The sequence below is a fragment of the Pinus tabuliformis genome, chromosome 7 (assembly GCF_031772625.1).
Source record: "Pinus tabuliformis cultivar Carrire ecotype Pingquan chromosome 7, CPIR1, whole genome shotgun sequence".
In the NCBI taxonomy this organism is placed as follows: Eukaryota; Viridiplantae; Streptophyta; class Pinopsida; order Pinales; family Pinaceae; genus Pinus; species Pinus tabuliformis.
Genome location: NC_142293.1, coordinates 409,405,269 through 409,477,357, shown reverse-complemented (window position 1 = coordinate 409,477,357; position 72,089 = coordinate 409,405,269).

The following is a 72,089-nucleotide window of genomic DNA, read 5'->3' as shown; positions in this document are numbered from 1 at the left end:
AAAAATCTAAGAAGAGTTGCACAAGTAGTAATCAAGTAAAGAGAATTAAATTAAATGTTTCCCTACCCTAATTCTCAACAATCTCCTCTCCAAATTGCTTTACTAATGCAGCATAATTAACCACTATTTTCTTTTCTCCAGTAGATTTGATCTCTCGTACAATTATAGGTGATTCAGATCCAACATCAGCATTTTATATTGGCCCTAAGGATGAAGACTTTGTTGCAATTTGTGCAACAACCTCTGCTTCAAAGTCTTGGCTTTTATTTTCCAAACCTTCCCCAAGATTATACTGAACAAATCTTCTAATCTGAATGTTATCCCCCAAAGTCGTTATGCTTTTCTTAACCCAATATTTCACAATAAGCTTACCATTTTTAATATAAGGTTATTTTAGAAGGGCCAAGGTCCCCAAGTATCTTTCCAATGAAACCATTAGCAATCTTCACACTAATATTTTTTGGCATATTTAGCAGATCCTGCTTTCACAGTTCTGTTAGGTTCCTATACCAATAGGTTTCATTTTTCATGATTGAGAGTGGAAGTGCCAAATATGTTCATCTTTTCATACTACAAAGGTTCCATATTTTGTAAAAGGATTAGAGAGGATTAAAAAATGTAAAGAGGGTATGCCCTAAAAGAACAATCAAAGGGAAAAAAGAGTGAATTGGTCAAGAAAAAGTAATAAAAATGAACCCCAAAGAAAGACCAGGAAAGTGGCCAGCCAAAATGCCACTGCTAGCTGATTTGCAAGTTCACAATGTGCAAAGTCTTGTTGTTTATCACACTTGATGGGTGGCCCAACAGTTCAATCTGGACCAGTCCAAGTTTAAATTGCTTGTTGTAGAATAGAGAAAAAATATCTGTCCAAACAGTTTAAGCTTGGCAGATCACTAGCTAGGTAGAGAAATTAAGGAGCCCAACTGCTTAATCTAGGCCCTTGGAAGAAATAAGGGTAGATTTAGCTAGGAGGGCAGATAAAAGAAAAGAGAACAATCAGGGTTTGCAAGTCTAAGTGCACCCATTCAAAAGGAAGAAAAAATGCTAGGTGTATTAGGCTAGGTAGGTAGTTTGAGGTTGCAGAAGCAAGGTTTTGGTCACTTATGATACTATCAAGGAGAGCTCATCTCATCGATGACAGAAATGTCAAAGCAGTTGTTTGATGGCACAACTTTGGAAGCATGTCTAATTCCCATTCAATCCCCCTGAAAAGTATCTTACTAACATCCCCTTGAGGACCTTGAGATCTGCCCAACAAGTCCTGCTTTCAGTCCATTTTTGTAAAATATCAAGTCAAGTTTTGACTTTCTTCAATGAAAAGAAGCCACATTTCTTGTGTAAAATCACTCCTCCACATTCCATTCACTTCTTATGTCTAAGTTTCAGTTCATAGCTTAGCCTCTCCCCTACACTTTCATTTCACAAGGTCATATTAACTTCTAACTCTATTATATAGCTCCCTAGATCACTTCCTTACCCCTATTATACAAAAAATTATATAAAAGCCCCAAAATATTAAATATTCCCACCCCATGGCACTATAGCCATATAATTCAGTCTTGGGAAATAATAGTCCATTTGGGACTATTATGAACCCTTCCGCGTCCTAAATCCGGAATTAGTTTAACCTCTGGTTAAATTAACAACCATAATAACCCCTTCCTAAACCATAGTTCATTAACCCCTCTGCGCTCATATACATTTTCGGGTTTCTGTTTAAATGTTTAACTAAACACTAAACTCTACCCCCGGCGCATACCCATAAAACCCATATTACCCAAAGTCTAAACCCCCGCAGCATTATATAAAGATTTAAATACGTTAACATCCCGCCAGCTCGCAATTCCGTCCACCGTTGGATCGGGCCCTCCACATCCGACGGCTATCGTTGATATCGGAGCGCCCCCAACGTACAGGAGTTAGTGTCCGATAGCACGGCGGTTTTACTGTTGTACAAAAGACACGTGCCCTGTTTTTATTGCGTCGGGCCTCCTCTGACATTTACCACCCCCGTATAGAAGGCGGTTCGATAAAACCACTTACCGCCTTCTGTCTGGGCGCCACGTCCCCGTGATGTCACCTCCGCGTCAACCCGCCGCTACTTCGTGTCACCGCCGCCGCATCTGCCTGCGTCCCTACCCTGCCATCGTGTCCTATGCCATGTCGTCGCCCCAGTCAACTGCCACGTCACCTGGCCGTACTCGAGACCCGTCGATGACATCGTGCTGACGTCATTGCAAAAAAGCGCCAAAATGCCGAAAAAACCCAAAGTTGCGTTAAAACTCATGAAAGTGTTGTTTTTGTTTGTTTTTTATGCAACGAAACGGTGCAAGTTCTTGCATGCAACTTACGTCCAGTTCGCATTTGACATTCTCGTCAACCGCCCAGGCCTACTCAACCTGTAACTCGACCTCTTCAGCCTCCGCCTGCAACTCTTTGCCATAGCAATCTCTCGAAAGGACAGGTATTTACCCGAAAAAACACCCGTAACCCTGTTTTTCATAATTTCTCTGCAAAATTTGCCAATACACCTAAAAATTCACCTGGAAGACGTTGCCACCCATGAGCTTCTCCTCTCTACCCCACTGTATAACCTGATTTGCGACCAAAACCTGGCAACTCTATTATCCCCTGCAAAATTTCCATTAAACTCGAAATTCAGCTCCACTTCTCCCGCAAAACCACTGAAGACTGTCTGCAAAAGTCCTTTTATTTTTCTCCCTTTCAAGTGAACTTAGTGCAAAGCCCTATACAGTCTTCATTTCATTGAGTTTTCCTCATCAATAACATCTCTGCACAGAACTTAAAGCTGTGAGTTCCTTGCCTAGAAAACCATTATCAGAACTCTGTCCCTTGCTGAAATACAGGCCTAATCCAACTGTAATCACAATCAAAACATGGAGGCCCCAGTTGCCCTCAATATTGCACCACTAAATGCACCCCATAGACAGTTAGAATGGATTCCACTGGCAGATAGAGACTATCAAATTGCTGATATGGAAGGAGACAAGCCTCATCTTCAGGCTTTCTGTGAGATAAGGAATAAATTCAGAAACAAAACTGATCCATTGAGAATATGGGAGTCCAACATGCCCATGTACTACTTGCCCTCAGTAAATGTCTTTCCTGACCTCATCCATCAATGTTGTTCCAATTATGAGCCCTCTCAAAGGGCAGTGATGGGCCCTGCTGGTAAAGTCCTCTTCTACATTACTCCTCAGTCTATCAATGAGATGTTGCAATTCAAACCAACTCAGCCTTTGGTCCCCCTTTCCATGAAGAATCTGCTAGATCAAGCCTCAAAGTTTCCCTCTGCAGAGATTGACCGAATTGCTAAGTTGTTTATGCCACCAGACTGTTACTCCAGATTCAAAATCCCCTATCTCCATGTTGCGTTTACTGAGGAGGGAAAAATGCTTATAGATATGATCTCCTACATCCTAGGATTCAGAACAAGTGAAATTGTGGACAGCACTGTCTTTGCCTTGATGTCTATCTTCACTCCAGGACAGCCCCCTGCTGTCCAATATGATTATGCCACCTTCATAGCTGATAAGATTCATGAGAAATTCATGAACCTAGAAAGGGAAAGGGTATTCAAATACACCTCATATATCTATCATTTACTGTTATATTATCAGTCTGAAAGTTTCCAAGTCGTACTCAAAAAATTGGATGCTAGGGGGGAGAGGAGGTCAGTCATATTTTGGTCATCAGTATTCCATCATGTTAGTTACTCCCCATACACATATTGTGAGTTCATTGACCTTTTTGTCTATCCAGCTACCTACTTACTATCAACAGATCCTCCTCCCAGACTCACTGATGAGATGCAAAAGATTCTACAGCTTTCCAAAAGCTACAGCATTGGTGACTGGTATTTTTACCAAAACCACACAGTAATCAGGGTTTATGGCTATGAATTAGCCCCCTACCAACTGCCAAAATATGTCCCTATGAGACTCTTTGCCTTAGAATACTTTCGGCAAGTTGGTAATGCAAATATGATTCATTTCCATGGCAAAAGAAAAAAGGCACAGCTGAAAATTAGACATCAATTGGGCCCCTTTATTTTCAATAAGAGAGAAGAAGGATGGAAGGATGCTGATCAAATGATGGGAGAGAAACTTAAGCTCAAACTAAGTTTCATTTGGTCACCATATGATCCCAATCACTTTATAAGCCTTAGAAGAATCAAATATAGGCTTGCAGGATATGTACATTGCAATATCCCTCAAATTGAACAATATGCCAATCAATAAGAATGGATAGAAGGCACCCTGATGGAAGAGCTCACTGAAGAAGAAATAACAGAAAAAGCAATCAAGAATCTGGAAAAATTTGTTGACTTGGAATCTTTTGGACAGGTCCTTTTTACAGCTCCTCGGCACCTTGGAGAAGGCACCTCATCTGCCACGGCCCCCCAACAACCTGCCCAAGTAAGTGCCCCACCAGCAGCAACAGATAAAGGTAAAGAGGTACAACATTCAAAAGAGCAAGTGCACAATTTAGAGCAGCAAGAAACAATGGTAGACCGGCTGGTTTCTATAGATGAACAAAGTCAAGGGCAAGACCCTTTAACTCACGCAAAAGTGACTGAAATTCCTGTGTTGCAGACTCCTATCAATGAAGAGAGAGCAAAGAAGAGGGATAGACAGGAAGAAACACCTCCAGGGACATCCACAGAGCAGCACGGGGAGATGGACCAGATTGAATTGCACAAGCAGACCGGGGAGATGGTATATTCTACTTTAGAAGATAAAACATTGTTAGCCCATAGATTGCAAAACTCTCTGCACAATACTGCTGCCCAACTAGAATTGGAGAAAGCTTCATCACATGCCAAGGACAATAGAATCAAATCCTTGGAGGAGATCATTATAGAGCTGGGACACGATCCCACTGATCCCAAGGGTGTGCAAGCTTTGATAAAAAAGAAAGATGAAGACATAGCCACCCTTAGAAGACAAATCAAGCCGTCACCCACATTGCATCCTCAAACTACAAAGGTGGCACAACAAAAGGAAGAGCAGGATTTGGTAGCTTTGCTTACGGCCTTACATAAAAGGTTGGTAGAGACAGAGAGTGCCTTGGAGGCATCATTACAGGGAAGATAGGGAGAGTTGGTCTCTCAACCAATTCAAACAGCTCAGATTCTTACAGCTCCTCCTCCTACGACCACCACAACAGTCCCTCCCACTACTCCAGCATTAGAAGCAGGTACCTCAAGCTCAGCACCAGTTTCAGCAACTACTACAACACCTGCAGAGCAAGGCACCAGCTTGAGAATGGACAATATGATGAAAGAAATAGAAGCCCTGCAATTGCAAATGGCAGAATTGAAAGAAACCAAGGAAAAACCGGCTAGAATTGAGGAAAAATATGACAAGTCAAAGCAGGATGTAGCTGAGAAGACAAGGGAAGTGAAAGCCCTGGAAAAAAGAATAAAGGAGCTGGAGAAAGAGCTTACTTTTGATAAAACTCTAGCAGATATCAAGAAAATTTTGTGGGCCAAGATTGGCCAATCCATTACAGACCAATGGCAGTCCATTGAAACCATTCATGAGCAAATGGATTTGATAAGCTTGGCTCAGTTTGAAAACCAGAAGGCTAGAGCATCTTTAGGAAATATGCCCGAGCAAGCTAATAGAATGATCCAATTCCTGAATACTCGCACCAAAGGGCAGTTGGCAACAATAGGAATCAGGAACAGGACTGAAACTATCTTGCTAATAAAAAGGGTGTTAACCCTTAGGAATTTTGTGCAGACATTGGAAAGAAAATGCCAAGAGATGCAAGCAGAGGTGGATGAGTTCATAGCAAAGATCACAACATTACAGAGCAGAGGGCTACCTAGCCTAGTAACTAGTGCTGGAAGACTGTTGTCACATGAGCATTATGCCAACAGGGTGAAAAATTATGCTTCCAATCAAATCACAGCTTCCTCAAGCACATCAGAAGAAACAGGGCCTCCATCTGGACAGAGTGTCTTTGATAAACTAGAAAATCTATTCTACATTGCACACGAGATAAACCATCTCTTTGAAGACCAGCCAAACTTTTATAGATACACAGAAGCTGATGAAACGCTGATAAAGATACAAAGGCATCAGCTACCTACAGAAGATTGGTGGAGAGGAATGATGGAGACATTGCTCAGGTGATTTTGGTTATTAATTCTTTTTTGTAAACTATAGTTCAGCATATACAGATGGCATGGTCCACCTGTCAAAGGATTAAAGCAGCATAAAGAAAAATTGAAATGGTAACTACAGCTCATTAAATGTAAAGAAACCTAGCACCAAGGATGAAGACCAAGACAGCAACAGACAACGTACTAGCATCAGGACAGCACATGCAGAATGAATACGCATCAAGCAGCCGACTCACCTAGCCCAGAAAAGTTAAAATTTTATTACAAAATGGACAGCTATCAAGCCAATATTAACTGCAGTGTTTAATTCTTCATTTACTCCCTTGGAAGAGTTGGTGATGTAATCTATTGCATGAAGACTCATCATCTAGATATTTTGTATCTTATTTTTGTATATATACCTCCCCATAAAATGTATTTGGGGTTGGTTGGTGATTCTCTCTAAGAGCTACGCTGTAAATTTTCAGACTTTAAATACAAATTGTGGTGAAGTTCATGGTCTCTGCACTGTTTGGATGTGAAAGTAATGAACTGCGTTCTGCTACAGAATTCCTGTGTCGTTAATGGAACAATAAGTTATTCTAAACCATGTTTTGTCTTTCTGTGTTTGAAAAATTCACATATGTTTCATGATGTTAGTAACAGAGAAAACGAATAGTTCAGGACTTTTTTGAATGCACCCTTTGCTCAATCTCTGTTTCTAACTGTGTTTTCTTTAGAATTGGTCATAAATATGAATTCTTAATTGCTCATGTTTTCACTGATTCTCTCATTATGAATTCTGTTTAGGAATTCTTAATTGCTCCTAGATAATATTCTCACACTTTCCCTCTATCAGCATAGTGAAAGATCCTTGAATGCCTTTCATCCCCTGATTTCATGCCATCGATTCCAAGATTTGAAGAATTGTTCCATAGATGCCTGTCTGGCTCTGTAGCATTATATTTTCCCCAAGAAATATTCTCAGTAGTACACCATTATTGACTCCATTGCCCAATAGTCTAGATTGTTCTAAAACTGCATCCCAGTTCTGCCTCAAATCATCATCCAACCAAACATAAAACAAAACTCTGTACATCATAACTAGCCTAAAATTACACCAAAACAAAGTTAAATTATAAAGAGAGAGCCCTCTTTAGTTGCAGGTAGGCTAGAACCTGCAGCTAAAAGATTGGTTAGTGGTTACCTTGGCCGTATTCCCTTCAGGAGGCAGGGAACAACCTGAGTGCTAACATCATTGGCGACTCCACTGGGGACACTAAATGACTGTTTGCCACTGCTATCCATTTTCTAAAAATTTTAGGATTTAGACAGTTGTTACAAAGATTTGACCAGTTTCCCTAGTTTGAACATATTCAAAGAAAATCCAAAGCCTCCCTATCTCTAAGGAATTCTTGTAAAACATTGCCAAAAACTGTGATTATAAAACATTCCCAGAAAATACCAAAAATAGGTTTGGAAGCTGGCTCCAAAGAAGATAACTCATTATACCAGGTCAAACCCTGACCCAAATCCTCCAGCTGTTTTTGATAATCCCAATTTAATCCCTAATATCCTTAGGAAACAAGAGGAACAAGAAAATCTTGTTGATTCTAGCCCTGAAGCAGTTCAGCAAACTTATATTCCAACCCCTGCTAAACCTTCAGTCCGTCCTCACATTGCTCCTACTTCTCCTTCTTCTTCATCCACCTCTCAAAGCACTCTCCCTACCCCTCCATCCACTGCACATATTTCAACTCTATTTCCCGCGGTTCCAGCTGTCCCATGTCTTCCTGTTGTCCCATTGGTCCCTGTAAATATGGCAAATAGATATGCCCCTTTACAGTTACCTAGAAATCCTGGGGCTATGCTTCAGGATTATCAAAGTAAGATCACTTATTTTGATGGTACAGGTACATATACTGCTCTACAGCATACAAAGAAAATGCAAGACTACTTTGAGAATTATGAAATTGACGATGATGATGTAAGAATGAAAATTTTTGTCCAAAGTTTAACAGGTTAAGTAAGAACTTCGTTTAGAGCACTTGCTGCAAATTAAATAGCCAATCTGGATGCTCTTTACCAAACATTTCTCAACAGATGGGAAAAGAAAAAAGATCCACTGCATATTTTATCTGAGTATGACACCATAAAAAGATGCCCACAAGAAACTGTCCTGGATTATTGTGCAAGATTCAACAATGTTTACAATGCCATTCCTCAAAACCTTAGACCTGCACCTGACTTATCCTTAATCAAATTCCCTGATGGATTTGATTCTGACATGGCATATCAACTGAGGGAAAGAGCCCCCCCAACCTTAGCAGATGTGCATAATATAGTTATTAGTGTGGAGGCAAACCTAATTTATAAAATAAATGGGGCAAGAGCTGAAAGAAGAAATACTTTTAAAGAAGAACCTTCAGCATTTGAATAAAAATTAGATGCAATCATCAAAGGTATGGATAGACTAGGAGATAGGGTGGAAACCATCGAAAGAAAGTCATCATGGGAAGGTCAACCAAATAACACTCCAAGGAACCCAAACTTTAGAAAGAATCAAAATCCAAATGTTGGAAGGGCTGGTCCCGACCAAAACATCAGACTTCCTTTTCAAGAAAACTATGCCGAAGCTTCAACATCTAGTGAACCAACAGAGGACCCTCATATCAATTCGATGGTTTTGGATAGTGAACACCAAGTATTTCTAACACAAGAAGATAAAGAGGCCCATAATTTCAATCAATTTCAAACCAAATCAGGAGAGTCATTTGATTTTAGGGAAGGCTATGATGCAACAGTTTATGAGGTTCACAAACAGTACAAATTGAGGAGCAGAACCATAGATGTGCCTGAAACTATCAAACCAAAGGATGCTAAACAGCCAAAGAAAGTAAAAGATAAAGCTGCTCTCACAGAATTCTCTGATAAAACAGACCCAAACCCAAGAGAAGTCACTGTGGAAGACATATCAGATGTACAGCCCTCTAAAAATCAGCCATTCTCATCCGTCCCCTCAAAAGAAAATTCAAACAGTGTTCCTGAAAATATTTCTAAAAAAGAGGTACTTCAAAACAACAGTCAAAATGAAGAAAAGGTCGCTGAAAATTCAGCTGAAAAGGAAAAATTTGCTGCCTATAATACAAAGATTCAGATAGAAAAACCTTTTAACTTGGAAACAGAAATAGGTAAGCTGAAAATAGCTATTCCTCTTTCTGAATTGGCCAAACATGAAGTGTATAGACAGCAAATCAATAGGTCACTCCAAATACCAGACAATAGGGATGCTGTAAATGTTTTAGATGATCAACCTGAATTACTTTTTGGTCCTGAAGTTAATGGAAAGATAGCAAATGGAGGAGTTCCACCTTTTTATGTCAGTTTAAACATTCACGACAAATTGTTACACAATGCAATGTTTTATTCAGGAGCCTCCCATAACCTAATGCCTAAATCCGTAATGGAAAAACTATACCTAGACATCACAAGACCCTACAAAGATTTGTTCTCATTTGATTCCAGCCAGGTCAGGTGTCTAGGACTAATCAAAGACCTTTGTGTATCCTTAGTCCAATACCCAACCAAAACAATTCTGATGGATGTGGTGGTAGCTGATATTCCACCCAAGTATGGCATGCTTTTATCCAGATCTTGGGGTGCAAAACTCCAAGGATATTTGCAATTAGACATGTCCTATGCCACTATTTCAGTCTTTGGACAGCCAAAGAGATTGTACCGTGAAACACTAATGAAATATGTGGTGAGTAGTCAAGAAAAGCCCCAAAACTTCCCCATCTATTCAATACATTCCGACATGGATTCATTCATTTTATATAATGCTGACATGTGCCCCAAAACTGATGCCAAACTCCTGATAACAACACAACCAGAAAGCATGAATGAACAATCTGCTGATCCAGATCAAAAAATTGTCAATATGACTAATGCAATAAAGAAAAATGACACATCATATGATTCACAGGAACCCAATTTTCCCACTAAACAAATTTCCAAAACTCTCAATGCAAGTCATAACCAAGAAACCTTATGGTACTTAGAGTTTGATGGCTCAGTAAACAAATTAGGAGCAGGGGAAGGGGTCTGGATGCACAACATGCAAAATGACCATGCTGAAGGTCATGCATATAGATTAAAATTCAGATGCACAAACAATATGGCCGATTATGAAGCCCTTATGCTAGGACTCAAGCTCATCAAAGACCTGGGTATAACCAAAGTCTCAATTTTAGGGGATTCAGATTTAATTATACAACAGATGAAGGGAAGTTTTGTCACAAATGATCATAGGTTGAGGGCTTATAGAGGTGCAGCCATTGAAATACTTAACACTTTCTTAGAATTTCAGCTCACCAAAATCTCAAGAAAGCACAATTTACATGCACATAGCTTGGCAACCTTTGCCAGCACATGCAAGCTACCATTTGAACCCAACCACAATTTCACTGCTGAAATCAAACATAGGCCTGCAGTCCCAGATAATGTCAAAAATTGGCAAGTCTTTGAAAGTGACACACAAATAAATAACTTCCTGACTCTGAAGGAAGAATTCTCTAACATCAACATTGATACCAGCACTATGGATGACCAACAACAGATTGACAGAATTGAGCAGAATATATCAGCTGAAACAACAAGTCTGATTTTACAACCAACTACTTTTAATGACAAGAATGTACAACAGTTGAAGCAAACATATTTTGATGAAATAGCTGAGGCAGAAGCTGAAGTAATTGATCTAAAAGACAATTTTCTGCCCACAGGTTTAACCCCTTTGGAGGATTTATTCGATTCAAATGACATTTCAAGGAAGCCAAAAATACAACCACTGAATGCTGAAATTGAGGACTGTAACATTGGAACCACACAAAATCCCAAAATGGTAAAACTCTCCAAAGCCTTGCCTGCTGATCAGAAATTGAAATACATTGACTTGTTTAAGGAATTCCAAGATGTGTTTGCCTGGAGTTATGAAGACCTCAAATCTTATGATACCTCAGTCATCCAACATACTATACCCTTGAAAGAGAATCAAAAGCCTTTTAAACAGAAGCTTAGAAGAGTGAATCCTGTCCTTCTCCCTCTGATTGAAAAAGAAGTTAAACGAATGTATGAGGCTGGAATCATAGCTCCAATTAGGTTCTCAGAGTGGATTTCAAATCTAGTGCCTACTAGGAAGAAAACGGGAGAGATAAGACTGTGTGTGGACCTAAGAAACTTAAACAAAGTCTCTCTCAAAGACCATTACCCCTTACCAAAAATGGATCATATCCTACAAAGGGTAGTTGGAGCCTCTAGGATTTCATTGCTGGATGGATTCTCAGGATTCAATCAGATATTAGTACACCCGGATGATCAAGACAAAACTGCCTTTACAACGCCTTGGGGAACCTTCAAATATGTGAAAATGCCTTTTGGACTCAAAAATGCAGGGGCCACTTTTCAAAGAGCAATGGACATAGCCTTTGCCAAAGAAATCCATGATTTCCTAGTCATATACCTTGATGATCTTACTGCCTTTTCAAAATCAGACCAAGAACACTTAGAACATTTAAGACAAGTTTTCCTAATTTGTAGAAAATATGGCATATCATTGAATCCAAAGAAATCACTGTTTGGCCTAGAGGAAGGCAAGCTCCTAGGTCACATCATTTCAAAAGATGGCATTAGGATCGACCCGAACAGAATTCAAGCTATCCTTCAAGTGCCTCATCCAAGAAACATCAAAGAACTACAAGCTTTTCTAGGGAAGATTAACTTTTTGAGAAGATTCATTCCTAATTTGGTCGAGCTCATAAGACTGTTAAACAATATGCTGAAGAAAGATTCTAAAGTCAAGTGGACTATGGAAGCCAAACAAGCCTTTGAGGACATCAAAAGAGCTTTGAAAAATACACCAGTCCTCACAAGTCCCAGGTTTGATAGAGATTTCATCATTTTTTCCTTTGCCTCTGAGCATACAATTGCTGCTGTCCTATTGCAAAAAGATGACCAAGGGTGTGAGAAGCCCATTGCCTTTTTCAGCAAAGCTCTTAGAGATGCTCCCTTAAAATATCAGATCATGGAAAAGCAAGCATATGCCCTTGTAAAGGCCATCAAGGATTTCAGAATTTACATTTTATACTCACATGTGATTGCCTATGTTCCGAATGCTATGGTTAAGGACATTTTAACACAATAAAGAATTGAAGGTAAAAGGGGAAAATTGATAGCCAACATCTTAGAATATGACATTGAAATCAAGCCTACAAAACTGATAAAAGGACAAGGGCTAGCCAAACTGATGACTGAAACCAATTTCCAAGCCCTTGATATCAATGAATTGGACAACGAACAGGAGATGGCGACTCCACAGATCAAACAAGCCTTTTTACAATCCCCTTGGTATGCTGATATATGTTTTGTATTGCTAAACCTGCAAGCTCCTCCAGGGTTGTCCAGAACTAAGAAAAGATTCCTAAAAATGAAAGCATCAAAGTTTTGTATCATAGACAATGTTTTGTTTTGGAAAAATCATGAAGGAATTTTACTCAATTGCCTAACATTGGATGAAACTGACAATGTCCTCAAGGAATTTCATGCAGGTGACTGTGGAGGACACTTATACTGGAAATCAACAGCTGATAAGATATTAAGGGCTGGATTCTATTGGCCCTCCCTGTTTACTGATGTGAAAAAATTTGTAATGTGTTGCCATAAATGCCAGATCTTTGAAGGCAAGAGAAAGCTGTTACCCTTACCACTCAGACCTATTTCAACTGAAAGACCTTTTCAGCAATGGGGTTTAGACTTCATTGGTGAAATCCACCCTTCATCCTCTGGCCAACATAGGTGGATTTTGACTGCCACAGACTACTTTACCAAATGGATAGAAGCCATCCCTTGTAGGCAAGCCAATGACTCAATCATCATGCAATTTTTAGAAACCAACATCTTGTCAAGGTTTGGCTGTCCAGAAAAGATTATTACAGACAATGCTGCTGCTTTCAAATCCAAAAGAATGATCAAATTTTGCCACAAGTACCACATTACCTTAGGCCATTCCACAGCCTATTACCCTCAAGGAAATGGCCTAGCTGAGTCCTCCAACAAAAGCCTCATCAACATCATCAAAAAGGTCTTGGAGGAGAACAAAAAGAATTGGCACAAGAAACTTGTAAATGCACTTTGGGCAGACAGATTGACCACCAAAAGATCCATTGGCACAAGTCCATATGAACTAGTATATGGTCTAGAAGCTGTTTTCCCTTCATCTTTGGGAATCCCTGTGATCAAGTTGCTGCAAGAAATACAGGCAGAGCCTAATGATATTCAAAGAAGGATCAATCAAACTATCCACTTGCAGCAAACAAGAGAAGAAGTATATCAGAGAAGTCAGGCTTTACAAGAAAAGCTAAAAAAGATGTTTGACAAAAGAACAAAAGCTGAAGATTTCTTCATAGGAAACAAAGTGCTGAGATGGGATTCTAGGAGGGAAGATAAAGGGAAACATGGGAAATTTGATTTTCTGTGGAAAGGACCTTATGTCATACATGCTGTACAAGGTAACAATACCTATTTCTTGAGGAGTTTAGATGGCAAAAATACTGAGGAAGGCCCAATTAATGGGCGAATGCTCAAGCATTATTTTGATTCCATGTAATCAACATAACACCACTGTGTATTGTACATAAATATTTGTATTTCCAGCAGTTTTTTATTTTTACAACAATTAAATAAGGAACAACATGCAGCAGATTTTGAAGAAAAAGTCAAGGAGCTACACCATTTTGATGTATATTTTGAAATTAAAAAAACAGATCAAGAAGAAGACTTGGGAAGTATACAGATGATGATAAATACTCAGAGAAACCAGTAAAGGCAGAGCTGTAATTTTGCACAGATCAGCTCATAAGGACTACATACAGGATACAAAGGTTCAGATCATTGGTATTCAAGAGAAGGAAATTTCAGGCTACAACAATAATTGAAAAATAAGGCAATCTGACCTGTTGTTCTTGGCCTCTCACAAGGAAAGGCCATCCCCAAGTGGAGCCACTGTTAGGTTCCTATACCAATAGGTTTCATTTTTCATGATTGACAGTGGAAGTGCCAAATATGTTCATCTTTTCATACTGCAAAGGTTCCATATTTTGTAAAAGGATTAGAGAGGATTAAAAAATGTAAAGAGGGTATGCCCTAAAAGAACAATCAAAGGGCAAAAGAGTGAATTGGTCAAGAAAAAGTAATAAAAATGAACCCCGAAGAAAGACCAGGAAAGTGGCCAGCCAAAATGCCACTGCTAGCTGATTTGCAAGTTCACAATGTGCAAAGTCTTGTTGTTTATCACACTTGATGGGTGGCCCAACAGTTCAATCTGGACCAGTCCAAGTTTAAATTGCTTGTTGTAGAATAGAGAAGAAATATCTGTCCAAACAGTTTAAGCTTGGAAGATCACTAGCTAGCTAGAGAAATTAAGGAGCCCAACTGCTTAATCTGGGCCCTTGGAAAAAATAAGGGTAGATTCTGCTAGGAGGGTAGATAAAAGAAAAGAGAACAATTAGGGTTTGCAAGTCTAAGTGCATTCATTCAAAAGGAATAAAAAATGCTAGGTGTATTAGGCTGGGTAGGTAGTTTGAGGTTGTAGAAGCAAGGTTTTGGTCACTTATGATATTGTCAAGGAGAGCTCATCTCATCGATGACAGAAATGTCAAAGCAGTTGTTTGATGGCACAACTTTGGAAGCATGTCTAATTCCCCTTCAATCCCCCTGAAAAGTCTCTTACTAACATCCCCTTGAGGACCTCGGGATCTGCCCAACAAGTCCTGCTTTCAGTCCATTTTTGTAACATATCAAGTCAAGTTTTGACTTTCTTCAATGAAAAGAAGCCACATTTCTTGTGTAAAATCACTCCTCCACATTCCATTCACTTCTTATGTCTAAGTTTTAGTTCATAACTCAGCCTCTCCCCTACACTTTCATTTCACAAGGTCATATTAACTTCTAACTCTATTATCTAGCTCCCTAGATCACTTCCTTACCCCTATTATACAAAAAATTATATAAAAACCCAAAAATATTAAATATTCCCACCCCATGGCACTATAGCCATATAATTCAGTCTTGGGAAATAATAGTCCATTTGGGACTATTATGAACCCTTCCGCATCCTAAATCCGGAATTAGTTTAACCTCTGGTTAAATTAACAACCATAATAACCCCTTCCTAAACCATAGTTCATTAACCCCTCTGCGCTCATATACATTTCCGGGTTTCTGTTTAAATGTTTAACTAAACACTAAACTCTACCCCCGGCGCATACCCATAAAACCCATATTACCCAAAGTCTAAACCCCCGCAGCATTATATAAAGATTTAAATATTCGGGCGGGTCTAGTACGTTAACATCCCACCAGCTCGTAATTCCGTCCACCGTCGGATCAGACCCTCCACATCCGAGAGCTATCGTTGATATCGGAGTGCCCCCGATGTACGGGAGTTAGTGTCCGATAGCACGACGGTTTTACCGTCGTACAAAAGAAACGTGCCCTGTTTTTATTGCGTCGGGCCTCCTCTGACACTTACCGCCCCCGTACAGAAGGAGGTCTGATAAAACCACTTACTGCCTTCTGCCTGGGTACCACGTCCCCGTGACATCACCTCCTCATCAACCCGTCGTTGCTCCGTGTCACCGCCACTGCATCTGCCTGCATCCCTACCCTACCACCGTGTCCTGTGCCACGTCGTCGCCCCAGTCAATTGCCACATCACCTGGCCGTACCCGGGACTCGCCGATGATGTCATGCTGATGTCATCGCAATAAAGCACCAAAATGCCGGAAAAACCCAAAATAGCATTAAAACTCGCGAAAGTGTCATTTTTGTTTGTTTTTTATGCAACCAAATGGTGCAAGTTCTTGCATGCAACTTACGTCCAGTTCGCATTCGACATTACCATCAGCCACCCAGGCCTACTCGACCTGTAACCCAACCTCTTCGGCCTCCGCCTGCAACTCTTCACCACAGCAATCTCTCGAAAGAACAGGTATTTACCCGAAAAAACACCCGTAACCCTATTTTTCATAATTTCTCTGCAAAATTTGCCAATACACCTAAAAATTCACCTGGAAGACGTTGGCACCCACGAGCTTCTCCTCTCTGCCCCACTGTATAACCTGATTTGCGACCAAAACCCGGCAACTCTGTTATCCCCTGCAAAATTTCCATTAAACTCGAAATTCAGCTCCACTTCTCCCGCAAAACCACTGAAGACTGTCTGCAAAAGTCCTTTTATTTTTCTCCCTTTCAGGTGAACTTAGTGCAGAGCCCTGCACAGTCTTCATTTCATTGAGTTTTACTCATCAATAACATCTCTGCACAGAACTTAAAACTGTGAGTTCCTTGCCCAGAAAACCATTATCAGAACTCTGTTCCTTGCTGAAATACAGGCCTAATCCAACTGTAATCACAGTCAAAACATGGAGGCCCCAGTTGCCCTCAATATTGCACCACTAAATGCACCCCATAGACAGTTAGAATGGATTCCACTGGCAGATAGAGACTATCAAATTGCTGATATGGAAGGAGACAAGCCTCATCTTCAGGCTTTCTGTGAGATAAGGAATAAATTCAGAAACAAAACTGATCCATTGAGAATATGGGAGTCCAACACGCCCATGTTCTACTTGCCCTCAGTAAATGTCTTTCCTGACCTCATCCATTAGTGTTGTTCCAATTATGAGCCCTCTCAAATGGTAGTGATGGGCCCTGTTGGTAAATTCCTCTTCTACATTACTCCTCAGTCTATCAATGACATGTTGCAATTCAAACCAACTCAGCCTTTGGTCCCCCTTTCCATGAAGAATGTGCTAGATCAAGACTCAAAGTTTCCCTCTGTAGAGATTGACCGAATTGCTAAGTTGTTTATGCCACCAGACTGTTACTCCAGATTCACAATCCCCTATCTCCATGTTGCGTTTACTGAGGAGGGATAAATGCTTATAGATATGATCTCCCACATCCTGGGATTCAGAACAAGTGAAATTGTGGATAGCACTGTCTTTGCCTTGATGTCTATCTTCACTCCAGGACAGCCCCCTGCTGTCCAATATGATTATGCCACCTTCATAGCTGATAAGATTCATGAGCAATTCATGAACCTAGAAAGGGAAAGGGTATTCAAATACACCTCATATATCTATCATTTGCTGCTATATTATCAGTCTGAAAGTTTCCCAGTCGTCCTCAAAAAATTGGATGCTAGGGGGGAGAGGAGGTCAGTCATATTTTGGTCATCAGTATTCCATCATGTTAGTTACTCCCCATACACATATTGTGAGTTCATTGACCTTTTTGTCTATCCAGCTACCTGCTTATTATCAACAGATCCTCCTCCCAGACTCACTAATGAGATGCAAAAGATTCTACAGCTTTCCAAAAGCTATAGCATTGGTGACTGGTATTTTTACCAAAACCACACAGTAATCAGGGTTTATGGCTGTGAATTAGCCCCCTACCAACTACCAAAATATGTCCCTATGAGACTCTTTGCCTTAGAATACTTTCGGCAATTTGGTAATGCAGATATGATTCATTTCCATGGCAAAAGCAAAAAGGCACAGCTAAAAATCAGACATCAATTGGGCCCCTTTATTTTCAATAAGAGAGAAGAAGCATGGAAGGATGCTGACCAGATGCTGGGAGAGAAACTTAAGCTCAAACTAAGTTTCATTTGGTCACCATATGATCCCAATCACTTTATAAGCCTTAGAAGAATCAAATATAGGCTTGCAGGATATGTACATTGCAATATCCCTCAAATTGAACAATATGCCAATCAACAAGAATGGGTAGAAGGCACCCTAATGGAAGAGCTCACTGAAGAAGAAATAATAGAAAAAGCAATCAAGAATCTGGAAAAATCTGTTGACTTGGAATCTTTTGGACAGGTCTTTTTTACAGCTCCTCGGCACCTTGGAGAAGGCACCTCATCTGCCATGGCCCCCCAGCAACCTGCCCAAGTAAGTGCCCCACCAGCAGCAACAGATAAAGGTAAAGAGGTGCAGCATTCAGAAGAGCAAGTGCACAATTTAGAGTAGCAAGAAACAATGGCAGACCGGCCGGTTTCTACAGATGAATAGAGTCAAGGGCAAGACCCTTTAACTCAAGCAAAAGTGACTGAAATTCCTGTGTTGCAGACTCCTGCAAATGAAGAGAGAGCAAAAAAGAGGGATAGACAGGAAGAAACACCTCTAGGGACATCCACAGAGCAGCACGGAGAAAAACGACAGAGGCTAAATCCTTTTTTTGAAGAGGAAATGCCAGAGGGGCCCACTGAACAGCAAGTTCCCCCAAGCATGGAAACATCGGCTAGCTCCTTTCAGCAGGAGAAAGAGAGACAACAAGGGGTAGAGGTAACGTCCACCAGGCAATAGGGCCGACAGGGCTCTGACATTAAAAAAGCATTCGCTGATATCAAAGCTAGGAATGAGCCAGTGAGATTACAGTTGTACAACCAGTTAATAAGGATGGCTCCCACCAATCAGCAAAGGCTAATGGCAACCTATGACATCCAGGAAGGGAAAATGACCCTCGGTCATTTTAGACCTACAATTCAGCAACCACAATCAGCTGCCGACTACATCAGAACCAATCTGGAAGTTTTCGCCAAGGATATCCATCCGATGGACCAGATTGAATTGCACAAGCAGACCGAGGAGATGGTATATTCTACTTTAGCAGATAAAACATTGTTAGCCCATAGATTGCAAAACTATCTGCACAATACTGCTGCCCAACTAGAATTGGAGAAAGCTTCATCACAGGCCAAGGACAATAGAATCAAATCCTTGGAGGAGATCATTATAGAGTTGGGACATGATCCCACTGATCCCAAGGGTGTGCAAGCTTTGATAAAAAAGAAAGATGAAGACATAGCCGCCCTTAGAAGACAAATCAAGTTGTCACCCACATTGCATCCTCAAACTACAGAGGTGGCACAACAAAAGGAAGAGCAGGATGTGGTAGCTTTGCTTACGACCTTACATAAAAGGTTGGTAGAGACAGAGAGTGCCTTGGAGGCATCATTACAGGGAAGACAGGGAGAGTTGGCCTCTCAGCCAATTCAAACAGCTCAGATTCTTACAGCTCCTCCTCCTACGGCCACCACAACAGTCCATCCCACTACTCCAGCATCAGAAGTAGGTACCTCAAGCTCAGCACCAATTTCAGCAACTACTACAGCACCTGCAGAGCAAGGCACCAGCTTGAGAATGGACAATATGATGAAAGAAATAGAAGCCCTGGAATTGCAAATGGTGGAATTGAAAGAAACCAAGGAAAAGCTGGCTAGAATTGAGGAAAAATATGACAAGTCAAAGAAGGATGTAGCTGAGAAGACAAGGGAAGTGAAAGCCCTGGAAAAAAGAATAAAGGAGCTAGAGAAAGAGCTTACTTTTGATAAAACTCTAGCAGATATCAAGAAAATTTTGTGGGCCAAGATTGGCCAATCCATTACAGACCAATGGCAGTCCATTGAAACCATTCATGAGCAAATGGATTTGATAAGCTTGGCTCAGTTTGAAAACCAGAAGGCTAGAGCATCTTTAGGAAATATGCCCGAGCAAGCTAATAGAATGATCCAATTCCTGAATACTCACACCAAAGGGTAGTTGGCAGCAATAGGAATCAGGAACAGGACTGAAACTATCTTGCTAATAAAAAGGGTGTTAACCCTTAGGAATTTTGTGCAGACATTGGAAAGAAAATGCCAAGAGATGCAAGCAGAGGTGGATGAGTTCATAGCAAAGATCACAGCATTACAGAGCAGAGGGCTACCTAGCCTAGTAACCAGTGCTGGAAGACTGCTGTCACATGAGCATTATGCCAATAGGGTGAACAATTATGCTTCCAATCAAATCACAGCTTCCTCAAGCACATCAGAAGAAACAGGGCCTCCATCTGGACAAAGTGTCTTTGATAAACTAGAAAATCTATTCTATATTGCACATGAAATAAACCATCTTTTTGAAGACCAGCCAAACTTTTATAGATACACAGAAGCTGATGAAACACTGATAAAGATACAAAGGCATCAGCTACCTACAGAAGATTGGTGGAGAGGAATGATGGAGACATTGCTCAGGTGATTTTGGTTATTAATTCTTTTTTGTAAACTACAGTTCAGCATATACAGATGGCACGGTCCACCTGTCAAAGGATTAAAGCAGCATAAAGCAGAATTGGAATGGTAACTACAGCTCATTAAATGTAAAGAAACCTAGCACCAAGGATGAAGACCAAGACAGCAACAGACAGCGTACTAGCATCAGGACAGCACACGCAGAATGAATACGCATCAAGCAGCCGACTCACCCAGCCCAGAAAAGTCAAAATTTTCTGACAAAATGGACAGCTAGCAAGCCAATATTAACTGCAGTGTTTAATTCTTCATTTACTCCCTTGGAAGAGTTGGTGATGTAATTTATTGCATGAAGACTCATCATCTAGATATTTTGTATCTTATTTTTGTATATATACCTCCCCATAGAATGTATTTGGGGTTGGTTGGTGATTCTCTCTAAGAGCTACGCTGTAAACTTTCAGACTTTTAATACAAATTGCTGGTGAAGTTCATGGTCTCTGCACTGTCTGGATGTGAAAGTAATGAACTGCGTTCTGCTACAAAATTCCCGTGTCGTTTAATGGAACAATAAGTTATTCTAAACCGTGTTTTGTCTTTCTGTGTTTGCAAAATTCACATATGTTTCATGATCTTAGTAATAGAGAAAACGAATAGTTCATGACTTGTTTGAATGCACCCTTTGCTCAATCTCTGTTTCTAACTATGTTTTCTTCATAATTGGTCATAAATATGAATTCTTAATTGCTCATGTTTTCACTGATTCTCTCATTATGAATGCTGTTTAGGAATTCTTAATTGCTCCTAGATAATATTCTCACACTTTCCCTCTATCAGCATAGTGAAAGATCCTTGAATGCCTTTCATCCCCTGATTTCATGCCATCGATTCCAAGATTTGAAGAATTGTTCCATAGATGCCTGTCTGGCTCTGTAGCATTACCTTTTCCCCAAGAAATATTTTCAGCAGTACACCATTATTGACTCCATTGCCCAATAGTCTAGATTGTTCTGAAACTGCATCCCAGTTCTGCCTGAAATCATCATCCAACGAAACATAAAACAAAACTCTGTGCATCATAACTAGCCTAAAATTACACCAAAACAAAGTTAGATTATAAAGAGAGAGCCCTATTTGGTTGCAGGTAGGCTAGAACCTGCAACTAAAAGATTGTTTAGTGGTTACCTCAGTCGTATTCCCTTCAGGAGGAAGGGAACAACCTGAGTGCTAACAAGTTCAATATCTCTTTCCTTTCTCACAACACTCTAGAATATCCTCAATAGATAGGTATTGAACTAGTGGACTGAAATCAATTTGTATCGTCAGGTATTCAATTAGTTCCCTGAAAATATCACCTCTAGAAACAAAATCCATTTAACAATTTAATTCAATCAGTAAACCTATACGATTATCATGGATATAAGAGCCTATTCTCCCTTCAACTGCAAATCACCTAGCCTTCTTTTCTGCACTTGCTAATCCATTCTTCTTGAGGAATTCACATACTTTTTTCAAGTTCACACTTGACAGTGTGACTACCTTCCCTCTTGACAATGCAAAACAAAAATCTCAGTGTGACTACTTGCTAGCTTGATAATGCAAAACAAAAATCCTAGCGTGACTACCAGCCAACTTGATAACGAAAAAAATATCTTAATTTTTAAAAATTATTTGATGCAAAAAATATTCTATGACAATTGTAACCTACTTATAAATTATTTTGTGAAGACGAAAACTCTTAATTTTTATAAATTATTTGATGTAAACAATATCCTAAATTTTTGGTAGAGTATTCTAGCGGGCTTGAGATAACCATGTTGAAGGAACTCTTAAATATGACTCCATAAATTTCAAAGTGGGTAAGATGCAAATAAGATTAGAAAATGGGTGGGTTACCATATGAAAATATTAAATTCACACCCTAAACAAACAAAACATCATCCCCATAAACTAGATTATTACGAGTCATACTTGGCATTTAGGTATCCACTACAAAGGAAACATGTCTAAAATACCTAATAGTGGAAGAAGTGGAGATAATCATGAAATGATAGATGAGTAAGAATATGCTATGCATTAGAGTTCCATTTTCAATGATGTTTTACTTCTGCCATATCAATATTCACAATTTATGCCAACCATTTTCACTCACTAACAAATATCAATCCTTTTTTGGTAAAGAAGTATATTTACAAGCTAATTATTTATTTAATGTGATAGTAGAAGAATCAAACTTAATTTACTAAAAAATGTTAGTGAGTTTAACGGATAGATATTGGTTTCAAGTTGAACAAATAACAATAATAAAATGTATAGTAGTTTCAATTGCATGGAAGAATGAAACTTAGGTGTACCAAACAAAGTGAGTGAGCCTAATGGATATGTATTGGTTTCAAGATAAATAGACAGTAGTAGTAGAGAAACTAGTGCCTCCAATTGTGTAATAATGGTTGTTGATTTTTATTAGAAGTTCAATTGTATGATTTCATAAGGAGCAACAACATCATTGCCCCCTTCGACATTTTTATTGTTGGGGGCATGGGCTTTATATATTTTAAAAGTAACATTACGAGTTTAATTTCCACCATTACATGGAAGAAATCATGTAGCAAGGATTCTAAGATTTCTTATAGGATTTTTAAAATCTCAAGGGGAGAGGTTGAGGATGGGAGTCAATTGCGGAGGGAATAAATTGTGCCATGAGCCATAAAAAATTGATCGGCTCTTGCACATTCTTGGAAGTAAACATTCCTCTTTTGAGAATATCATCCTTCTATTCAACGTTGAAGTTTACCCCATCTTAGGTTCAACATAGCTTGGGGCAAAAAAATTCTAAAATTTCAATATATATAAATCTTGTATTATACCAAATTAAATCTATTTCAATACTTTTTTTTCTTTAATTTTAAATACAACTCAATTCATTTCATTATGATTATATTAATATTATATATTATTATATATAATATTATGAAAAATAATTAAATGAAATATAATATATATGATATTCATTTTTATATTATATGTTATGAATTCTTATGTTATAAGTAAAATCACTTCGAGCATACATAAATAATATATTACATTTATTATATTATATTATTTGATTTTTATATAGTATCTTAATTACATGCTATTATATAATTTAATTGTATAATTTAAATAATATAAATTTTAATTAATAATATATTATATAGTTAAGAATTTATGAATTTATATTTATAAATTACTTTAAGTTATTTAAGTACAAAGGACAAATGCATTTGTTCATTGATAATGACTTTTTCTTGAAAACCTCATTTTTATTTATAGTCACATCCATGCAATTTTTTTTATTTTTTTTGTTATAACTTTTCAATTGAATTTCACCATGGTTACATGGATTTTGGCTGAAAAAGTGAATTTCAAATTCATAAATATTATTTTATTAGTTTAGCTATTATTTTATTATTTCCTTAGGAGGCCCATTTTAGACCTCAAGAATCCCCTAATAATGAGATGCAAAAAACATAAACAATATTCGATGCAAACTTGTACACAAAAGAGGATGAAAAAATGGAAGCAAATGTGGGTTGCAATAGTAGGCACAAGATATGGCACAAATTGTGGTGCAACAAAAGTGGATGCAAAAGTGGAAGTGACGACAGACACAAAAAATATACAAACTTCGAGGCAAGACAAGATGCAATAAGGGGTCTAAAAATGGCTGCAAACAAGGGTGCAACAAGAGAAACAAAATTGGATGCAAAATATGGATGCAATGGAAGTATATGCGAAGAATATACAAAATGAGACACAAAACCAAATGCATAAACCAAACACAAAAGTGGATGCAAAAATAGATGCAATATTTGATGAAAATATTGGATGCAAAAGACGATCCGAACATGGATGCAGAATTGGAAGCAAACGTGGGTACAACAGTAAGTGAAAAACATGGAACAACAAAAGTGGATGTAATGATAGATCCAAAAAAAGAAGAAAATGAAGATGCAAAAAGGGATGCAAAAGTGGGCGTAAACATGGGTGCAACAATGGATGAAAAATAGGATGCAAAAGTTGACACAACAAAATTCGATGCAAAAGTAGATGCAAAATGAGACACAAAACCCGATGCAAACCCTGATGCAAAAGTGGATACAAAAATGGATGCAAAAATAGAACTAAAAGTTGATGAAAACCTAGATGTATATGAGGATGCAATCATGGAAAAATAGGTGCAAAGGGAGATGCCAAATTAGGTGAAAATTATGGAACAATAAAATTGGATGGAATAGTAAACACAATAATAGATTCAAAAGAGGATGTAAGTATGGATGCAAAACAAGATGAAAAGAAATATGCAACAAAATTAAATGCAAAAGTAGATGCAAAACTAGACACAAACCTCGACGCAAAACTTGGCACGAAGGGGATGCAAAAATGGATCCCAAAAATGATTTAAAAAAGGATGCAAAAAAGCATGCAAAATTTGATGCAAGTGTAGGCGCAAAAAGTGAAAGCAACAGATGATGCAAAAGTAGGTGAAACAAAATTAGGTGTCAAACTTGATGCAAAACATGGTGCAAAGGATGCCACAAAACTTGGCATGAAACTTGGTGTAAAACCTCGTGCAAAATCTAAGAAATATTTGATGCTAAACTTGGTGTAAGACTTGGTGCAAAATGCGGTGTAAATTTTGCATCAAGGTTTGCACCATACTTGATAAATGGACAGAAATAGCACAAAAAATGGGCTCCAGATGCAAAAAATGAAGCAAAAAGGGATGATAATCACAGGGTTTTGTTGTAGTGAGAAAAGGAGAAAAGAAAGAAAGTAAATAAAATAAGAAATCCTAAGGAGGAAAGAAGAAACGAGATGAAGAAGAAGAGAATTAGGTTGAAGAAGAAAATAAGAGATTACATGATGAATAAGAAGCCATGTCAAGGAAATAATCTTTCCAAGATCTACAAATAGGGCTAGGGGTAGAAGATCGACTAGACATAATCGCAATGGATATCGATCCAATTCCACCAAACAATCACAAAAATCATAAGAGGACACCTTCTAGTGACAGACATGAGAATCACATAAGAAAAGAGGAAGAAGGTGTTCAACCTAAATAATTTTAGGTTTTATCACATCTTAAATAGAATATTGGATCACATAAAGAAAACCTATTTGACACTGCACCTGTTGCCAATGCAGATCACCAATGAGAGACTTCTAATGGCATATATAAGGAAGGATCCTATCGCAATGTCATCAATAAGTACAACATTCTCTTATACCATTGAGAGGGATGTAAGAGATCTAATAGAATAGAAGAAAAGGAAAAGTACACAAACAACAAATTAGGAACAACCATTCTTGTTTTTCAAGGAGGAAACTAGGACAAAGTAGCAATAGAGCATCAAGGTAGAAGACTATAGAGCATATGCCTCAGAGGTGCATGAATCGTAAATTCCATAGTCTTATAGGTGTACCATTTCTTGTGGATTTTATAGAAGATATCAAATAAGATGCTACCCATGTGTGAGCTAACTAAACAAAGAGGTGTGACTAAACTACAAGGAGTACTAAACATTATCACTTAGCTAGAACAATCACTAAAAAATATCTTTAGGCCATAATTGATGTTCCCGCAATTGATGCATGGAATTTACTTTATGAATCCATCATAAACATCTCAACTATCAAGATTCAAGAAAAGATAGAAAATGAAATAGCTCAGTGAGTGGCCTAGAATGAACAACATTAATCCTTGGTAAAAAGTATCATCAAGATGAATAAGATGCCATCAATGGGGAATTAGGGACATTCAATAAAAATGAAGAAATATATATGGAACTAGATGAAATATTGAATGAGAAATATTATTCCTTTAGTTTGTGAACCATTGAACACACTAATGACAATCTCAAACAACACCGGGTATATTTCTCTGAGTAGCACACAATGTTGAATTCATTTATGATTTCATTAAAGAAATATGTCCCAATGATATCCTAGAACACAATAGAATTTGATGTCACTATGGAAAGCTTGATGTCTAATAGGATCTTAATGACCTCATCCAACTATCAAATATGGGTGGTATAACTTTAGGAAATCCTAAAGACCCTACTTGAAGACCCGGTTAAAATATAATATTAATGAGTGTCACGGTTGAAGTGTATTAAAATATTTATTTATTTGTAAATTATGAGAATATGAACAATTGTGATTTTGAGTATTTTTGATATACGTATAAGCCAAAGTTGGCAGGCTTGTATTTATGCATTCACTACTTTAGTATTATGAAGCCTTAAGAGGGCATTGTTCGAGTTGTATGATTGCATGCATCTTCTCCTTGTTCTTTGATTTTTCTTGAATAGTTCTTGTATGTGTGTAATTTATGGATATAGATTGCTAGATTATGGAATATTTTGGGGATTATATGGTTTCTCTCACATGATTACTTCAAGTTTGTACCTTTCATTCATGAACACTTATTATGTCAACATTGTAGTTATTCTAGAGTTTTTCTAGTAAGTTAAGCATTCACTATTGTCTTGAATCTCAACTAACTATTTTGTTGACTTGCAGCTATATGTTTTTTGGCTCATCACTTATTTCTTCCTCAATATCTTTCATTGTTGGCTATCTTACTCTTTTCATATTCTACTGAATTAGAGAGTTTTAGTTTAGAATTTCACACCATTGTTGTGATGATTACCAATATCTCACAACATTCTCAAGAAACTAAGAATGGTTACCTTTCCAAAATTCAGATGGCTATCTTATCCCAAACAATGTGAGTTCTAATTGGGACCTCATATTATAGAGAACCCCTTGACTCACTCCAACAAAATAGTCAATTTGAGCCAGATTTAGCATTAGATTTTAGTGCATTTTTTCTCAGTTGGGATGAGCAGCCTCGTGCTAAATCTGGCTCTATTGTACAATTTTTAAAGCGCCCTTTTTTGCACCAAATTTTGCATCCTTTTTACGCCAAATTTCCATCATTTTTTGCATCATATTTTGCAACAAGATTTTCATTTGGTTTTATAACAGGTTTTGCTTCTAGTTTTGTGCCATTTTTTGCATCTATTTTTGCATCATTTTTTTCTTCCTCTTTTGTGGCATTCTTTGCTTCTAGTTTTGTGTCATAATTTGCATCGATTTTTACACCATATTTGGCATCTGATTTAGTGCCTTTTTTAAATCCAATTTGTGCCAATTTTTGCATCTGGTCTTATGCCATTTTTTGCTTCTAATTTTGTACTTATTTTTACATCTATTTTTATGCTAGTTTTTCTCCCCTTTTTTACACGATTTTTTCCATCCAATTTTGCACCATATGTTGAATCTGATTTAATGTCAAATTTTACGTGCATTTTTCCACCATTTTTTGCATCCACTTTTGTGTTTTATTTATCTCCATTTTTTACGTCCTATTTTGCACCATATTTTTCATTTTATTTTGCATCATTTGTTTCATCCAATTTAGCATCATTTTTAACACCATTTCTTGCATCCAATTTTTCATCCTTTTGAGTATCTAAATTTACATCCTATGTTGAACCATATGTTGCATCCACCTTCGCATCCCATTTTGTGTCTATTGTTACGTTCAATTTTAAGCTATTTTTTTCGTCTACTTTTGCATTTGTTTTTGCACAAAGTTTTGAATGATTTGTTGCACCTCATTTTACATACAATGTTGCATCTCAATTTTCATGCAAATTTGAGCCATTGTTATGCCCATTTTTACACCATTTTTTCTTCTTTTGTGTCCAATTTTGCACCATTTTTTATGTCCAAATTTTCATCCTTTTTGGTATCTAATATTTCATCCTTTTTGGCTTCCAAATTTGCATCCTTTTTTCTGCCACATTTTGTGTCCACATTTGCATCTCATTTTGCACCTATATTTTAGTTTGAATTTTCATCTAGTTATGCATCATTTTTGACATCCTTGGTTTCGCCCTTTTTTGGTCCCATTTTGCATCTTGTTTTGTGTCTTTTCTTACATCCTTTTTTCATCCTAATTTTGCACCATTATTTGAATCCTCATTTTGGTGTCTATTTTTGCATCCTTGTTTGTGGCCAATTCAATATCCTTTCATATGTCCTATTTTGTTCCCTTCTTTGTGTCTAGTGTTGCACCATTTTTTTATTTTACTTTAAAACCGTTTTTGTGTCATTGTTTGCATCTTGTTTTGATGGCTAGTTTAACATCCAATTCTACTCCCAATTTTGCATCCATGGTTAAATCCACTTTTGGTTTATTATTTAGAGTTTTACTTTTATTTCCATTTATGACCCCCTCTATGGGTTCATTTTACTAATTTCATTTATATAGTGAAATATATTAAAGTTTCTAAATATCATTTTGCTGTAGGATTTAATGCACGGTTAGATGAAAATAAAACCCTCTCAGTTTATCTCGGAAACCTAGGACAAACCAATTAAGAGAAAGGTTGTTCTAAGGCTTAGGATTCTTAGTAGATCAAGATGTAGAGTATAGATTAAGAAAAAGAGAATGAATTCTTGTGAGTCCTCGCATGCAGGTCTTCTTGGAGTTTTTAGTATAGTTAGGAAGTGCTCCTAGCTAGCTCCAAAGCTTGGTCCTACACATAAGAGAGAGAATAAAGCAACCTTCATAGCATAATATCTTGATAATCGAAACTATCAGAAACATATAAATATTATTGAATAAATAAATACAAACCAAAATTCCATACATCCATTAGTTAAATAGAAGAAGTAAAGAATGAATAGAAACATATGGAAGGAAGAGCAACTGATCTATATGAATAAAAGAGTTGGAGGAAAGTTACAACAATCAGATATAGTTGCAACAGCAAATCCCCCAACTCATAGCTCCAAAACTCTCCCTCTCAAGATAGATCTTAGCAGCGTGACAATACAAGAATTCCCATTGTTTTTTCAATGGCCAAGCCTCCAATATATAGGAAAGTGAAGGCTATTAAGATTTCCCAAATTCCTCATTAGTTCAATTTGGGAAAAATATTTTGGGTGAATAATGTTTCCTCATATAAAAATGGCCTTTTCCACTTTTCAGATGCTTTTGTGCTTAGGAAAAAGCTTCCCGATGCTTTATGGCTCTTTCCTGCTTTTGTATGCTTTTATTTTTTAGGAAAAAGCTAAAAATGAGGATAAAGAGATCACATTCCACCATATGAGTTTCTGAAAGTGAACAAGAGTGTCAAATTCAAATTCTAGTTTGCTTATGTTTTAGTTTTTTTAATATATATTTAGTTTTAGTATTTTTTTATTTAAAAAAATATATATTTAGTTTTTGGTTTTTTTTCTATAAGAAAAATTATATTTTGTTTTTATAAAAATGGATTTTAAACATTCCATTCATGCTAAATTTGTGATTTTATGATAGGAGTTTAAATTATATATAAAAAAGTAACTCAATGCCATGTGTTGTGTCGTTGACATGGGTGTTATACATCTCTTCCTTGCTAAGTTATAGAATGTGCTTGGGTTTTCTTAATGTAATAAAACTAATTATGTTCTTCATGATATCTTGAAATGTTCATCTTGAACCAGGCTAATAAAACAATAAAGTTAAAATAGGTTTTCCTTTGTCCTTTGTAGATATTTGTCCCCATTAATCTTGATCTTAATAGATTAATTGTCTTATGGTGGCCTTGAGTGGTCACTTCCATTAGTTGCATGCTTTATAGTTTTCTGTTAGTGACATTTTTTAGGCTTGATAATATGTTATTTAATTTATCAAAATGTGTTATTGTCCATATTATTGTTAAATATGTTGGTTTTTGAGCATGCTTTAGCAAAACATTCCCAAAATGTTTATAGATTGTATTTTATAATGCAATGATTCATTGCTTGATGAAATTGTTTTGGATATTTTTTTTAATGATTCATTGATTGATGAAATTGTTATGGATATTTTTTTTAGTATATTAAATTGTATGTGATAAAGTCAAAACTCACCTCTTTTTTAGATTTTCATTGGTCAATTTCCCTTAAGGCCATAAAGTTCACCATTTGGTCCCAGGTTAAGGAAATATATGAGTCATGAAGTGGAATTGTCCAAGCACTTAAATCTTGAGACATGTTTTTTTTTAGTCACATTATACTTTCTTTCTATGTAAATTCTCTATGAAAATAGTCTCATGGAACATGAGGGGTCTCAATAGTAAAGGAAAACAAAGGCTTCTAAAAGAAAAATGGTATGCAAAGCACACATCAATAATGTTGATATAAGAAGCAAGAATATTAAGTGAGGTTCTACCTCATATAATTAGAAAATGGGGGAGGAATTTCCAAGTAGTAGTGATTGATGCTTAGAGATACTTGGGTGGAATGGTTATTATTTGAAATAATCAAGACATCAAGGTTACCAATATGTTACCTCTTTTCACATTATGACAATACAATTTTAGTTAATTGACATTAAGGACTACTACCATGTATCCAATGTCTATGACTCCAATATCGTAAATGGAAAACCTCTATTTCTCAATTCTATTTCTAGCACAAGTAATTTATACTCCCCATATCCATGGATTATTGGGAGTGACTTCAATATTATCAAGTGTCTCGAGGAAAAGAAAGGATGAATCGCAATGTTTAACAAGATATTTTGTAAGTTATACCATTAAAGCCATAAAGTAGTCTCCATTAAAGTTGTCAAGCAATGAGTCTCCAACCCACACAAGTGGATCAATGAGATGTAATACATGTGTGTGTGGTGACTAACTTAATACACCACTCTAATAACTCCACAAACTTATGTATTTCACTCTGTCACATAAATTGACAGTAGTGTGACATAAGTAAACCAAGAGTAGACATGAAAGCCTTAGGCAACAAACATTCCCTAGATCCTCAATTAGGTGCTTAAATGATGAAGTGAAAATGCAAGGAGAAAAGAGGAATTCATGATTTAAGCATCACAAACATGTGATCAAGTGTGAGTAGGAGTGTATATATTCATATATTTTCCAAAGAGGGAGTGAATACATGAGTTACCATTCATTGGCCCTTATTTTTCTTTCTTTTTCATTTTCTTAAATATAGGACTTAGGTAATAAGGTTTTCATAAGTTTGGCACAACTTGTAGATATAATATTTACATGAATTTGCACTTCAACCTTATAGTTTAGACTTAGATAAATCAATATAGTGTATCTTTAATGATTTTGGCTTTCACTTTTTGATTTTATTTCATCACAAATGACAAAAGGGGAAATATTTTGCCACAAATATATGAATGCTTAATCATAAAGGCATCATGTGATGAAAACAAATTAATGATGTTATTCTCTATGAAAATGATGGGTATTCTTGAGAAAATCTTATGCTTGTGGATGTCTCCTCTCTGGTTGAGAGGGAGTGAGGGTAGACACCATATTATCCATGTGTCATGTACTATGGCCAGGACTAACAATCGTAAGCCTAGTAAAGAAACTAGTAGCGAGAATGGTGGATTGGATAAACATTTGCGACCAATATTCTTTGAGAATTTGGACTTTGACTAGGACTAATCACCATAAGTCAAGTACATTAATCCAAGATAAGAATAGTCATGAGGGTTGACATTTCCTAGCGTCAAATATTATGATAGTGGATTAGGAAATGATCATCTGAGGACATACTTGGTGAGGATCATGGTGGGGTAAGTGCCTAGAGAGGCAATGGTGTCCAAATTTATGCATCCCAACATTGTGCTCTGATCTAATGGAGAGATAAACTTGTTAGTCAAGGCCTTACTAGTAGCGAGAATGGTGGATTGGATAAACATTTGCGACCAATATTCTTTGAGAATTTGGACTTTGACTAGGACTAATCGCCATAAGTCAAGTACATTAATCCAAGATAAGAATAGTCATGAGGGTTGACATTTCCTGGCGTCAAATATTATGATAGTGGATTAGGAAATGATCATCTGAGGACATACTTGGTCAGGATCATGGTGGGGTAAGTGCCTAGAGAGGCAATGGTGTCCAAATTTATGCATCCCAACATTGTGCTCTGATCTAATGGAGAGATAAACTTGTTAGTCAAGGCCTTACTATTTTGAATATGTTGGATATGATGATGTAAATCATCATTGATGCTTATCAATCCAGATCCCTTCTTATATGAATATTTCAACTTGAGAGTACTTTTTTGTCTCATTATGAGTACCCCCCTAGTTTAGAGGGAGGGTCATCATCTTCATTATTGCCATCATCACCACCATCAATGTCATCATTATTTTCATCATTTCATTATCGTCATAATCACCATTCATGTCTTCATCATCATCATGATTATGGATATTGTCATCAATTGTTCATAATTGTTGTAGGGAAAAGTATCCAATACGGAATGACCCTATCCCACTCTAAGGGTGATAGTACCTCAGCAACAACTGAAAGCAAAGCTATCTAAGATTTCTTCTTTATGAAAGTAAAAGGGGACAAAGGGATCCACCAACCGATGTCTTTCGCTTAGTGTTTGATCCAATCTTCTCTCCTTGCTGCTTGCTCCCAGCTCCTTGCTCTTTCACCGGCCCAGCTACACAAAGATCCTGCAAGAGAACAAGAGAGGGAAACTACAAGAAGCATACATTCATAACTGATTCAAGGATTAGAATAAATCAAATACACAAGTATAACAATACATCGTTGAGACACATGCATATAGAAGAACCTCAAATGCTTTATTAATGGAAGAAGTAAAGTTCTGAGAGTGTTACAACCGTAAGAGGCCCAATCCAGCAACACCTCCCAGCAGAAAGAAATCTCCTCTTCACCTCCTTCAAAGCAATCACCCAATAGTTCTAACTCCAAACCAACAGCACTTCCTTGCATTCACAAAATTCCAGCCTCCTTAGACCTCATGAGGGAGCTCTACATATAGGAGAAGTGGAGAAAGGATGAGTCAGCTTGAGGCTGGTGTGAAGCTGACTTGTGTCCTCTCCCACTTTAGTTAAACTTCAGTTCTTGAGTCCACTTGGAGATCCTTGCTTCGACTTGGAGTTTTAGACCCTCTTACTCATCACAAGGCGAATTCCTTGATCCAAGTGTCATTTTGGAAGCTTCCTGGGCATTGACACCTTGAGAAATGAATGTGCCATTTGTCCAATCTCGCTCAGCGCAGGTAGCCTTCATTGGAGTTGACATTCAGCGCAGGTACAGAGAGGAGCAGTTGACATTCAGCGCAGATGCTCAGTGTAGCAGTTGACATGATCCAGAAATTGCTTGTTTTTGAGTGTTTTCAGGTGGAGAACTGATTTGAAGTGCTGTGGTTTGCTGACCTTGTTCCTCTAGGGGTAGGAACATCAGGTTTAGGGACTTTGGATCCCTTAGATTATGGACATTTCATGCTTCATGCTGTAAGGCACAAAAATGTCTATAACAGATGCCCCCTAAAGTATGAGGTCGTTTATCGGGTGAAATGCTTTATCCAGAGGATCCGAAGTTCATTCAATCACTGAGAGGTGACCTGTAATAAGATATGGTACAATACATTATTTTTCATTCTGCTTTCATGATCTAGCTGAGCCGGGCATTCCCATGCTCAGCTTTATAAATTCATTTTGGTACATAGAACAGACGATCGTCTGATGGTAGACTGATAATTCTCTGCTGAAATTATCATCCTTTGAGTAGGATGATCATCTGCTGCAATGATGTACATGTCAAATGTTTTTATATTTCCTGAATATATATCGCAGCCCGGATGGATGAAACTAGATCCGGGGTCTTCAAACTCGTTCGATCTTCACTCTAAGTACAAGTCGATCCATGTGAGAATTGCGCTGAAGTCGAACATGGAAAGACATCGCTTGATTACCGGTCAATAATGTAAACCGTTAACAAGCGCGAGAGGAATCACCGATAATGATAATGACCCTCAAGGTACTGCAGTACAATTCACGTGGTGTGAATAAAGGACTTGGCGTCGAACACCACGCAAAATCTTTCGGTCGAAGGTCATTGATGTATACCTGTCGCCGGAAGTGAGAAACTTGCCATTGAGGCATGCAAGCTTCAAAGTACTGAGGGGGTTGTTCCTAGATCAACTTCTTGGATAATGAGCTGAAGTCGACAAGAAGCGATCCGTCAAAGGAGGGCCTTAATGAATCCCACATCATTGACACGGAACGGAGCTAATGATTTTAGTGAGGTGAAAACAATCTGTGAAATATGATTCAGGGTGGCGATCATGGGTGGATGAAGGATAATGTATGGCAGTGGATGGGACACGGTTGACTCTTGCTGAACGACATCTCTTGAACATATAACGACACTGATGTGATGGATTGGTAGCATTACCCCAAATGGATGGTGTGGCGAAGACCATGGTGATGAGACCGGTGAATGAAACAACCCAACCCGATGTGATACGGAGGACAAAGTGTCATGTTCAAGAGCGACTTGCTACCATTAAAGCTTTGAGGTTCTCCCAATTTTTCCCCAGTCATTTCTGACCAGTACCTCTTTATTTTTGTCAAGCTTGAGGAGGATAACATATGCTTGTTCTATAACCTGCCCTTCGGGCAAGCCCATCGCTATGTTTTAACGAGCCTAGCGATAGGGAAACTCGTTCTCGTCTAAAGACAAGTTTGTCGCTATTTAATCATTTTAACGAGTCTAACGACAAGGAAAACTCGGTCCTTTTCATTCTGAAAAGGTACAGAAAGTTAACTCCAAAATTCCTTTTTCGTCATCTAATCCCTTAAGTCTGAAAAAGTATAAAACAATACAGAAGGGATGAATTTTCGGTACTTTTAACGAGCCGAACAAAACAAGCGCTCGATCTTTTTGTGCAATAATCCCTCAGGTCCAAAAAGATTAAAATCTAGAGGAGGGATAGCTCTTCCGGTCGTTTAATGAGCTGGAAGGCCAAAACTCGGCAATCTTTTCATATTTTACGAGTTAGTTGAAAAGAGCTTAAAGAAGACTCGTCTTTTGAGGAATGAGTGATGAACAGGGATAGCAGCTGATTCCAGGTACAGGTTGGAATTTTCCAATCACGGCGGTGTCACAAGGATGGCTAGGTGAAATCACTCTTCGCAGCTATTCCTCAAAATGGGTAAACAATCATATGGAGGTGAACGATCGGCCAAATGAAAGTGGAGGTGGCAGGTGCAAAACACGACCAAGGTTTTTATCGTTGATCAGGTTACATACTTAATGGTTATTTACCGGGATGGGTTCATTTTTTAACGAGCTTGAATGCGCCAAAACACTACTCAATCTTATGTTTATTTTTTAACGAGCATGAACTATGTGCTAAAACTACTCGGAGATACGTTCGCATGCCCCCAGCATAATAACGCAAATCGAGGTGCATGCCCCCCAAGCTTCATTGCATTCAACTCGGTGGTTGGAATGAAGGTTTACCTTTGAGAAAGGGGATTTGTTTCATTTTTTAATGAGGTTGACACCAGATAAGAACCGTCCTCTGACTCCTTGTTTCATTTTTTAATGAGGTTGACATGAGATAAGAACCGTCCTCGGAGTCCAAATCCATCAGACATAGAAGGTTTCATATTCCACTGTGGCCACTTCCGCCAGATTACTTGGAGGCGGTAGGGCAAAAGTACCCATTAAGGCAGGGTCTTTTAGGAGACCTACTCCGATATTTTGGAGCGAATGATTCCTTCCATGGATCATTGGAATGCTTCCTGTAACTTGTGGACTGTTGGGGAGAAAAGTTTGTTGGTCGACGATTGTAATTCCTCCTTGGAAGGGAAATGCAATCTTCCTGAAGTAGGTCGACACAACTGCGGCCATGGCATAGATCCATGGTCTTCCGAGTAGGATGTTGTAATCGAGGTTTCCATCAATTACTTCAACATCAATTCCTAATGTTTTGCCCCCCAGTTCAACTTGCAAGTTACTTAAAATCCCGTATGGAGTGTATGATCGTCCATCAAATGCTTTTAACGTCGTTGACGATTTCGACAAGGGTGGTGAGCCTAAATCTTTCCAGCAACTCATCGACATAAGACATGTAGATGCCCCCTCATCAATAATTGTTTGATGAACAGTTTTGTTGAGGGCTTTCACTTGAATAAGGAAAGCTAGTTGAGCTGGTAACTGAGGGTCATATCCTTTATGATCAAAGGCGACAAGATTGGAATCCATTGGGTCAATTCCACCTATTGCTGATAATAAAGCTTGTTCTTGGGAGAAGCAATTTTGCGGTACCTCAAGTGTCGACATAACGGACGGCGATTGGGCCAGGTCCTCTATCTGTGCTATTTTCGCACAAGGATTAAATGTCGATTTGTGTACTGCTCCCTTTTGCGACTTTATTATTGGCTCAGGGACGATGGGTGGCACAACTTCGGTCAAAGTTGTTGTCGAACTACTAGGTTGTTCGTTAGCCTTGTTGTTCGACAGCTTTGGATTCCTGTAATCCTTATCCCTCGTCAAAGCATTATTTTGTTGCTTTGAGGTAGACAACATAAGCACTTGGGATCGGGAAGCATTTTGATTAGCAACCAGATTTTGACCTGGATTAGGAAACGGATCAGTCAATACTGCTGGGGTTTTTGAACTCTTAAAGAGTTTCTTAACTTCAGCTATATGTGGACAATCTTTCGTCCAATGATCCTCATCGCATATATGACACCCTGCTGGGGGTTTCCTTTTTCTCCCTTTCTTTTTCTTCTTGCCCCCTGGTTGCTTCAGTTGTTTGCCCTTGTCGGTCGACATGGCATTTACTTCCGAGGCAAGAAGTTCCTCATTTGCATTTTGACTAGAAATTTTGTGTTTTCCAAACACGCCATCGCCGGCGCGAGAGTCATTGTTTGATTTAGGAGGAGGAGGAATTGAGAATTCCGGTCTGGGGGCATCAGGTATTTTGTCGTAGAGCCTGCCGGACTGAGTATAGACCAAGTCCAGATATTGCGCACGAGCGATAACCTGCTCTTCCGTTACGACTCCCCCCTTTGCCACATCTTCCGTGATGGCAGGAAGTAATGACTTGATAAACCATTCAGCTAATAGCTGATCGGGAACGTACGTTTTTACCATCCTACGACGACGTCACCACTCATGTATATGATCAGATATGTGGGTGGCAGTCGTCTGTTTGAAGTTGGTAAGGAGTTCCGTTCCCATTTCATACCTTATTGGTAATTGAAAATGGGTTAAAAAGGTTGTGGCTAAGGCACTGAAGTTGTCGAACGAAGCTCTAGGCAATTCAATGTACCATTTTGCCGCTGGACCCGTTAACGTCCTCTGAAAGAGGCGAAGTCTTATCGAATCATCATTCAAGGTATTCGATGAACACCATAGATGGAATGTCATCACATGATTCGACAGATCTTCTCCCGGATTTCCATTAAATTTAGGAATATCTGACGGAAGTTTATGCGGAATCGCTGGCCACCAAGGGGCATAAGCAATTGGATCATTCGTCAACCGGTTTAGATCTGGTAATTCTAGAGTTGCTACAAAGGGCAACTGTTGGTTCAGGTTAGGCGAAGCATATCCAGGATAAGATGGTATCGCCTGAGAAATGGGTCTTTGCAGACCAGCATAATGCTGGCAACTTTGACAAGGTTGATGGGCATAACCATTATAGCATGGTTGCCCATTACTTACAAAGACTTGTTGCTCAGGTCCTTGATATGATTGCTGGAATGGCGGTTGTTGAGATTGAACCAGCTCTGGTTGTTGGACCATTTGCTGTTGACCAATACTGGATGATTGACCAAGATGAGGAGTCACAGTACTTGTTTGGGCCTGAGTCGCTCCAGATAAGGAGGCACTACCTTGAGATTGTGATTGAGTCGATGAGACAAGAGGCTGTTGTATTGCAACCTGAGAAATTTGGGGTTGACATACAACAGGTGGAGCTTGTACTTGCGACACATTCACTATAGCAGGTATGGTGGGAATATTCGACACAGGGTGTACTGGATGCATTGAATATACAACCCCTGGTTGTTGAGGCAGTATTGGTACCCAACCGCTGGATGTAATTCCAGTTTGACCTAAACTTTGTTGTAAACTCCCATACGGTTGTTCTCTGGGAGGGAACAATGAAAGAGCATACTGCCCTCCATATGGTGGAAATCCAGTACTTAAGGGGTAAATTGGCCTTTGAAGACACATTGGATCAATTTGTTGAGTTTCAACATAAGAAATACCAGATGATAATCCGGATGAAGAAATAGGAACTAACCATGTCGTCGTCCCTGATTGGACTCCAGCTTGTTGTTGACAATTTGCCGGGATAGATGGTATACCAGCGAACATCGTTGGAGTGGCAGCAGGAGGCTCTGCTGTTGATGTGTCGGACGACACAGTCCTAGATGTCGACGGTTGTTCAGACATATCTAGTCTATCCAAAATATTTCTTAGCGATTCTACAAGAAATTACGATGCCAAAAGACTAACTTCGAAGATCAACGAGGGAATGGTGATGATTATCCCGTTTAAAATAAATTGTTAACGACGCTTTAGACACAACTTGCTTTTTCAATTTTAAAGAGTTGAGAAAAAGCTAAAGATGACTCTAGTCTCCTTCAATGTTTTAACGAGCCCGAAGTGACAAATGCTTGGTTGGACCTTTTCAGTTATAGAGTTTGAAAAGGGCCAAAAGAAACTGCTCTGGAGTTCTAGGCAGAGGGTGTGCCAAACCTTTCGCGAAACCACAGAATACGTTTTACGGTACGGGTGGTCGATCTTCGTGAATGCTGTGTTCACTGCATCGCGATCAGTAGGGCGGCCGACACAGCTTCCTAAGGATAAAGGATAAATGCCTATAGGGGTCTCCCAATATATACGCGACGGTATGTGGGAGCACAAGTCCGTATTAGTGCTATCGTCCCTCAGGAGGAATCACCCACTTTCGTAGAGATCGACAGTCACTACGTTTAACGACGCTGGAACACGTCTCTACCTAGACCTCTACTGTGAGCGTTATGTTACAAAGCGTTGTTAGGTTCATTCAATATATTTTAAGTTGATCTTGTTTAGCAGTTTGTCTTTCAGGATCACCACGAGATGTATTGGTACAAATTCCTAAATGCAGTTTAAGATGACAAGCAAGCTCTATAATCTTTTAACTTTGAAAATCCTAACTATTGAGGGAAAAGAAAGACATAATCTTTTCACACAGATCACCAAGCACACACTAATGCACTTTCTCCTAGATCAATCATGCAAACTTATCAGAAATGCAAATGCAAAATGCAGGTATTTCTTTTCTCTTTCTTAATGTTGATGTAATACAGAAAGAAAGCTGTTGTATAATTTCGAATTCAATTTCAAGTGAAAGCAAACAAGCTTTTCAAAATCAAAAGACACCTTAAGATTTACTTGTTTCGACACTAGAAATATGTAAATTCAAACCATATGACGAAAGCAAAAGCTCAATCAATCAGCTATGAACAGTAGAAACTAACTCTTAAGATCAGAAAGACACCTATCACCGGTTTAGATCTAAGAGGTCACAGCAAGACTAGTTCACTTTTGTTATGGGAAACTGTAAATGATGTAAGAAATACACAAAGAACAAACACAGTTTCTTTATACAACCGAGGCGGAATAGTGGCAAGGAAGGTTGGTTTCAGATAGGTACATTGACTGGTAACAGGCAGCAAAAACACAGGTGAAAACAGGGCAAGAAACAGCAGGAAACCCCAGTAGCACAAGGCAAGATTGGTTCAGCGCAGGTGATACACTGTCAGTTTGAAATTCAGCGCAGGTAGCCCCTTCGGGAACTGCGCTGAAATGCAGACTGCCTTCACTGCACTTGCGCTGAAGAATGAAACTTTCGTTTCTCTTAGTTTCCGGGTCACAGATTGCTCAAAAATTCACAGTTTTTGGCCAAATCAGAAGCTATCAGTCAAGTACACACTAAGGGATGATAAGGAGGATGAAAAGCTATCACTAAGAGTTTACAAGAGTCCTTGTAGATCAGCTCTTCAAATCATAAACATGCCCAGAAACTGAGCTAGAGTAGCTGCCCTCTACTTTGCATTTGAAAGATCCAAATGCAGTTCGATTCGGTACTCCCTGTGTTTAGGAAATGAATAGCTAAAACACAAACAACCAACAAGATACGATCCCCAGCGGAGTCGCCAGTTTGTTGTAGGGAAAAGTATCCAATACGGAATGACCCTATCCCACTCTAAGGGTGATAGTACCTCAACAACAACTGAAAGCAAAGCTATCTAAGATTTCTTCTTTATGAAAGTAAAAGGGGAGAAAGGGATCCACCAACCGATGTCTTTCACTTATTGTTTGATCCAATCTTCTCTCCTTGCTGCTTGCTCCCAGCTCCTTGCTCTTTCACCGGCCCAGCTACACAAAGATCCTGCAAGATAACAAGAGAGGGAAACTACAAGAAGCATACATTCATAACTGATTCAAGGATTAGAATAAATCAAATACACAAGTATAACAATACATCATTGAGACACATGCATATAGAAGAACCTCAAATGCTTTATTAATGGAAGAAGTAAAGTTCTGAGAGTGTTACAACCGTAAGAGGCCCAATCCAGCAACACCTCCCAGCAGAAAGAAATCTCCTCTTCACCTCCTTCAAAGCAATCACCCAATAGTTCTAACTCCAAACCAATAGCACTTCCTTGCATTCACAAAATTCCAGCCTCCTTAGACCTCATGAGAGAGCTCTACATATAGGAGAACTAGAGAAAGGATGAGTCAGCTTGAGGCTGGTGTGAAGCTGACTTGTGTCCTCTCCCACTTTAGTTAAAGTTCAGTTCTTGAGTCCACTTGGAGATCCTTGCTTCCACTTGGAGTTTTAGATCCTCTTACTCATCACAAGGCGAATTCCTTGATCCAAGTGTCATTTTGGATGCTTCCTGGGCATTGACACCTTGAGAAATGAATGTGCCATTTGTCCAATCTCGCTCAGCGCAGGTAGCCTTCATTGGAGTTGACATTCAGTGCAGGTACAGAGAGGAGCAGTTGACATTCAGAGCAGATGCTCAGTGTAGCAGTTGACATGATCCAGAAATTGCTTGTTTTTGAGTGTTTTCAGGTGGAGAACTGATTTGAAGTGCTGTGGTTTGCTGACCTTGTTCCTCTAGGGGTAGGAACATCAGGTTTAGGGACTTTGGATCCCTTAGATTATGGAAATTTCATGCTTCATGCTGTAAGGCACAAAAATGTCTATAACAATAATTATAGGCATCATAAGAAATATCATCAAGCTAAAAAATGTTACGAGTGCTCGAAAAGGGTTGTTAGGACACATGATATGTGCAAGAAAAATAACAACTTTATTTTTTAAAGATGATCGATGATCATCATCATTACCACCATTATCATCATAATTATAATTGTCATCATCCCCATCATCATAACTAATATAATTTTTATCATAATTGTTGTCATCTTCATCATGAACATCATAATCATCATTCATGCCATTATTGTTCTTGATGATGACCAAGATGAAAATAATGATAATGATGATCAGATGATGATGACTTGGAAGATGACGCCAAAGATAATTATTATGATTTTGACCATGACAACATTTAAAAATTGGGAAGAATGGCCAAGGTCATTAGCATCATCATCATCATTGTCATTGTAACTCTCATCGTCTTTATCATCATTGTCATTATCATAACAATCACAATTCATGTCATCGTCATCATCTTCATTATCATCATCGTTATAATTATTGACATTGTCATCAGTTGTTCATAATTTTCAATGTCATAAGAAATATCATCAATGCAAAAAATATGATGTGTGTTGGAAAAGGAATGCAAAAGTGAACCAAAAAAAGGGGGGTAAAAATAGACGTAAATTTGGATGAAGAGTGGACACAACATAAGTAGACGTAGAACAAGACAGAAAAATTCACACAAAAGTGGATGAAAAATTAGATGCAATAGTTGATGCAAACTTGAACACAAAATAGGATTCAAACATGGATGAAAAAGTGGAAGACAACATGGGCACAATAGTAGGCATAAAACGTAGCATGAATTGTTGTGAAACAAATGTGGATACTACAATGAATGTAAAAAAAAAAGGACACAAACTTGAATGCAAAAAGGAGGAAAATTTTGATGAAAAAGGGGATGTAAACATGGGCCAAACATGGGTGCAATAGTGAACACAAAATTAGTTGCAAAATTGGACGAATCAAAAGTGGATGTAAAAGTAGATTCAAAATGGGATGCAAAAAAAATAAACAATATTTGATGCAAACTTGGACACAAAAGAGGATACAAATGTGGATGCAATAGTGGAAGAAAATGTGGCTTGCAACGATACACATAAGATATGGCACAAATCATAGCACAAAAAAAGTGGATGAGAAAGTGGATGTAATAATAGACAAAAAAAAAGATGCAAACTTAGATGCAAGACAAGATGCTATAAGGGATGTAAAAGTGGATGCAAACACGGGTGCAACATGAGAAACAAAATTGGATGCAAAATATGGATGCAATGGAAGTACATGCAAAAGAAGATACAAAATGAGATGCAAAACCCAACACAAAAGTGGATGCAAAAATAGATGCAATGTTTTATGCAAAAGAGGATGCAAAGATGGATGCAAAATTGGAAGAAAACGTGGGTACAATAGTAAGTACAAAACATGGCACAAATTGTGTCACAACAAAAGTGGATGTAATGATAGATACAAAAAAAGAAGCAAATGAAGATGAAAAATAGGATGCAGAAAGGGATGTAAAATTTGGCGTAAACATGGGTGCAACAATGGATGTAAAATATGATGCAACAAAATTATATGCAAAAGTAGATGCAATACAAGACACAAAACCTGATGCAAATCTTGACACAAAAGTGGATATAAAAAGGGATTAAAAATAGATGTAAAAGTCGATGAAAACCTAGATGTATATGAGGATGCAATCGTGGATGCAAATTTAGAAACAAAAAAGGGTGCAAAGGGAGGTGTCAAACTAGGTGCAAATTATGGCACAAGAAAAATGGATGCAATAGTGGACACAATAACAGATGAAAAAGAGGATGTAAATATGGATGCAAAACAAGATGTAAAAGTCAATGCAACAAAAGTAGATGCAAAATTAGATGCAAAAACTAGACACAAACCTCAATGCAAAACTTGGAACAAAGGGGATGCAAAAAATATGCAAAAATGGATGCAAAAAATGATTTAAAAAATGATGCAAAAGAGGATGCAAGAGATGATGCAAAAGTTGATGCAAGTGTAGGCGCAAAAAGTGGATGCAATAGAGGATGCAAAAGATGGTGAAACAAAATTAGGTGCCAAACTTGATGCAAAACATGGTGCAAAGGATGGCACAAAATTTGGCATAAAACTGGCATAAAACTTGGTGTAAAATCTGGTGCAAAACTTATTACAATACCTGGTGCTAAACTTGATGTAATACTTGGTGCAAAACTCGGTGAAAACTTTGCATCAAGTTTTGCACCATATTTGATAAATGGACACAAATAGCACCAAAAATGGTCTCTAGACGCAAAAAGGGAAGCAAAAATGGATGTTAATCACAGGGAATTGTTGTAGTGACTATTGTTAGGTCATTTATCCTTGTAAATAATTAATGTCGCAGTAAAACGAGGGCCTGAAGTGAATGGCTAGTAGAATTAGTTATTCTTACTAAGAAAACATTTCAAGTGAATAAAACCACACCTAACCTCTCCACATTCCATCTACTCATATTAATAATTTTGAGAGAGAGACAAGCTATGAATATGTTGTTTCTAAGTAAGAAAAGAATAACTTTCCCATTATTTTTATACATTGTTCCCCTACTAAAGTGAACACCATTATAAATATCTCTTGAGCTTATTCTATATGATTAAGAAGGCTTCTTTTAGTTCCTCTCCTTCCAAAGAAGAAATAATTCAAAACACTAGTCACCAAGCACGGAATCTTAGTTGATTCTGTCAAGGATTTAATTGAATAGGGCCTTAAGTGTATTTATAGTGATTTCTATCAAATCACTCCAACCCTTGTTATCTATCCCCCATCTTTCCCGAATTCACTCATGCACCATCTGGTACAAATAGGGAAGCTAGTCATTATCACCATCCCAACTCCTCCTTATTATTTGAATAAGAAATTCATTAGGGAGGCATACCATTTATAATGGCCATTCAACGCCAACCTCAATGGAAATCACAACGAGCCTTAAACTTTAGATGCCTCACGCATGATTTTCAAAAGTGACTATAAAGATTGCATACCAAATTTGATCCAAACAATGCTACCTCACTCGAGGACCATCTTAATGAATAAAAAATTACCCTCAAGACAAAGCTTGAACATCCCCAACCAAGACTGGCATCATGTCAAACACTTGGCAACAATGCAACGTATAGGTCTAGGATACAAGACAAACCATAAATGATTGAAACAACTTATGAAACATCATCATAAGGATCACCTCCTTCCCCATTGAACTACTAAATCATCAATTAGGTCTTATATCCATCCATTTAACATTTACAAGTAAATATATGAAATAATCATGACATAAACTAGTCACATAACCATGCTTATAACCAACATTAAACCATGTAAATATCAGATATAAGACAACCATTAAATCCACATATAAATCAGTCAAAAAGTAAGAGAACTTAGCTTTTATTAATCATAGGCAAATCCAACTAGGTTCAGGACTTTCATGTACCACCCGACCATAGACATGGTCGAGCCAAATCTCTCTTTCATCGAGTCACCCTCATGCCATATTCCAAGCATGAATGTGGGATCTCATAGAACAACCAATCCAAGAACAACCAATAGAATGCAGAGGTTAAGCCACCTATACCCTCATCAAACTATGATCACACCAAAACTGTTGCTCTGATCATAACTGAAATGAGCATGGAATTCCAGCTGGAATCCATCAATATTCTTGAAGAATTTTTTGTCTCCTTGTCTCTCAGGATTTACCACAATCCAATCGTCGATCACTAGGCCATAAACTAAGACCAGTCTCTCAGGCTTTATTGTAATCTAAACCCAGATCATTGGGCCCTAAACCAATACTTCTCCCTCATGCTTTACTATGTATCTTGACAAATAATTCAAGGGATTCCTAGGCCTTTGGGAATTAAACTTAAGACCACCTCCACCCCAGATTCCGAAATCCGTCCAGCAAACCAAAGCTCAAAATCGAGATAAACATCCCAACATACCATGGTATCAGGAAAAATTCAAGGCTAGACTGAAAAACAAATTCATAACCCGAAAAATCATGTCACCAACAGCAAGATAACCATAGTCCAGCATGCAAAGCCATGCATGTCCAAACCATCTAGGAAATCACACATGCAAAAGGTTACCTACAAGTATTTGTGCTGAAGCTGCCTGATCCTACTTTTCTTTCCTTGGTCCTTACCTTCCTTCCTTGATCCAAAGCTAGAGTGCTCCAAGAAAACTCTAAGTGACCAAGAATGAGAGAGAGAGAGAATTATGAGAGAGCTCCAAACTTGAACTAATAAAAGGTTGAACTGACCAAGAACTTTTACATTGACTAAACCTAACACTGACAAAGCTTGCCAATTGATCCTAAAAATCCTTTTTGTTAATGAGGCCTCTAATTTCTTCATTTTCCATTATTTTCCTTCAATTTCCTCCTAACATGTAACATGTGACCTTTCACCTTACTTTTCTCCTAATTTCCTTTATTTTCATAAATAAATGTGCCAAAAATGTCTTTTTTCCTTTTAATTCCTTTGTTTTATCCTTTACCAATTTCCTTAGCCAAAACACACATCCAATGATTCCCATTGGGATATATTTTCCCAACATTCAACTTGGAATATGTTTCCCTTACTCGTGATCTTATTTTTTCCTTTATTTACATTATTACATGGAACTTTCACCAAGGTTGTTATAGAATCCTCCCCCTTGGCGAACACCATCCTCGGTGTTAAACCACACCATGACCTTAGCAAAATCAGTGAAAAGAAAATATACTGCCCATGGAGCTTTATAACTTAGCTCATTGTAGTATTTACAATGAAATACCTTCTCAAAACAAAAACATCCTCACAACATGATGAGATAACAACCATACCACATACTGGAGCTTGATAAAACAACTCATTATGATAAAACAACTCATTACCACATATAAATATATGCACATTTTCTAAACCAACAAATCAAGGATACAATGCACATATCAATGACCAAGGGAGTCCAGAGGATCACACCTCTACCCTCAAAGTAATATCAAGATTTGGTTCCTTCCCAAGAAGTCCAGAATCCACTATCATAGTCAAAGTTCCATCCAATGTCCAGCAATACCATCCTGTGCCACTTGTGCTCTAGTGAACAATTACTAGATCATGTTTCTCGGGAAGACTCCCAATGTTCATCTAATTCCATCTGGAAATGCTAATGACCAAAAGAAATATATTTGCAACCTTCCCTGCTCTGCTACATAATCCTTCAGGAAATCTAGTCACCCCCTTCCATGCAACCACTCACCGTCCAAGTTCCCCTACATCCCATATCCTGGGTGATCCATCCTATTGACGGTGTTGGACCTACCAACATGTTAGGGGATCTCCCCAGTAAGAAGCCCCAACTAGACCTCAAACTGTTTGGAGTAGGAGTGCCACCAGTGGGTAGTAAATTTATGCCTTAACTATGATAGAGCGCATAAGCGTGATATCTTTGTCGAAAGCAAGTGTGTCACAATGAAGTGAGTCAGGTGAGATGCATGGGCAGGTTCTGACACACAACGGGAGAAAATAAGTGTATCCCTTAGAAGCCTGTAATAGTACATAGCCTCAAAGGAACACATGAGCCAAATGACATCACAAGTTGGAAAGCAGAATAGTCGAAAATCCAAAGTGATGGGTTAAACCAACAACATGACCTCATCAAGATTCATACAATCATATACGAAATAGTTCATACATAAATGCGTAATTTAAAAATCATACATTGCTAAAGTAACTAGAACAGTGGAACTACAATAACAACATATGCATGAAGATGTGCTAGCTCAGTTATATTATATAAAGTGAAAGTTCCATCCATACATACAACCATGACAACCACTAGCCCCAACATTGGAATGTTACAATCAACACTGCCTGCTCCTCCAAAGAGATGTACTCACTCTATAGTGTGGACAAGTTAAGGCTTGTCACAATACTCTCCAAGCCCTCTCTAAGGAATTCTTACCAAAATCTTGGTTCCCAAAATCCTCTTCTATGAGTTATGAGGTTCTATTTATAACAAAGGGTGGGGTGACCGTTGACATTCCCTTTTGTCACTCTTCGACTACCCTCATGACTCTTCAACTTCATTACATAAATTTTTACATTACATATGATTTTTTTCATTCCACTAATGACACTTGGAATTTCACTAACATCATCTTTGCAATAATAATAAATTTTCCACACATACCCGTGTGGGACAAAAATAGACTTGATTCAGACAAATAAGACAACACTAAGTCTCAAACAGTTGTAGAAGGATGAGTTCATCAACATCCTCTCCATGATCCTCGATGACGAACTAATGCCATACTTGATAGTGTGAAATTGTGTCTGCATACTCTTTGATGATGTCTTCCCAGAAATGAACTCTTGCCTCCATTTCTTCTAGGTATACTAATTTGGATCCTCTATCCAACTCGTCCTGTAACATGTGCAGCTTAGTCCAGAAAAAAGTCGAACCGACGATGTACATTCACATTTTATCTACACTAACTTGCAAGTCTACGCTGCTGGCCATGAGCATAAAATGATAAAAGTATGTGTCGAGCTCAGTCTAACTTGGTTCTTCTTTTTGGCCTTAGTGAGCATACCAATTGACAGGGTGCCATACTTTCTCACCATGATGTCCAAACTCCTAAACAACTGTGTGTACGAAGCCTCAACATTGCTGATGAGTGGTGGGAGTTCTTTATAGTTCTGGATCATACTCTGGATGCGTTATTTCTCCAAATATACTTGTAGATTCATTATCTTTTGCAAGTGAAGTGAGGCTCCCTTGTATCTCATTATCCATGTCTATACATGATCAACAACGACATATATGTCTGTGAGTGTTCACGATGTCTTAGTACAGCATTGTTGATGACCATGTAGATGGAAAAATACCTTGTGCACTGTGATGAACCTATCAAACAGTCTCTGTGTCACTCTCTCAGGAGCTGATACTTGAGAAAGTATTGCCCTTTTCATCTCTACCCTAGTTGATCCTGTTGATTATTCTTCTCTCTGTCTGGCTACTTGAAACTCTTTAGCCATACACTCACTTTTTTCAATAAATAACTTCACAATCAAGCTCATGGCTTCTACTTAAGCCTTTGTAGCATCAGCCAAGGTAGTTGGATGTCTTCGTAGATATGACACAATCAACAGTTCTTCAAAGTGTGTAGCTGATGCATGCTCATCCGGGGTGTGCGCTCTATGTGCTTGTACATCTCTGTGACATGACCCATCAAAGGCTATGGTGTGCACATTCGTTCCTGGATTATCCTCAAGGAGAATACTATCCTCTTATTCACTTGGGACTTTCTTTGCTGTTGGAGCTGGTGAAGCAAGTGGGGTCATCTCAGTTGCTTTTAGCATGAGTTCGGTGTCCTCATCCTATTCTAGCTGCTCCATATCCATCTCCATATTTTCTACTATCATTTCATCCTTCGAAGCAAGTTCCTGTTCCTGTGGATGCTCACCTTGTGCCTCATCTATTAATGTTTTATAGTCTTCAACCTCTATTGGCAAGGTTTGAATTGTTTGTGAGCCTTGCACTTCCTCTTATTCTTGTTCCTATTCTTGTTCATCTTGTGCTTCCTTCTCTCTTCTACGCAGCTATTTTTTTTCTTTGAGCTTCTTCTCTACTTCTTCCAGTATTTTCTTCTCCCTCTTTATTTTTGCTACTCTCCTATCACGTTGTCACATCTTTGAATCTTTCTCTAAAGCTACTCTTTCCACAAGTGGGTCTTCCTTAAACTTGTAGCATTGCTCTGTCATTATGCTTTCGACAATCTTCCTCTTGTCTTTGTCTTGCATAGGTTTGTTGCTTGTTGTTTCTCTTGTTATTTCTCCTTGTGGTATTGCTTCCTTGAGTGCTTCTAGCCACTCTACTGCCATCCTGACGAGTTCATTGAGCCTAGAGGAGTTATAACAATATTTTCCATGGGTATTCCTCTAGCTAATGACATGCCCCGTGGGTCCAAGAATAGTACAATCTTGCATAGTGATCCCTACATAAGCCATGTAGATAGTACAGATTGAAACTCTTGGTGTCAAACTTAAACTTCTTGAATTCCTAGACTTGGCACACGCTTCTTTAAAACTCCAAATCATGTACAACCCAATTCACAAAGGAAGCATAGGCCATGGTGCCTTCTTCTTCCTATGCAATCCATCTGATAACCTTGTCAAGATGTGGTATGCAATGTCCTGCATGACCATCTTGTCCACGGAAAATCTCGGCAAAACATACGGAGCCTTCTCCCTGTTGTACATTGTTGATGAAGGTGCCATTGGGTGATGCATACCAATCTGTAATGTTTAGAAATGCCTCCATTGTTGTCATGAACATGAAAGGAATATCTTGTTCAAATATCATCGTGTACAGAGGGGTGATGAAATGATCAGATAGTCTAGCCATGATTGCTTGGTAACTGTAGTTTGAGAGAAACTTGCAATATATGTTGACAACATTCTCTGAAGGTGTCCATGCCTAACCCATGCTAGGAAACTCTTGATGAGCACATATTACATCAAGCAGGTAAGCAGACATGAAGAATATTACTTGCTAATCCTTGTGCGGATTCCGGGCATCGAATACATCCACTTTCAGCTGGAGAGCCAACATGTTGGACCAATTGAAAGGTTTGCCTTCATTTGCCAGTTAATCCAACATAGCAACCCAAGTCTTTCTGAAGGCCTCTGTACTCCCTTGGCCATACAAGTGGCATGCGAAGATGACCTAGAATTGGTAAGCCTTCCTTGTTATAGACATATTTGGGCACTGCAACCCCAATCTCATATGTCCATAAACCAAAGGCTTCTAAGCCCCTAAAAGTGTTGTCTCATACCCTAAAGGAACAAGGTCAGCTGATTACATCATCTGCCTGAAGTTCTCCCTAAAAAACCACTCAGAACTGGCCAAAACTGGATGATACAGACTGCTCAGTGCTAAGGGTGCAATGCATCTCACCTGCTACATGCAAAAAGTGCGATGCATACTAAAAATCCATTCTGTAGGGTGCGATGAGCGAGAGAAGACAAATGGCAAAGGCAGTTGGCTAGGTGGAAACGAAAAGAATCTTCTAGAAACTGCCCATTTGACACTTGCCTCTCTGAATTCGCCCAGGGATGAGTAAGAGATCATGAAATCTCCAAGTGGAACCAAGAACTATCATAGAAATGATACTAATCAAAATCCTAGAAGTTGACTAACCCACCTGCAAATATCTACATATGGATCCCTCATCCTAGAGATCCAGAGGCGAGAATTTTGTATTTGGTAAGGAAGCGTTGTTGGTTTCTCTGTGCAACATTATATTGTTGGGTGATCTAGCTTTTCATGAGGTGAAGAGGGCTTTCATGCTGGGAGGATGGCATTGGGTCAGACCAATGGGTTGTAATCCTCTCTTCTACTACTTCTATCAATAAAGATATTTGAGTTCTCCTCCATATTCTTGTATATCTCTGAATCTTGTATTGATATATGCATTTGTATGGTTAATATACATCTGATTCTATATTGTTTATGGTTATAGATCTTTGTGCTTTGATGGTGTTATGCTACTTTGACTCTATAGGTGTTCTTTGAAGTGGGACAAGTAAAGAAGGAGTCGTGAAGCTCTGTCAAAGGAGGGAGGAAAAAAGCAAGGAGCCAAGCGAAAGATTGAGGTTGGTACTCTCTCCTTCTCCCTCATCTATCTCTCATAAAGGAAAACACAAGTAACTTTAGTTTGTTTGTTTCTAAGATAGCTACCCATCTTAGTGGGACTAGCAGCTCTGAATGGACACTAATTTTCACAATAACAAAATGGCAATTCCATTGGGGAGTGAATAGTTTATTTTCTTGTTTCTATTTGTTTTCTTTATAAACTACGGACAGAGCCTGAAGTTAAGCCAGCTAGCCTTCGAACTACTTTTGCTATGCAACTGCAAAGTAGATCAACGCTGCTTCAGTCAATCTCCAGGTTAGTTTATGAACTGAACATCTGACTTGTAGACATCCTAAGTGCCCTCGTGGTAGCTTAGGTAACCTCATTAGATCAGCCCCTGTACTTTGTGTTTACTACATATCATTAGCTCAGCCTAAATCCCTGAACTAAGCTACAAACTATGAGCAAAAAACCAAACTGAGTCTCCTCCCTAGACCATCGCACTCTCTCATTGGTAGTTTGGACGCATCGCACCTCCTGTGTGCTGCAGGTGAGATGCATCCCTGTTTCCCTGTGTTGCAGGTGTGATGATTAGGTAAGACTATTTCTGCCTCTAGATTTTGGTTTTTCTTCATTGTCTTCAGCTTTATTCAGTAGTTTCACTATCTATGATCGGTATATCATTGTTGAAACTCCCTTCCTTTGCATTATTCAACCTCCATTGATAAATAATTGTGACTGTTTTTATCTTTTTTTCATCATTTACAGTTCTCCTTTGCAAATGGGAGCTTAATCGAACTATCATATTTTGATTTGAAAGTGTCGCAAACATAGTTTTCAGTCAATGAAAAGAGTGTCGTAAAGTCTTCCTCTTTTTGATAGTCGATTACACTTTTGCCAGTGTATTTGATTTGAATTAATAGTATTTCAAGTTTCGAAAGCAATTTTAAATTTGAAATCGTAAAGTGTCGTCTTAGTCTTCCTTTCATTTTTTCAATTCAAAATCGCAAAGTGTCGTCTTAGCCTTCCTTTCATTTTTTGAATTCAAAATCACAAAGTGTTGTCTTAGTCTTCCTTTCGTTTTTTGAAAATAAAATTGTTAGTACTATCACTTTGAAGGAAAAATAGTTCATATTTGTACTTAGCATTCTTTTTTTCATTCACACATTAAGGAAGCGGAAAACAAATACATGCATGTGCATTTGCATTTAGGCTGCATGCGGAGATTGATTTAGGACAATGCATCTTAGTGTGTGCTCTCTGCTTTATGTTGAAAGGATTTTACTTCTCTTTCCTTAGTAGCTAGGTTTTCAATTGCAAAAGAAAGTAAACGACTCTTTATCATCTTAGATTGCATATTTAGGAATTGTATATCTACATCACGTGGTGAACCTTAAAGGAAAACTTCTTAAGAAAGATCAACTGTAAAATAAACCTCAATGAACATAAAAATGCTTTGGAACCTAATGCACAACATCTAGAAGTCTAGGCTAGAGACGTATTCTGGCGTCGTAAAGCCTGGTAACTATCGTTTTCATCGTAGGTTGGGTGATTCCTCCTCTTTGATACGACAAGTGCCAGTACGGACTTGTGCTCCCATGTACCATCGAGTATATATTGGGAGACCAAAACAGGCTATATCCTTTATCCTTAGGAAGCCGTGTCTACCGCCCTATCGATCGCAATGCACTAAACACAACAATCGGGAAGATCGACTGCCGTACCTTAAAAACTATTCTGTAGTTTTGCGATTGGTCTAGTAATCCCTCTGTCTAGATTTCTAGAGTAGTCACTTTCGTTCCTTTTCAGACTCCTTAAAAGGAAAGGTCCATCTTAGCACTTGTCACTACAGGCTCATTAAAAATCGAAGGCGACTAGAGTCATCTTTAGGTTTTTCGCGACTCTTAAAAATTCAAAAAGCAAGTTGTGTCAAAGCGTCATAAAATTTATTTTAACCGGAATAACATCATTGTTCCCTCGTTGGTCTCAGGTTGAGAAAATGGAGTCCACCAATCAAGGATTTCCCCTTGGGGGGAATCCTAGTCCCTTCTCCTCTTGAGGAGATGTTGGTGCACCTCATATGACTAGATTGTCCCTTCCAGGACTTACAATTGGCCTGCCAATATGGCTTTTCTCGACCTCTGTCGTTCAAAACACCATGATTCTTGAGAAATCAAATCAACAACTAGATGATACTAGAGTTACCACCAACCTTCCACTTCATTTGTTTCTCCCTCTCCTTCTTCCTCTTCACTTGTTGAAGCTGGTAAAACTAAAAGCCAAGTAACTGAGAAGAAGAAGAAAGGGAAGGAGAAGAAGAAGAAGAAGCCAACGTCAAAAGGGGGCAACCATGCATCGTCTGGCGAAAATCCACACACTGCACCATGCAAACCTAAATCTCCATGTGTCATTTGCAAAGGAGACCACTATCATCGAGATTGTCCTTGCATCCCACAGATCTTAAAGGACTAGTCTCCCGACTTGCACAATCCAGTGTCCTCAACCTCTGACGATCATGTTGAAAGTACACCATCAACTAGTCAAAACAAAGTCAATGGACAAAAAGTAAGATCTAAATTTCCTTGTAGACTGTGTGAAGGCGATCATGCCCTCCACCGTTTTCCCTTCCTGGACGAAGCTAAAAGAGTCTTGGATAATTGTCCTGCTTCACCGCTACGGCTTCCTCCTGGATACAAGAAACTCTTGCCGCGTCCATCACTAGTTGAAAATTTGACTAACACACCTTTGTTGTTGGTCAAAGCATCTACCATTGAAGATAAAACCTATGAGTCCACACGGGACCAAAGTCAATATCGAGACGGCAGTCAGCCCAGTCTTGTCTTCAGAAAGTCTACCTTCAGATGATACAGTCACCAAAGAGAATGAGAATCACACCATTCAAATTTTTTTTGTTAACACAGAATCCGATGAACCTGGGGGAAATCTACCTGTTCCTTTACCGCAGGAAGGAAGTTCGTCAGAGATTCATCTGGTCGTCTATTTGGTCCCTCCTCCAAGCAATCTAGCCATTTCCTTCGATTGGAATCTACTAGGGAGACCCCGCTTACCTTCTAATGTACCATTCCAGATCATAGTACAAGCTTAAAGAATGATCATGGTTGGTACTATCATAGATGAAGGGGCTTCCGTGAGTATCCTTTCCTCCATTGCTTGGAAAGTGCTTGGTTCGCCATCGCTTCTTCCTGATATTCGAAATCTGTCAGGCTTCAACAAAGGAACCAATCGACCGTTAGGGATACTTCCAAATTTGCCTATAACTTTGAGAAGGAAAACCATTTATCTGAACGTGATGGTAGTCCAAGGGCCATTATATTACAATATAATCCTTGGGAGTGACTACATTTATAGCATGGGAGCTATTGTTTCCTCACTCTTTCGAGTGATGTGTTTCCTGCATGAAGGCAGAGTGGTCCTTACACTTTTTCCAGTGTATTTGATTTGAATTAATAGTATTTCAAGTGTCGAAAGAAATTTTAAATTTGAAATTGAAAAGTGTCGTCTTAGTCTTCCTTTCATTTTTTCAATTCAAAATTGCAAAGTGTCGTCTTAGCCTTCCTTTCATTTTTTGAATTCAAAATCACAAAGCGTTGTCTTAGTCTTCCTTTCGTTTTTTGAAAATAAAATTGTTAGTACTATCGCTTTGAAGGAAAAATAGTTCATATTTGTACTTAGCATTCTTTTTGTCATTCACACATTAAGGAAGCGGAAAACAAATACATGCATGTGCATTTGCATTTAGACTGCATGCAGAGATTGATTTAGGACAGTGCATCTTAGTGTGTGCTCTCTGCTTTATGTTGAAAGGATTTTACTTCTCTTTCCTTAGTAGCTAGGTTTTCAATTGCAAAATAAAGTAAACGACTCTTTATCATCTTAGATTGCATATTTAGGAATTGTATATCTACATCACGTGGTGAGCCTTAAAGGAAAACTTCTTAAGAAAGATCAACTGTAAAATAAACCTCAATGAACATAAAAATGCTTTGGAACCTAATGCACAACATCTAGAAGTCTAGGCTAGTGACGTATTCTGGCTTCGTAAAGCCTGGTAACTATCGTTTTCATCGTAGGTTGGGTGATTCCTCTTCTTTGATACGACAAGTGCCAGTACGGACTTGTGCTCCCACGTACCGTCGAGTATATATTGGGAGACCACAACAGGCTATATCCTTTATCCTTAGGAAGCCGTGTCTACCGCCCTATCGATCGCAATGCACTAAACACAGCATTCGGGAAGATCGACTGCCGTACCTTAAAAAGCATTTTGCAGTCTTGCGATTGGTCTAGTAATCCCTCTGTCTAGATTTCCAGAGTAGTCACTTTCGCTCCTTTTCAGACTCCTTAAAAGGAAAGGTCCATCTTAGCACTTGTCACTAGAGGCTCACTAAAAATCGAAGGCGACTAGAGTCATCTTTAGGTTTTTCGCGACTCTTAAAAATTGAAAAAGCAAGTTGTGTCAAAGCTTCATAAAATTTATTTTAACCAGAATAACATCATTGTTCCCTCGTTGGTCTTAGGTTAAGAAAATGGAGTCCACCAATCAAGGATTTCCCCTTGGGGGGAATCCTAGTCCCTTCTCCTCTTAAGGAGATGTTGGTGCACCTCATATGACTAGATTGTCCCTTCCAGGACTTACAATTGGCCTGCCAATATGGATTTTCTCGACCTCTGTCGTTCAAAACACCATGATTCTTGAGCAATCAAATCAGCAACTAGATGATACTAGAGTTACCACCAACCTTCCACTTCATTTGTTTCTCCCTCTCCTTCTTCCTCTTCACTTGTTGAAGCTGGTAAAACTAAAAGCGAAGTAACTGAGAAGAAGAAGAAAGGGAAGGAGAAGAAGAAGAAGAAGCCAACGTCAAAAGGGGGCAACCAGGCATCGTCTGGCGAAAATCCACACACTGCACCATCCAAACCTAAATCTCCATGTGTCATTTGCAAAGGAGACCACTATCATCGAGATTGTCCTTGCATCCCATGGATCTTAAAGGAATAGTCTCCCCACTTGCACAATCCGATGTCCTCAACCTTTGATGATCATGTTGAAAGTACACCGTCAACTAGTGAAAACAAAGTCAATGGACAAAAAGTAAGATCTAAATTTCCTTGTAGACTGTGTGAAGGCGATCATGCCCTCCACCGTTTTCCCTTCCTGGACGAAGCTGAAAGAGTCTTGGATAACCGTCCTGCTTCACCGCTACGTCTTCCTCCTGGATACAAGAAACTCTTGCCGCGTCCATCACTAGTTGAAAATTTGACTAACACACCTTTGTTTCTGGTCAAAGCATCTATCATTTAAGATAAAACCTATGAGTCCACACAGGACCAAAGTCAATAGGTCGAGACGGCAGTCAGCCCAGTCTTGTCTTTAGAAAGTCTACCTTCAGATGATACAGTCACCAAAGAGAATGAGAATGACACCATTCAAATTTTTTTTGTTAACACAGAATCTGATGAACCTGGGGGCAATCTACCTGCTCCTTTACCGCAGGAAGGAAGTTCATCAGAGATTCATCTGGTCATCTATTTGGTCCCTCCTCCAAGCAATCTAGCCATTTCCTTCGATTGGAATCTACTAGGGAGACCCCGCTTACCTTCTAATGTACCATTCCAGATCATAGTACAAGCTTAAAGAATGATCATGGTTGGTACTATCATAGATGAAGGGGCTTCCGTGAGTATCCTTTCCTCCATTGCTTGGAAAGTGCTTGGTTCGCCATCGCTTCTTCCTAATATTCGAAATCTGTCAGGCTTCAACAAAGGAACCAGTCGACCATTAGGGATCCTTCCGAATTTGCCTATAACTTTGAGAAGGAAAACCGTTTATCTGAACGTGATGGTAGTCCAAGGGCCATTAGATTACAATATAATCCTTGGGAGTGACTACATTTATAGCATGGGAGCTATTGTTTCCTCACTCTTTCGAGTGATGTGTTTCCTGCATGAAGGCAGAGTGGTCCTTACACTTTTTCCAGTGTATTTGATTTGAATTAATAGTATTTCAAGTGTCGAACGCAATTTTAAATTTGAAATCGCAAAGTGTCGTCTTAGTCTTCCTTTCATTTTTTCAATTCAAAATCGCAAAGTGTCGTCTTAGTCTTCCTTTCATTTTTTGAATTCAAAATCACAAAGTGTTGTCTTAGTCTTCCTTTCGCTTTTTGAAAATAAAATTGTTAGTACTATCGCTTTGAAGGAAAAATAGTTCATATTTGTACTTAGCATTCTTTTTGTCGCTCACACATTAAGGAAGCGGAAAACAAATACATGCATGTACATTTGCATTTAGACTGCATGCAGAGATTGATTTAGGACAGTGCATCTTAGTGTGTGCTCTCTGCTTTATGTTGAAAGGATTTTACTTCTCTTTCCTTAGTAGCTAGGTTTTCAATTGCAAAATAAAGTAAACGACTCTTTATCATCTTATATTGCATATTTAGGAATTGTATATCTACATCACGTGGTGAACCTTAAAGGAAAACTTCTTAAGAAAGATCAACTGTAAAATAAACCTCAATGAACATAAAAATGCTTTGGAACCTAATGCACAACATCTAGAAGTCTAGGCTAGTGACTTATTCTGGCGCCGTAAAGCCTGGTAACTATCATTTTCATCGTAGGTTGGGTGATTCCTCTTCTTTGATACGACAAGTGCCAGTACGGACTTGTCCTCCCACGTACTATCGAGTATATATTGGGAGACCAAAACAGGCTATATCCTTTATCCTTAGGAAGCCGTGTCTACCGCCCTATCGATCACAATGCACTAAACACAGCATTCGGGAAGATCGACTGCCGTACCTTAAATGGTATTTTGCAGTCTTGCGATTGGTCTAGTAATCCCTCTGTCTAGATTTCCAGAGTAGTCACTTTCGTTCCTTTTTAGACTCCTTAAAAGGAAAGGTCCATCTTAGCACTTGTCACTACAGGCTCACTAAAAATCGAAGGCGACTAGAGTCATCTTTAGGTTTTTCGCGACTCTTAAAAATTGAAAAAGCAAGTTGTGTCAAAGCGTCATAAAATTTATTTTAACCGTAATAACATCATTGTTCCCTCGTTGGTCTTAGGTTGAGAAAATGGAGTTCACCAATCAAGGATTTCCCCTTGGGGGGAATCCTAGTCCCTTCTCCTCTTGAGGAGATGTTGGTGCACCTCATATGACTAGATTGTCCCTTCCAGGACTTACAATTGGCCTGCCAATATGGCTTTTCTCGACCTCTGTCATTCAAAACACCATGATTCTTGAGCAATCAAATCAGCAACTAGATGATACTAGAGTTACCACCAACCTTCCACTTCATTTGTTTCTCCCTCTCCTTCTTCCTCTTCACTTGTTGAAGCTGGTAAAACTAAAAGCCAAGTAACTGAGAAGAAGAAGAAAGGGAAGGAGAAGAAGAAGAAGGAGCTAATGTCAAAAGGGGGCAAGCATGCATCGTCTGGTGAAAATCCACACACTGCACCATCCAAACCTAAATCTCCATGTGTCATTTGCAAAGGAGACCACTATCATCGAGATTGTCCTTGCATCCCATGGATCTTAAAGGACTAGTCTCCCCACTTGCTCAATCCGGTGTCCTCAATCTCTGACGATCATGTTGAAAGTACACCGTCAACTAGTGAAAACAAAGTCAATGGACAAAAATTAAGATCTAAATTTCCTTGTAGACTGTGTGAAGGCGATCATGCCCTCCACTGTTTTCCCTTCCTGGACGAAGCTAAAAGAGTCTTGGATAACCGTCCTGCTTCACCGCTACGTCTTCCTCCTGGATACAAGAAACTCTTGCCGCGTCCATCACTAGTTGAAAATTTGACTAACACACCTTTGTTTTTGGTCAAAGCATCTATCATTTAAGATAAAACCTATGAGTCCACACAGGACCAAAGTCAATAGGTCGAGACGGCAGTCAGCCCAGTCTTGTCTTCAGAAAGTCTACCTTCAGATGATACAGTCACCAAAGAGAATGAAAATGACACCATTCAAATTTTTTTTGTTAACACAGAATCTGATGAACCTGGGGGCAATCTACCTGTTCCTTTACCACAGGAAGGAAGTTCGTCAGAGATTCATCTGGTCGTCTATTTGGTCCCTCCTCCAAGCAATCTAGCCATTTCCTTCGATTGGAATCTACTAGGGAGACCCCGCTTACCTTCTAATGTACCATTCCAGATCATAGTACAAGCTTAAAGAATGATCATGGTTGGTACTATCATAGATGAAGGGGCTTCCATGAGTATCCTTTCCTCCATTGCTTGGAAAGTGCTTGGTTCGCCATCGCTTCTTCCTGATATTCGAAATCTGTCAGGCTTCAACAAAGGAACCAGTCGACCGTTAGGGATCCTTCCGAATTTGCCTATAACTTTGAGAAGGAAAATTGTTTATCTGAACGTGATGGTAGTCCAAGGGCCATTAGATTACAATATAATCCTTGGGAGTGACTACATTTATAGCATGGGAGCTATTGCTTCCTCACTCTTTCGAGTGATGTGTTTCCTGCATGAAGGCAGAGTGGTCCAGCTCATAGACCAGACTTCATTCCCCAGTTCAAACACAGCTAATAGTCAAGTGCCATCCCTAACTGGTCTTTTTGCACAAGGAATGTCTCGTCAATCTCCACTCCATCCACCTGATGAGTGCGAGTGATTCGGTGATTATGATCGAAACCCAGGAGGCATGCGCCCTGGTTTGCTTCGACAGGAAAACCCCAGATATAAGGTAGGTTTCCACGTAGGATATATGACTAGTCTGACACACCTGTCCATTTAGGAAAATGGGATTACACTGGAGTAAGATTCCCTCGTCAAAAGGTTATGTGATTGGAACTGACAACATTCACCTTTGTCTATTTCGATGGATAGAGCCAAGGAAGTGTTTTTTCTACGAATGCGGATGAAACAATCTTGCTAATGCAAGAACTTTCGTATGGTAACCTGGAAGCTCTATTTCGTTATACTTGGGGACATGCAAACCTTTTTGCATGCAAGTGAAAAGCGACCATTTATTTCCTTAGTTTGTAGGCTCTTAACCCTTTAAAATCATAGGTTGGTTGTTCCTAGCTTGCATAACAAAAGGTTTCGGAGCAAAGTTTCGAATGGGGCAAGCTCCCTAACAAATGAACCTATTGATGATACATCTTTATTATATCACTGGCATGAGCAGGTTTACGTGAAGTTCAAGCTCGTTAAAAAATAAACCTAGCAATGAGCATATGTTCCCCCAGAGTTCAAGCTCATTAAGAAATGAACCTACTTTCGGTAAATAACCATTGCGATCGCATAATTATCAGCTTTTGAACCTTGGTCGTGTTCTTACCATCACCTCCACTTTTTTTTAGCCGATCATATGCCTCCATTTGATTTTTTACCCTTTTTAGGAATGACTGCGACAAGTGATTCTATTAGCCACTTTCTTTACACTGCTGTGATTGAAAAAGTTCCAAACCTTACCTGGAACCAGTAGCTATCCAAAAACATCACTCGTTCCTCAAAAAATGAGTCTCCTTTAAGCTCTTTTCATCTAACACGTAAAATATGAAAAGATTGCTGAGAAATTAGCCTCTCTAGCTCGTTAAAGTCATTGGAAGTGCCATCCCTCCTCTATATTTTAATCTTTTTGGACCTGAGGGATCACTACACAAAAAGATCAAGTGTTTGTCTTGTTCAGCTCGTTAAAACTATCGAAAAGTCATCCCTTTTGTATTATTTTATACTTTTTCAGACTTAAGGAATTAGATTATGAAAAAGGACTACTGGAGTTGCCTTTCCGTCTCTTTTTAGTCTCTCCAAAATTGAAAATGACCGAGTTCTCTTTGTCATTAAACTCGTTAAAACAATAGCGACAAACTTGTCCATTACAGACAAGAGCGAGTTTCACTGTCGCTAGGCTCGCTAAAACATAGCGATAGGTTTGCACGAAGGGAAAATTATAGAACAAGCATATGTTATCCTCCTCAAGCTTGACAAAAATAAAGAGGTACTAGTTAGAAATGATTGGGGAAAAATTGGGAAGAAAACTAAAAGAACTTTATTGGTAGTAGGTCGCTTTTGAACATGACACTTTCACTCCATCACCATGATTGAGTCAGGTTGGGTTATTCCGTTCGCTGGTCATATCACCATTGGTCCTCCGTACCATCCATTTTTGGGGTTAATGCTACCAATCCATTTCAGTGTCACCGATATGTTCAAGAGAAGTCACTCAGAGAATTCACCAACCCAGCTAACATCTCATCCGCTGCAATACCTTCACGCTTCATTCTTTCATGACCACCACCCTGAACCTTGTATCATCATATCGTTTTCACCTCCACAAAATCATTTGCTCCATTTCATGTCATAGATGTGGGATTCATTAAGGCCCTCCTACAACGGGTCACTTCTTGTCGACATCATCTCATTATCCAAGAAGTTGACTTAGGAACAACCCTTTCAGTACTTTGAAGCTTGCATGCCTCAATGGAAAGTTTCTCACTTCCGGTGATAGGTTTACATCAATGGCCTTCAACTGGAAGATTTTGTGTGGTGTTCAACATCGACTCATGTATTCGCACCACGTGAATTGTATTGCAGTACCTTGAGGGTCATTATCATTATCGGTGATTCCTCTCATGCCTGTTAACAAGTTACATTATTGGCTGGTAATCAGGCGATGTATTTCCATGTTTGACATCAGAACATATTTTCGCATGGATTGACTTGTACTTTGAGCGAAGATTGAACGAGTTTGAAGACCTCAGATCTAGTTTCATCCATCCGGGCTATGATATATTTAGGAAAAATAAAGACATCAAATGTACATCATAGCTACACAGATAATCGTCCAAGCCAAAGGATGATGGCTCTACCAGAATTATCAGTTTGTCACACAGATAGTTGTCTGTCATATGTACATGAAAATGAATTTATAAAGCTGAGCATGGGAATGCCCGCCTCAGCTAGATCATGAAAATACTATGAAGATAATGTATTGTATTGTATCTTATTACAGGTCACCTTCCAGTTCGAAAAACCTCTGATCCTCATGATAAAGCATTTCACCCGACATTAGAAGATTTACGACCTCATTCTTTATGGGGCAACTGTTATAGACATATTTGGGCACTGCAACCCCAATCTCATATGTCCATAAACCAAGGGTTTCTAAGCCCCTAGAAGTGTTGTTTCATACCCTAAAGGAACAAGGTCAGTTAATTACATCATCTCCCATAAGTTCTCCCTAAAAAACCACTCAAAACTGGTCAAAACTGGACCATACAGACTGCTCAGTGCTAAGAGTGCGATGCATCTCACCTACTACATGCAAAAACTGCGATGCATACTAAAAAGCCCTTCTGTAGGGTGCAATGAGTGAGAGCAGACAAATGGTAGAGGCAGTTGGCTAGGTGGAAACCCAGAGAATCTTCAAGAAACTGCCCATTTGACACTTGTCTCTCTAAATTTGCTCAGGGATGAGTAAGAGATCATGAAATCTCCAAGTGGAACCAAGAACTATCAGATAAATGACACTAATCAAAATCATAGAAGCTGACTCACCCACTTGCAAATATCTATATATGGATCCCTCATCCTAGAGATCCAGAGGCGGGAATTTTGTATTTGGTAAGGAAGCGCCATTGGTTTCTCTGTGCAATATTGTATTGTTGGGTGATCTAGCTTTTCACGAGGTGAAGAGGGCTTTCATGCTAGGAGGATGGCACTGGGTTAGACCAATGGGTTGTAATCCTCTCTTATACTACTTCTATCAATAATGCTATTTGAGTTTTCCTCCATATTCTTGTATATCTTTGAATCTTGTATTGATATATGCATTTGTATGGTTAATATACATGTGATCCTATATTGTTTATGGTTATAGATCTCTATGCTTTGATGATATTATGCTGCTTTGACTCTATAGGTGTTCTTTGAAGTGGGACAAGTAAAGAAGGAGTGGCGAAGCTCTGTCAAAGGAGGGAGGAAACAAGCAAGGAGCCCAACGAAAGACTGAGGTTGGTACTCTCTGCTTCTCCCTCATCTATCTCTCATAAAGGAAAAGACAGGTAACTTTAGTTTGTTTGTTTCTAAGATAGCTACCCATCTTAGTGGGACTAGCAGCTCTGAATGGACACTAGTTTTCGCAATAACATTCCTGAGTGTCGTTGTCTTGTATATTTGGTTGGGTGTCCTCTTGAACTTTGATGGCTCCCTTAAAAAATGCTTCAAGATGTATCTTGTGTTCATGCTGCTGTTGAGAGTGTAGAATGGTGCAACCATCATGTTCATTAGATGTGGAAAATGGTACATCTGTTGATAATATTTTGTCCTGAAGCAAGCAAGCTCTATTCCATTGACGCTGCTCAGTATCATCATCTCAGGATCAGTGTGTGAGAATATCTAGTGGATCACATATGTGTATGGGAATGTGGGATACCTGCATGCAACCTTGTACAATCCCGACTTATGAATATTGACATAGACTTGTCAGTCCTCTAGATTCTCCTCAAAGATGCCTGTGAAAATAGTGTTGATGTCTTTCCATGTGATCTTGATGTGTTTCTCAATGAACAAATGTGTGTCTGTGTACACGAGCAAGCTCATAGACCCCGTCTCAACCACATCTCTATTACTTCTTTCAACTTTGTCTTTTGATCTAACTCTCTTGGAGGCCATGATACCTGTACTACTAAGAAGCTCTGCAAAAACATGTGGTATCTAGAGACAAACAAGACACTCATGATAAGACAATCTTGGCTAGCAACATAAAGCAACTCAAGAATCAATCACACAACAAACTGGTGACTGTTGGGAAATATTACACAACATTGACTCTGGGAGGCGAGGAGACTATTAGTTGGAACTATGCATTGCGGAGTCTCAGTTGCTACTAAGGATCATTGCTAACTAGAACTTCGCAATGCATAGTCGAGTGAGGTTGACTGCTGACTGAAATTGTGCAATGCATAGATCATTTAGGTTGGGTTGCTTGTTGCACAGTTCTAGTAGTCAAGTCTGGGCACTTCCTCCCAGGATTACATAGAGCACAACTACAAGCTAGTGTGGGTAACATTTGCGCAATTCCTAGAGGCAAGGCAGAGCCTTCACTGTGAGTAATGCACAGAGTGTGCTGGGAGAAAAGAGATCAAGGCTAGGACAGACTGGATCTGCCCAATGGCGTGCAATCCTTGTGCAAATCTAGGTCAAAAGACATGCATGTAATTTAGGAAAGTGCATAAATCAGTCAAATGACAAAACCATGAAGCTCATGAAGGGAGTAGCCGTAATGACGATTGTTAGTGTATAAACAATTTTATGCATGTCACAGTAAGGAAAGGTAATGAAAAACTCAAAACAAAATTTCTACAAGGTACAACACATTAAAATGCCAACTGTCATTCAATAAAACAAGGGAAAGAGCACTCATACAAGGTGAAGAATAAAAACTGACAGAAAAAGTAGAAAAAGGCATGAAAGGCAAAACTTACCCGAAAAAGTTGTGCCAACTGTGTTGAAGGATCCTAGTTGCCTTGGGAACACCAGAGCTCCAAGGCTTCATTTAAATATATTTGGTGAACTTAGGATTTATGACATGCATGCCACAAATATAGGAAAAAGCGACACATGGTGGGAAGTTTCTAAAACAGACTTTGCATGTAACACCTGTTGCTAAAAATAGATCCCTAAAATCTAGGGATGCTTTTTTTTCTTTTGCTTTTTTATTTTTTGGGAAATATTCCCGGAATGCAAGGAAGGATTGCATAATTCCAGAGGAAATTGGGTACCCTACCGACACATACAATGGGCACTCACTGAGGGAAATGTTCTGCACTATTTCTGGGTTGATTGGCCTTGGCTAGTTGGCCAACTCTACACAATTTTCTAGAGCAGTGCTATTGGCATGCTCTGCACATTTCTGGAGAGCAGTGATGGCTGGCCCGCTCTGCAAATTTCTAAAGAGCAATGTCGGCTGGCCTTCTTTGCACATTTTTTCAGAGTAGTGTCTGTTGACCTTCTCTATGCAATTTTTGAGTGTAGGTGAGTTTTTGGGCTGCTCTACACAATTACTAAGGGGAAGATAGACTGCCCTCTAGTATTGTGCAATTTTTCCTGACAACCCATTAACTGGATGTGAACCAAGTGCTGGGTCAACTTGTGGTTGGTTGACAGAACAAGTGAGTGAACACAAGCTATTAAGTGACAGATAAAATGAAATAAACACAAGTACCTGATCAGTGCAAGATAGCTACTATGATTTTAAGGATGGAGGCTCCAAAATAAAGCGAAGGAAAAATTTATGAGGGTGGTTGTTGTTATCGACATTTTTGTGCCTTACAACTATAAGCATGAAATGTCCATAAACCAAGGGATCCTAAGTCCCTAAAAGCATTGTTCCAGCTCCTAAGGAAATAAGGTCAACAAATTACAGCTTCTCCCAGAAGTTCTCCAACAGGTACTGCTCAGAACTAGTCAAACCAGGATCATTTCAGATGCTCCACTAGCTAGCTGCGTTGCAAAGCATGCAAATACACTGGCTAGGTGCATTGTAATGCACTTGAATGCACTACCAGGATGCGTTGAGAGGGAAATGACAAGTGGCAGAGTCATTCCACAAGGTGGAGAGACAATGGAAGCTTCCAGAATCTTCTCCAATGACACTTGCCTCACTGAATTCGACCAGTGATGAGTAAGAGGCTCTCAGTCTCCAAGTGGAAGCAAGAACTGACAGAGAGAAGCCACTAATCAATTCATGAGCTGACTCATCCTCTTTGCACACAACTATATATGGATCCCTCACCAAGAGATCCGGAGGCTGGAATTTCGTACATTGCAGAGAATTGATGTTGGTTTTGAGATAAGATATCAGAGTATTGGGTGATTTATGCTTTGTTGGAGGTGAAGAAGGGATTCTATGCTGGGAGGTTGATGCTGGATCGGGAATCATCAGTTGTAACTCCTCCTGGATCTTCTTGTTTTATCAATAAAACTATTTGAGTTTCTCCTACATGCTTGTATATCATTGATGTGTGTTATATTGGTATGTTTAGCTTAAATCTGATCCTAAGCTTTTTATGAACATAAATCCATGTCTTTGTGTAGTTTCTCTCTTCTGTGAACTTGCAGGAACTTGGTGACGCTGGGCAAGTGAGGGATCAGATAGCTGGAAGCTGTCAAAGAGAAGAGAGATTGGATCAAAGGACTAGCGCAAGACACAGGTTGGTTCATCCTATTCATCTTCATTTATAGTTCATAAAGGAGAATACAAGAGTAGTTTTCCCTATTTGTTTCTGAGGTCTCTATCACAACCCAGTGGGATAGGGTCGTTCTGAATAGACACTTTTCCCGAAAACAAAATGGCGACTCCGCTGGGGATCGTGTCTAGTTAGTTTGTTTGTGTTTCTATTGATTGTTCATCTCATAAACTTAGGAGTAGCGAATCGAACTGCATTTGCCATTTACAAATGCAAAGTAGACATCTGCTACTCTAGTCCATTCACTGGATCTGTTTATGATCTGAACAGTTGATTCACAAACGATCTGATTACCCTTTGTGATAGCTCTTAAACCTCTTGTAAATCAACCCTCTGATTGTGCATTACTGATTTCTTTTACCCGGCCAAAAACCATAGATTAAACTGCAAACCGTGACCCAAAACCCGGAGAGAATTCTCGTTTCTGCTCCAGCGCATGCTCTGTGAAGAGACTCTGCATTTCAGTGCAGTTCCCGAGAGGGCTACCTGCGTTGCAATTCAGTTTCTCTGTGTAGCAGGTGCGTTGATCAGCTTAGCCCTGTCTAGCTGAGCTTCTTTGCTCACTTTTTCCAGTTTTGCCTCTGATTTTTGCAGCCTGTGATCAGTGTGTTTTCTGTTTAAAAGCCCCTTTTCTTTGCCTTAATTCCACCTCAGTTGTATAAAAGAAACTGTATTTTTTTTTGTGTGTTTGTTACGTCATTTACAGTTTCCCATTGCAAAAGTAAACTAGTCATACTGTCGTCCTTGGATTTGGATCTGTCATGAGTGTCGATTTTGATCTTAGGAGAGAGTTTATTTGCTGTTGACAGTTGATTATGCTTTTACTTTTGCCTTTGGCTTGAATTTGGGAGTTTCTAGTGTCGAAACAAGTGTTTACTTCAAAATCATAAAGTGTCATAATCGTCTCTACCTTTTGATTTCGAAAAGAAGCTTGTTTGTGTTTTTCACTTGAAATCGAATTCAAATTTGTACAACAACTTTCTTTTTAGGCATCAATATTAAGAAAGTGAAAAACAAATACATGCACATGTGCATTTGCATATTGACACTCTATTTGGCTTGATTTAGGAAAGGTGCATTTACAGTGTGCTCTTTGCTCTTTGAGAAAAGATTGTGTCTTTCTTTTCCCCTTGTAGCTAGGATTTTCATTGCTGAAAAGAGATAAAAGCTTGCTTATCATCTTTAGATTGCATTTTAGGAATTACATCTACATCTCGTGGTGAACCCAAAAGGCCAACTTCATAAGAAAGATCAACCTAAAATAAATTCAATGAACTTAACAACGCTTTGTAACTTAACGCACAACACTTAGAGGTCTAGGCTAGAGACGTATTCCGGCGTCGTAAAGCCTGGTAACTGTTGTCCTCACTGATGGTTGGGTGATTCCTCCACTTTGAGATGATAAGTTCCAGTACGGACTTGTGCTCCCATGTACCGTCGAGTATATATTGGGTGACCCCTATAGGAATAAAACCTTTATCCATAGGAAGCCGTGTCGGCCGCCCTACTGATCGCAATGCACCGAACACAGCATTCGGGAAGATTGACTGCCGTACCCTAAAAAGTATTCTACATTTTTGCGATTGGTTTGGTACTCCCTCTACCTAGACCTCCAGAGCAGTCCCTTTCGTTCCTTTTCATACTCCTTAACGGAAAAGGTCCATCTGAGCACTTGTCACTTCAGGCTCATTAAAAATCGAAGGAGACTAGAGTCATCTTTTGTTTTTTCTCGACTCTTTAAAATTGAAAAAACAAGTTGTGTCAAAGCGTGTTAAAATTTATTTTAAACGGAATATTCATACCCTTTTCCTACGTTGATCTTTAGGTTGAGAAAATGGAGCCTACCAACCAAGGAATTCCCCTTGGTGGAAATCCTAGTCCCTTCTCCTCTTGGAGAGATGTTGGTACACCCCATATGGCCACATTGTCGCTTCCAGGACTGACAATTGGCTTGCCAGTATGGCTCTTCTCAACCAATGTCGTTGAGAACACCACTATCCCTGAACAGTCGAATCAGCAATTAGACGAGTCCAGAGTTACCCACCAGCCTTCTACTTCCTCTAATTCTTCCTCTCCTCCTTCCTCTTCGCTTGACGGGACTGGTAAAGCTAAAAGCCAAGTTCCTAAGGAGAAGAAGGAAAAGAAGAAGAAAGAGAAAAAGAAGAAGGAGCCAAAGGCGAATGGGGGAAAACGAGTGTCGTCTAGCGAAAATCCACACACAACACCGACCAGGCCTAAATCGCCATGTGTCATTTGCAGAGGAGACCACTTTCACAGAGATTGTCCTTGCATCCCCCAGATACTAAGGGACTGGTCTCCTCGTTTGCACAAACCGGTGTCATCAACCTCTGGAGATCATGTTGAAAGCACACCGTCAACTAGTGAAAGTGAAGTCCCAGGATAAAGAGGAAAAGCTAGATTTCCTTGTAAACTGTGCGAAGGCGACCATGCCCTCCACCGTTGTCCCTTCTTAGACGAGGCTGAAAGAGTTTTGGATGATCGTCCGATTTCACCGTTACGACTTCCTCCTGGATACAAAAAACTCTTGCCGAGTCCGTCACTAGTTGAGAACCCAGCTGGCCCGCTCAAGTGGTCGGCTGAAGCGTCTATCATTGAAGATAAACCAACTGAATCCATACCAGACAAAAGTCAAAAGGTCGAGGCGGCAGTTGACCCGGTCTTTCCTTCAGAGGTTTTATCTTCGGATGATACAGTCACTGATGAGAACAAGGATGACACCGTCCAAATTCTCTTCATCAACACAGACTCCGATGAACATGGGGGCAATGCACCCATTCCTTTACCACAGGAAGGAAGTTCGTCAGAGCCATACCCGGCCGTCTACTCGGTCCCACCTCCAAGAAACCTAGTTGTATCCTTCGACTGGAATCAACTAGGTAGACCCCGTTTGCCAGCAAGCATACCATTCCGAATTATCGTTCAAATATATAGAATGGTCATGGCTGGTACCATCATTGATGAGGGGGCTTCTGTGAGTATCCTTTCCTCTATTGCTTGGAAAGCGCTTGGTTCGCCATCGCTATTGCTTGAGATGAGAAATTTGACAGGCTTTGATAAAGGAACCAGTCGGCCTTTAGGGATCCTTCCCGATGTGCCCATAACATTGAGAGGGAAGACAGTTCACATGAACGTCATGGTCGTTCAAGGACCCTTGGATTATAACCTACTCCTTGGACGAGACTATATTTATTGCATGGGAGCCATCGTCTCCTCACTCTTTAGAGTAATGTATTTTCCGCACGAAGGAAGAGTGGTCAAGCTCGTGGACCAACTTTCATTTCCCAGATCACGCATAGCAAATAGTCATATATCGTCCCTAAATGGTCTCTTCACGCAAGAAATGTCTCAATTCCCAGTCCGTCCTCCCGATGAGCGCGAGTAATTCGGAGGGATATGACTGAAACCCAAGGGACATGCATCCTGGTCTGCTTCGGCAGGAAAACTTCGGATATAGGGTAGGTTTCCGCGGGAGAATATGACTAGTCTGTACCCCGTCCGTTGGTGGAAGAGGGGTTATTCTAGAATAAGATTCTCTTGTCAAAGTTATGTGAGTTGACAGATGGAGTCACTCACCTTTGTTTATCTCGGTAGACATCGCCGAAGAAGTGTTTTGTTTGCACCGCGAATAGAACAATCTTTGGGTAACCTATAAGAGGTAGGCCTCTCCTGATAGAACAAATGTTTTGTCTGCAAATTGAGGGGTAACTTTGAAACTCTGTTTTATACCTGGGGGCATGCAAACCTTTTGGCATGCAAGCAAGGGGCGGCTATTTATTTTTAAAAATTTTAGGACCTCTAACCCTTTAAACTCGTAGGATTAGTCGTCACCAAACTTGCATAAAGAAAGGATGTGGGGAAAAAATCTAAAAGTTGTCGTTTTTATATGAGACATTCTTATCATATGACTGGATTAATCGAGCAGTTTTAGCGCATAGTTCAAGCTCGTTAAAAAATAAACATAAGACCGAGCAAATGTTTCCACCCGCGTTTAAGCTCGTTAAAAAATGAACTATCCCCCCGGTAAATAACCACCGTGAATGAAACATTTTCAGCCATTAAAGCCTTGGTCGTGTTTGCACCGTCACCTCCACTTTTCCATTGGCCGATCATTCACCTCCATTTGATTGTTTACCCATTTTGAGGAACAGCTGCGAAGAGGGATTTCACTAGCCATCCTCGTGACACTGCCATGATTGGAAAATTCCAAACCTTACCTGGAATCAGCTGCTACCCATTTTATCACTTGTTCCTCAAAAGATGAGTCTTCTTTAAGCTCTTTTCATCTGACTCATAAAATATGAAAAGATTGCCGAGTTTTGGCCTTCCAGCTCGTTAAAGCGACCGGAAGTGCTATCCCTCCTCTAGATTTTAATCCTTTTGGACCTGAGGGATTATTGCACAAAAAGATCGAGCGCTTGTTTTATTCGGCTCGTTAAAACTATCGAAAACTCATCCCTTCTGTATTGTTTTATACTTTTTCGGACTTAAGGGATTAGATGACGAAAAAGGAACTTTGGAGTTACCTTTACGTACCTTTTTAGACTCTCTAAAAATGAAAAGGACCGAGTTATCTTTGTCGTTAGACTCGTTAAAAAGATTAATAGCGACAAACTTGTCTTTAGGCGAGAACGAGTTTCACTATCGCTAGGCTCATTAAAACATAGCGATCGGTTTGCCCGAAGGGAAAATTATAGAACAAGCATATGTTATCCTCCTCAAGCTTGACAAAAATAAAGAGGTACTAGTCAGCAATGACTGGGGAAAAATTGGGAAGAAAACTCAAAGAAACTTTATTGGTAGCAATTCGCTCTTGAACATGACACTTCCACTCTGTGCCAGAGTCGGGTTGGGTTGTTTCATTCACCGGTCACATCACCATGGTCATGCCATACCATCCACGTTTGGGGTAAATGCTACTGATCCATCACATAAGTGTCACCGACATGTTCAAGAGAAGTCATCCAGAAAAGTCACCCGTGTTCCATCCACTACCATACATTATACTTCATTCTTTCATGACCGCCACCCTGAACCGTATATCACCAGATCGTTTTCACCTCCATCAAAATAATTTGCTCCGTTCCGTGTCATTGATGTGGGATTCATTAAGGCCCTCCTTTGATGGATTGCTTCTTGTCGACATCAGCTCATTATTCAAGAAGTTGATCCAGGAACACCCCATTCAATACTTTGAAGCTTGCATGCCTCAATGGCAAGTTTCTCACTTCCGGCGACAGGTATACATTAATGACCTTCGACCGAAAGATTTTCCGTGGTGTTCGATGCCAAGCCCTTTATTCACACCACGTGAATTGTACTGCAGTACCTTGAGGGTCATTATCATTATCGGTGATTCCTCTCGCGCTTGTTAACAATTTACATCATTGACTGGTAATCAAGCGATGTATTTCCATGTTCAACTTCAAAACATTTCTCACATGGATCGACTTGTACTTCGAGTGAAGATCAGACGAGATTGAAGACCCCGGATCTAGTTTCATCCATCCGGGCTTATATATTCAGGAAAAATAAAGACATTGAAATGTACAGCATTGCAGCACAGATAATCATCCTACCAAAAGGATGATGACTTCATCAGAATCATCAGTCTACCATCAGACGATTGTCTGTCCTATGTACATGAAAATGAAATTATAAAGATGAGCATGGGAATGCCCGCCTCAGCTAGATCATGAAAACAGTATGAAGATAATGTATTGTATTGTATCTTATTACAGATCT